Genomic DNA, 72,089 nt, shown 5'->3' on the forward strand with positions numbered 1-72,089 from the left:
ATCTATGATAAAATATCAACTTTTCTAGACATTTTGAGCTTAATTACCTCATGTTTCTCCTGAAACTTTGGCTGATTAGTGAAGAAAAGTAATTAAGTGGAGAATATAATGGAAGTTGTTCATAATAAACATTTAAATAAGTGAGTTTGGATATAAAGTCCCTTGGAAAACAAGTAACATTTGACTTCTGTTTTTTTGATGCTGAACCATAGGCTTCTAAAACCTGCTTTTTCTGCTCTTTTGATGCATTTTGTGGTGGACCAATATCTCAATCATGGTGTTAAATTTTAGGATCCTTCATCTTGGAAATCAGTTGAAATATTACTGCAAAAATGTTTTTCACTTGACTGGCATCTATCTTTAACAACTCGGTCTTCTCCATGTTAAGGAATGCCATTTATAATGGCTGATATGCATGGCTCAATTAATATGCAGCATAAATTTTATCTTAATATCTCAGTGATTCCTTTGGAATAATCACTAAGATACCATAACATCACATATTTATAACAGATGATGTTGAATGGTTTCACTCATAAGAATAGAATTATTTGAAAAGAGAAAATCTATTTAAATTGAGCAGTAAATGCAAGATATATATTTTTTTAACATTTAAAATGCATGATACAGCATTGTAAGATTTTTAAATTCAGAATGGTGAAATGTAGGGGTACTTCTATAGCTATTTTCCATATTTATATACCTAAGAGGTGCTGTTTATCTTTGATCTTGGAGAATCATTTGGAAAATGAAGAATTACAGTTGTGTTATGATGATAATAAGGAAGAGTATGACTTTGACATTCCACAAAAAGATGATGCATTTGGAGAGGAAGCATTTTAGGTACAACCTAGAAATGGCAAAGCACAAAAAATTTAGAAATTTTATCTATCTTGTTTGTGGTCAATCTTGATGTATATTTCATGTGTGTATATAAGATATAATTCTTTGGTCATGTTTTTTGTTAATGATACTGTAAGTCCTCAAGTGATTTTAATATTTGATGGCCAATAATTTGCATCCCCCATTTGAGTGGGATGCACCCAAGAGAAACATTTTTTCAGTCTTTATTTAAGTATGACTTAAACAACTGAAGTGGAATTAATTTCAAAATATATTGTACAAAAAAGCTAAATACATGGCAATATAGTTCACATAATTTTCTTCTCAGTAATTTAGTAAGGTACACTTTGTTTAAATGGAATTCTGTAATTATATACTTGAAAACTGTTGTAACATTTACCATTGTAATTAAAAAGCAATTGACTAGCATATTTGATGTTAGTCAATGTTCATAAGATAAAAAATTAGTTTTATTGAAAATAAATATAAATTTCCAAGCATTTACTAATCTATTTACATCTTAATTTAAAAACAAGTTTTGCAAAATAAAATTAGTCTGAAAGCATGCTTTTCTAATTGCATTATATTTTGTACAGATCTGCTACTTCTACAGTTACTTCATCTCATAAAATACATTAAAAAAGAAAAAAACATAATTTCTGTACCTCAATTATTCTACTAAGTAGCACTTGTTATTTTTACTTCATATATACGTAAAGTATATCATGTTATATACACATCTGTCCTGCCATAAATATATGGCAGGACAGATTGTTTGAATCCAGAATATTTGTCACCTATTCCACAATTAAATGAATAAGTGAATTTATTACCTCTTCAGGCACATTAACAAGTTCACTCTCCGAAGTTAACTCTTCCTCTTTTTCTAACACTGGCATTGAAATATGACAGTTTTTCAAACCTATTTGTTACACAAGTGACACCCTGCCAACCTTCCAGGATCCCCTGGCTTATTTCTTCACAAGACATTCTTTTAATTCTTCTCGATTCTCTGTAGTCTTTCATATAATACATCATTTACTTTTCCCAACTAGATTGTAACTTTCTTTTAATAGATTTTTTATTTATGATCCTGAGAATAACTTAAGCTGCGTGGGATAAAAAACTTATTGTCCTGTTGTCCTCACATGATGTAGCCTTTACCTTTTTTGGTATAGGAACTAAAACTGATCTCACAAAGTTTTTTGGCCAAATGCTTTCCTAATAGATACTATGAATCAGCCCCAATATAGCCTCTTTCTCCAACATTTGCCTTAACATTTTAAAAGTTCCACCAGAATGTTATCTACCCCATGGCCTTATTTAGTTTTATCTCCCTTAATGCCCTGTCTATCTCATTGTCAAGTATGCCTGGACATACCTTTCCTACCTTATCTCTAACTGATAGCATAGATCTCCCTTAGTTACTTCCATGATTTGGGGTTGCATGCCAGCGTGCCCACAGACTCTACTAATCATACTCCGTGTCCACAGAGTCGCTTGATGCGGAAGAGGCATCTGCTGCAGCTAGTGCCCGTCTGGCCAAGCTGAAGGCTTGGAGTGGTACCAGGGTGCCGGTTCCCCCAAGGTACCTGCCCAGGAAGGAGTTCCCCAGCCAAGGAAGGTGGCTGACAGGGGTCAAGTGGGAGAGGTGGAATAAGGTCAGGATGGGGATGGGGGCTGCTCTAGTCTCTCTGGGGAAGATCCACCGTCCCCGTGGTCCAAGCCTTCAAAGAACAGGAGCCATTCTCCCTTCTGTGAGTTTAGTGACAACTTCTTCAAACAATCAAATGAACCTCAACCTGATGGAGGACAGCAGCTCTAGCATGAAGATCTTGTTATAGACACTGAAGAAGACACCAGGGTCACTACCCCTTACCAGCCACGGCCTGTGCACTGGTGGGCCAGGGGATGGAATGGCCGGCACCACTACCAGCAGAGGCACATGCATTCCTTGCTTTGTGCCAAGCCGCACCTCTTAGTCAAGGAGTCAGCTTGAGAGGCAATCATCTCCAAAGAGATCTCTGACAACCTGCACGGCAAGTCGGAGGAGGAGGAGTAGGAAACGGGAAATGGGAAGTTGCTGGAGGACAGCGAGGACATCATGGAGGTGTTGGGAATCATCTTGGTGACTCCATACCAAATTGATTCTGGCAAAATTCCTAGCAGTACCACCGCATCACCAAGGCATCAGTTGTGTCAGAGGTCATTTGTGTTGAGGAGCCGATATGCGTAATATATACGTAAAGTATATCATGTTATATACACATCTGTCCTGCCATAAATATATGGCAGGACAGATTGTTTGAATCCAGAATATTTGTCACCTATTCCACAATTAAATGAATAAGTGAATTTATTACCTCTTCAGGCACATTAACAAGTTCACTCTCCGAAGTTAACTCTTCCTCTTTTTCTAACACTGGCATTGAAATATGACAGTTTTTCAAACCTATTTGTTACACAAGTGACACCCTGCCAACCTTCCAGGATCCCCTGGCTTATTTCTTCACAAGACATTCTTTTAATTCTTCTCGATTCTCTGTAGTCTTTCATATAATACATCATTTACTTTTCCCAACTAGATTGTAACTTTCTTTTAATAGATTTTTTATTTATGATCCTGAGAATAACTTAAGCTGCGTGGGATAAAAAACTTATTGTCCTGTTGTCCTCACATGATGTAGCCTTTACCTTTTTTGGTATAGGAACTAAAACTGATCTCACAAAGTTTTTTGGCCAAATGCTTTCCTAATAGATACTATGAATCAGCCCCAATATAGCCTCTTTCTCCAACATTTGCCTTAACATTTTAAAAGTTCCACCAGAATGTTATCTACCCCATGGCCTTATTTAGTTTTATCTCCCTTAATGCCCTGTCTATCTCATTGTCAAGTATGCCTGGACATACCTTTCCTACCTTATCTCTAACTGATAGCATAGATCTCCCTTAGTTACTTCCATGATTTGGGGTTGCATGCCAGCGTGCCCACAGACTCTACTAATCATACTCCGTGTCCACAGAGTCGCTTGATGCGGAAGAGGCATCTGCTGCAGCTAGTGCCCGTCTGGCCAAGCTGAAGGCTTGGAGTGGTACCAGGGTGCCGGTTCCCCCAAGGTACCTGCCCAGGAAGGAGTTCCCCAGCCAAGGAAGGTGGCTGACAGGGGTCAAGTGGGAGAGGTGGAATAAGGTCAGGATGGGGATGGGGGCTGCTCTAGTCTCTCTGGGGAAGATCCACCGTCCCCGTGGTCCAAGCCTTCAAAGAACAGGAGCCATTCTCCCTTCTGTGAGTTTAGTGACAACTTCTTCAAACAATCAAATGAACCTCAACCTGATGGAGGACAGCAGCTCTAGCATGAAGATCTTGTTATAGACACTGAAGAAGACACCAGGGTCACTACCCCTTACCAGCCACGGCCTGTGCACTGGTGGGCCAGGGGATGGAATGGCCGGCACCACTACCAGCAGAGGCACATGCATTCCTTGCTTTGTGCCAAGCCGCACCTCTTAGTCAAGGAGTCAGCTTGAGAGGCAATCATCTCCAAAGAGATCTCTGACAACCTGCACGGCAAGTCGGAGGAGGAGGAGTAGGAAACGGGAAATGGGAAGTTGCTGGAGGACAGCGAGGACATCATGGAGGTGTTGGGAATCATCTTGGTGACTCCATACCAAATTGATTCTGGCAAAATTCCTAGCAGTACCACCGCATCACCAAGGCATCAGTTGTGTCAGAGGTCATTTGTGTTGAGGAGCCGATATGCAATGGGAATAATGAGATGGCACCATGGGACAAACCAACCCCCGGCACAAACTGGCACAAGTTGGGTCAGAAGCAGCTCCTGTCTTCATCCACAATGGACTCCAGCCACTTGGCCTATACAGACTCCTCCGTGATGAAACTTCGCTGGTCTGAGGAGCTTGAACTCATGCCATCAGCCAGAGATGTGATGGAGACAGGTGTAAGTGTACCATACCCTTCGCGGGTGGAGAGGATTCTTAAAACCATAGGGCTGAAATCAATGAGAAGAAGAAAGCCAATACATTCCATTCGAAGAAGTCGTATTTTAAAAGTGTGTGGGGCGGAAAGGGGGGAGAGAGATTGAGAGGGTGACTTTCTTCCCCAAAGTATATCCCAGCATCTTCCCACACCCCTGCCTCTATACCCTAGGCGGCGGCATATATTGCCTGGATAACCAACATTTTGAAACTCCACCTATTCTTAGTCCAGGAAATGGCAAGGTGCAACATCACGTGGCTGGAGTGCCTATGAGATGACAATTAATGGCAGGGACCCACAGTGTGTTCCAATTATAAGTACATTTTAGATGTGTTTAGTGACATCAACCCATCCAGGTCACATGGATGATCCCAATGCTTTCAACTACCAAAATATGGGCCATAGAGCATCAGAGACCGATTATGGAGACAGAGACATTATTGGCCTTGTTTGTAGCCCATCATAAAATCAGCATTGCAGACCCTGATACAAATATAATAATTTATCCTGATGATCGAGCTGTAATTTCATCCCTGACTAAGGGAAAAGGTGTTATATTTATGTGTCATGATATCTTGTATATATTTATGAGCTTAATTAAAGAATAGTCATGGAATTTGACCTGGAGATACATTCCCTCAGAACAAAATCTGGCTGACCATCCTTCTTGGCTGACTGTCCTGTCTTTCTATGCCCACTTGGCCTTGGATTTGGTAGTCAGGTGGTGAGAATCATCTTGACAATTCCAAACCAGATTGATGCCAGCAGGATCCCCAGCAGTGCCTTGGCACCATTGGCTGAGGTGGCGGTCGGGTCAGAGGTCATTCGTGTTGAGGAGCGGAGGTGCAAGGGAATAATGAGATGGCACCCCTGGACAAACCGACCACCAGCACCAACTCGCTCAAGTTAGGTCAGCAGTGGCTCCTGTCCTATCCAGACTAGCCACACGGACTCCTCCATGAGGGAACTCAGCTGGTCCAAGGAGCTTGAACTCATGCCATCAGAGGTGTGATAGAGAAAGGCTAAAGTGTTCCCTGCCCTTTGCTGGTGGAATGGATTCTTAAAATGATAAGGCTGAAATCAAAGAGAAGAACAAATGAAATATGATCCATTCAAACAAGTTGTATTTCAAAAGTGTGTGTGGAGGAGAAGGGGGGGAGAGAGATGGAGGGGGTGATATTCCTCCCCAAAGTATATCCCAGCATCTTCCCATACCTCTGCCTCTACCTTTTTCAAAGCCAGGCTTTCTAGTAAATAGTCTTATTTTCTAGGTCAATATTTGCTACGTTTTCTTCCTTTGAATCACATGCATAAGGTGAATAAATATTTTATCTAAATAACATGTCATTATATTTCTAATCATTTATTTCAAAACCTGTGTGACTATGTCTTAGATGGACCCTGGCATTACAAAATAATGAGCCCTGAAACCTTGATATTCATGATATATTATTATATTTTAGGATGGACAATATAGTGCATGAAAATGTTAAAAGCATAGTTATCATAGACCTATCAACTGATAATTTATAATTGGTAGAAGTGCACACGAAATTGACACCGTTTGTCATCATTCTGGTCTACATACCAAGCAATCATAAGCAGAAAGAAATTGAGAGGATTTACCACATTTACAGAACATAATAAATAATGAGTATTTGCAGGAAAATAGGGCTGCATTTGTAACATAAGATAGTGATTTAGGATTGGAATAAGATAAAAGGCAAAGAATAGATGGTAATTAGGTCGGAGACTGCAGTTTATGCACAAGAAATCACTGCATGAAGAAGGGAATTGAGTTCTGCAGGTTAAAGATGGATATCAGCCATTACATTATCCTTGTGTTGACACTAAAGCACATAGGTATGCATGAAAAATGCCAGGTGACTCAGATAGGCATTAGTTAGAAAATTAATACTGAGATTAAAGTAGAATTAAGCATTAAGAACTAAATAATCATTTAACAAAAATGAAAATAGCATGATAAGAATTGTATGCATGCTGTCTGAGGCTATGCAAAGTCCACCGAGTAAGAGTGGAATTGGTATACTGTTTGGTAATGCAGATTAATTGTCACTTGTCTAATGTCACTGGCTTGCTGCTCCAATTATAATTTCAGGGGGAGAGTACTTGGAAGGGAGAGGGTGTGAAGAATTGAATGAATTTGTACAACTGCATTATGTAATAAATTTATTTTCCACAAGAGTGTGCATTTTTTTATGCTGGAATATGTATGATCAGTTACCATATTCCCTGCCTCTTCATTGTCTGACCAATGACGGCTACCTTCCTGTATTGATGCAACAATTGATGAATGAATATCCCCTACTGGAGAAGTAGATTATCTATTGGCAATGTCAACCTCTTTGACAATGATCATGTCATCTGGGATGCCACAGCCCTCTTGTCAATAGCATCACTGTCAATCAAGTCTTCAGAATACTCTTTCTCGGTTTCCACAGGAATATATCGCAAAGAATTAAAATACCATAATTCATTAACATCCTATTGTCAAAACTTCAAAATAAGAGTATCAAGGAAACAAATCCTTATGTCTAATGTCTTTCATATATTTCTAATGAGAATCAAGTGGCACTCCCTCATTTTGCAAAAAAAGTAACAATTGCACCTTAAGGCAATTAAATTGCTCACATCTTCTATTCATAAAAGAGATAACATATTACTGCATGGTGGTCTAAAATTTAAATGTAAGTTTTGGTAGGGACACCAAAATAGAAATCTGTTGTATTTTACTAATCTTGCCAAAGAAATACAGCAGCCAAATATTTAATTAATTAATTAATAAACAGGTAAATCATTTTTATAATTAATCATTTCCTGCCATTCTCTTCATGACAAACCCCCTCTTCCCCTGCCTCTTTCATCCCCTGCCTACCCTTCTTGTAGCTTGATATATATATACATATATATTCCTTCCTCTTGTACTTTTCCTCACCTGATGATAGTTTATCAAAACATGACTGAAAAAAGTTTTAAATGTGGAAAATTGCAACAAACTTATTTTTATTGCTATACTTTATAATATTCAAATGAAAGATAGTCAAATGAAAGTTTTCATAACTGGTTATTTTTATTCAAAGAAATTACACAAAACTGGAGAATGATGTAACATTTTTACAAGCTTGAAATTAATGTGTTATAATGATCTTTAGTAATAATAAATATTTGGAGTTTTTCAGAAGCAAATAATCCTCATTAACTAAATTATGCACGTCATTCATACATTGCCTCTACTTAATTAGAGAAGGATTTGTTTCATTAGAGCACTTTAGTTTTTTACTTGTTTCTAAGCCTGCCTTTATTCAATGTTGATGCTTTGTTGTTAACATTCTGAAAAACACGTAACTCATTTTTGTGGGTTTTCAAAAGTATGTGGCTGTGAACAAGACATAAGTTATGAGGATGAGTGAATTTCATTGAATATAATTTACACTGCTCCCTGATCATTATGGGGTGTGTGAATTCATGTGTGACTTGAGATTCTTGTTCGGATAGAATGCTTTAGAACAGATGTTGCTTCTTTGTGGTTTTCTCTAGTGTGTGTCATCATGTGAGTCTTTAGATCACCTTTCCGAGCGAATGCTCTTGAGCATATGTTGCACATGTGGCTCTTTTCTCCAGTGTGTGTCAACAAGTGCATCTTTAGATGACCTTTTTGAGCAAATGCTCTTGAGCATATCTTGCAGGTATACCTCTTTTCACCCGAGTGTGTCAACAAGTGAATTTTTAGATTACTACTCTGTGCAAATCCTTTAGAACAGATCGGGCACTGGTATGGCTTCTCACCAGTATGTGTCATCAAGTGCCTCTTTAGAAAACTATTCCAAGCAAATGCTCTTGAGCATATCTTGCACCTGTGGCTCTTTTCTTCAGTATGTGTCAACAAGTGCATCTTTATATGACTTTTTTGAGCAAATGCTCTTGGGCATATCTCACACTTTTGGCTCTTTTCATCGGTATGTGTCAACAAGTGCCTTTTAAGATAACTATTCTGAGTAAATGCTTTTGAGCTTTCAAACATATTGCACATTTAAATGGTCTTTCTGCAGTATGTGATGATTTGTGGATTTTTAGTTTACTCGACAATAGGAAGTTTTTGGTGCAGAATTCACATTGGTAATTCTTTTTCACAGCATGCACCAAGTTGATGTGCCTTGCAAGGTCATTTTTCCTCTCAAATGCCTTTGAGCAAGAGTCACAATTGAATTGTGGGTCCTTCCTAACATGCACTTGCAAGACATGATATTTGAGAAGATACCTTTGTGCAAATTCCTTGTGGCAAATTTGACAAGCATGCAATAAAATGCCTCCTGCTTCCTTTTCCGCACCATCTTGTTTCTTGTAATTATCTGAAATATTTGAAGAAAATGAATGAAGGAAAAATTATAACTGCAATGAACAAAGTTGTTATCTCCAGATGACATTTAAACATTTATGTACATAAACTGCTCTTATAGTATAATTGAACTAGGGCATGTGTGCTAACTTCAGATGGTATTCTTTGTGCAATCTTAAATTAACCCTCTTAGTGCAGCAGGCCGATATATCGGCTTTCGTGTCCCTGGCAAAAAGTGCGGCGGGCCAATATATTGGCTCTTGTGTAGGCTATTGTTTAAATCGCTGTAACTTATGGTTTTTTCATTGATAATTTATGGTTTTCGTGCTATTGATAGGTTGAATTCCATAAAATTACGTAAGTAATTTTTTAATTTTTATTAGCAATTTTAAATGCTTTTCAAAAAGTATAATTCTTACTTTAATTTTTCATTCAGTTTTGTACATGTTGGGAAGCTCAGCCTAATTGTTTGCTCATTTTTTTCTGAGTGGTCTTTCCACTATGAAAAGCCACTGAAAGAGTACTTATCTATTTTCATCTGTAATCTCTTGAATGTGTTGTGGTGTTGATATATAGCTGCTTATTCAGACTTTGTTGAGACAATGGAAATGAGAACACTGTTTTGTAATCATTTTGGTTTCTCCTGTCGTCCATCCTATCTAATCAATTGCGCCCTGTGTAATGGATTACATTGTCAGCAGTTCTCTGTGAGTTAGAACCTGGTTTTTTCAGCCTTTAGATTGTAAGCACATTGCCGTAGTCTCAAGGAAAGGGGAAAAGTCCCAATTTGACTCAGTGAGATCAGCCTTTTCAACAAAATCGAACTATGCAGAGGCTGACAAAAAATATTGCAATTCACTGGACTTTCTTTATTTATTTATAATATTTTCTGCATGTCTTTTTGATTCTTTGTTATATTTAAATATCGTAGTTTAATTGAAAAATGTTTTTAAAAAAATATTGGTTTTGTGTCTAAAATTCGAAATATAATTGCTAAAATATTATTCTTCAAATTTTTTGATACTGTAGTAATTACATTTATATTTCAGATGACGTAAATGTATTACATCATTATTAACTAAAATATTATATTTTAAAATAAAAAACTGCATCTGGATATCTAAACAAATAACTTCATAATATTTTTTTTTCTAAGGTGATACATTTTCTTAAATTACCCTTAGCACTTCTCACTAGTACCCCTGGAATCCCCACCGCACTAAGAGGGTTAAGCTAAAAGGCCAGGGACAAAGCATCTGTAATTATCTGATGCTGAACCAAAGAATGTATTGAGTTTTTTATCAGAAAGTCTGCTGAAAATATTGGTACTCAATACAAAAATGTAGGCAGAATACTATATAGCTTCTATAACACCTTTTCAGAAGAATTTGGCGAGGAAATTGTTGCCTTGAGTTGTTACAATCAAATCATCCATTGAAGTTTAATTTTAAATAAACAAATCTAAAATACAGATACTTTTTGCTCCATTCCCTAATTTTATAAAATCATGTTTAAAAATTATTTTCATGTTCCATTAAAATAATTTCATCTAATTGATGATTTAAAACTTTAAACACCAAACAATTCAAATTGTAAACCTTGCACAAGAGTTCAACAATTTACTTAACTGATGGTTTGTTTCAACCAGCATGCACATTCCATGAGCACCTAATTGTTGAATTTAAAAAGACAAGTACAGAGAGAGATGCAGTAAAATGAATATAGTTTTCTGGTGGAATATTGACTTATATACATTAAATTAAATTATCAAGAGAAAAGGTTCAATGCCGTCATGCATTACATTTCCACAAATGTTTACTTGGCATGTACAATTGCCTAAAAAATTAAATTTGTAAAAGGATTTTGAGAAAAAAAGAATATTTCTTGTTTTAAAATAATTGAAAAAGAGAAAAGACAAATGTGTAAAGAAAGGAAATTCATTTCCAAGGCAATAGATAACTAAATGAAATAAACTCTATGTGGCTATTTTTTACAGAAAGCACAAAGTCCAAATTTAAAAGTTAAAATAACAAAATTACAAAATGTAAGATGGGGACTAGGAGAATGACAATATTCATTAATTAATAAAATCATCAATTCATTCATGGACAGATTACTAATCAGGTCAAATGGTCAATCTAGTGAGTGATAAAGTCATTCACCTCAAATAATTTATTTTTAATACTTAATTTAACTATAACAAGTACATTACATGTACTAAAATAATTCTAAAGAATAATTTACATTTACTTTTATATTCTTTTTCTTGATATTTTTAAAATTTCACCACTCAGCAATGAAAAATGGTGGATTTCATGTTCATGTTATATTATCATTTGGCTTTCTGATTAAATTATTAAATTAAAAACTATGGAAAGATTTGGACTAAATCAAGGCTGAAATATCTCTTGAATACAGGAAATGAAATATAATATATTAAGGTGCTAACCTTTAAAAAAGTTAATTATATCTCACAAGGACTTTGATAAGGACTAGGGGGTTAATTCCCAAAAAAAACTAGAAACTAAATAAGTAAAGAGGATATATAAAATTAAGAATGTAAGCAATTTCTATTAAAGGACAATATCTGAAACTATTGTTTCATTCACAAGAAAAAATTATATTATTAAGGAATTCTAAACAAAACTATGGGAATACTGAAACTGCAAATTTTGGATCTGTACACTTAATAAATAAATGGCATTGACAACTAGGGCCTGATAATACAGCTCTTCTTAAACAAAAGGATTCAGACTTTTTTTAATGGAAAATGGTGGATTTTTGTGTGAATGCACTTACAGGGTCAGTATAATAGGTATCAGGACTGGCCTGCTGTAGCCTAAATAGAGCAGTGGATAGGTGTCTGACTTGTAGGCTTAGTAGGGAATATCCCCAAAAATAATAAATATTAGTTTAATTGGCTCTGTGCATGTATTGGGAAAGATGGTGGATATTAGTTATGACTGATTTTTTTTTTCTCATGCAAGCAATGAGTGTGTATGAGAGCAATGCTCTAATGTTCACTTTAGCATTTTTACTCAAGAAATTCACATTGGGATACCTAGCAATAATTAAAAAAGCTCATGCAGATGATGTCTTAACCCTGAGAGGTTTTAAGTGGCAAAAAATGCTTAAGAAAGCGTGACAACTTGTTAACGATAAGGGCCATGTAAGACACCTGATGACCACTCAATATGAAAATAAGGTGTCAAAAAAAAACTGTTTTTCACTCTTACATGCATTTAATAACCTCCCTTATTAGTAAAGAATCAAGCCTTTTGGATGAACCAACATTAACAAATTATTGAGGATCTTGTACTAAAGGAGGTATGTGCAAAGTTGATGGCCAAAGTCTTGAGCAAGGAACAAAAATAGAAAGAAACTGCTGACATAATTTGCCATTGTAATGCTCTTATAAGCCCTGACCTGGCTCTACTGTCCCTGTTCTTGTATTTGAAATAAAAAGGCAGATCAAAAGATATCAATTAGACTCCAATCTAACAGTTCAATTACTGATGACCAATGCTGAAACAATATTCTAGAAAATGATCTTCAGTGGACTTTTGAAGACTGGCAGAAAAACCAACTAGGTATATTGATGCAGGATGAACATATTTTCAATTTGTTTAGGTAGCTATGAGGATAACATCATTGGCTTTTGATTTTTAGAGCCAATAATGATACTTATTTTAAGGATCCTGCTTAATTTTATACCCAATATCCCGAAAGAGAATAATATAAGGTTAAAAATTCAAAACAAAGAAGTTCGAATACTTTTTGAACAAACCTTTCTACAAATTAAGACCATAGCAAATAAACCTGGAATAAATAAGATCAGTGCACTAAAACCCTGAAAAGGGAAACTTTTAAACTGAGCAATAATACTCAACAATTTCAGTTACAATCTTAGCCAAAAGGGATAAAGATCCTTAACTGTTAGTATGAAATGTAAAAAAGGCAACCATGGAATGTTTGTGGTTCAGCATAAGTATTTGATTGGTACTTAAATTATTAACGTTTGAAAACAAGAGGGACTTAGAAAATAACAACCTGTGGCAGTGAAATGAAATCTATTATATGCATTTTATTTTGTTTATTTTTAGGATTTTTGCCCTGCCTGAGAGTAAGGCAATCAATTACTTAAAGGATGATCAGTTTAGGTATAGGAAGGGAGGAGGTACATGTGATGCCATTGCAGTAATGAGGTTTTTAACCAAAAGGAATAAAGAACATGACCACAAGATATAATGCCAAAAATAGGAATAGATTGGAGAAAAATGAGGCTAATCTGCAACCTGTTCATTATTGAGACTGCTCAGGTGCAAGTAAGGAATGAGGAGTCCAGATGGGCAGTGTTAGGAAGAGGTGTAAGATAGGGTTGATTATTATCACCGTTGCTGTTCAACCTGTATGCAGAGGAAATGATTAAAGAGACATGGGAAGAACTGGAGGTAGGAATGAAGGTTGGCTGGGAATTCATAAAATCAGTTAAGTTTGCTGATGACCAAGCTTTAGTTCGTCTGTCAGCCAAGGGGCTGCAAGCATTGATGAGTGAATTAGAAATTCAGTGTCACAGGTATAGGACGACAATCAATATTGATAAAATAAAGTATATGCTATTTCCTAGAATGAAAAAGGCTAAGTTTAACATTAAAATAGGAAGGCAAAAACTAGAGCTGGAAAAAGTTTATGTATCTCAGTATTGATTGGACCAACACAGTAAAAGTAATATGGACATAAGGATAGGAATTGCTTCAGGCAAAGGGATGTCAAGCAGGGACATAATGAAAAGAATCTTTAGGAAACTTTGATATGGAGGATAGCTATATACATTGCAGAAACATGGTAATTGAAGCAGGAGGATAGACATTGACTAAAGGATTTTTAAATGTGGATGTGGAGAAGAATGGAGGAGGTAAAATCGACAGAAAAGAAAAAAAATGAGGAAGTACTTGGTATAGTAGGCAAAGAAAAAGGTTTGCTTGGGGATATCTTATGGAGGCAGGGAATGTTTCTGAAGGGGGTATTGACTTGCAGTCGAATGTTGAAGACAAATAGAGGGTAGAATGTTAGGCAAATGAGGAAAGAGAAGAAACAGAATAGGGATGTTAGACTGGATGATGGGAGGATGAAAGAACTCAGAGCTGAAGAGGGACCTGATATAGCGTAGAATGTTGTGTTTTGCAAGGTGTCGAAATAATTAGTTATTGTTTATGTCTATCAATAAACCTACATTGACCGGTAGATTACCTGATAATAATAATTTTGTTACAGGTTTATTCTGATTTATATATTTTCCCATCAATTTTTATAATTAGTCATAATATTGTATCTGACATTTTCAGTATTTCTAAAATATTCAAAATGCAAAGTTAAGACAACAGAGTCTCCAGCTCCCCTTACCTTGTGTCTTCAACTGTTCCGATGTAACTCCGCCCATCTCCTGCAAAGTATTGTCATCACATTCTTCCTTATTGTCTACTTCTTCATCAGAGGATAAATGCAATTCTAAATCTTCTAAATCATCCTGAAAAATATTAACATAATCAATGCAGATTGTATCCATGTAAAACATTAATAAAATGCCCAAAAAACTTTCAAACCTAATCTATAAAATTACACAAGGTTTAAAATTATACATTTCGATTTAAATTAATAATTACAGAGCATTTGTCTTAATTTCTTCCAAAGCATTGACATTATTCATTGAACCTTCTAACATCAAATGATATTGCCAGTGTTTCAATTCAAGTTTAGAGAAGGTAAATTATAGGAGAGCTTACTGTTAAATTATAAGTAAACCTTTGATATCCATGGATTGAAAATATAAAATGAAAATATTTAAATACTGTTAACAAGAAAATGCCTCAACATTATGAATAATAGTTTTGGCCTACCAATTAAATTAAATTACATACTAAATACAGAGAATAGGTCTGGTGGCTTATTTTACTCATAACAATAAGCTTCTTTAACAAACTATAAGAAGTCATCACATTGTCTAATTGGAATCATGATCTTCTTCAAGAATACAACCTGGTCATTTTGAACATTGACAGCCCCAATTTATCACCAAAGAACACTATCTAAAGCTCTCCTCATCTATCACGATACTAATACCAAGGATATCCATTCTTATCTATTATGACAGATGGTCAAAATTTCAAAATAATTTAATCCAGAGCAAACATCTTGGGAGCTAATTTCTTCAAATTACTCCGGTACTTGAATAATTTTGTAGCCCTTCATTTTCTTAAGCACAGAACATTTGATACTGTTAAAAGTTGATTTGCATGAAAGTATTACTCAGTAAAGTTATTAAAGATTTTTTTAAACCAGTCCTCATTTAAAGAAGGATTTAGCCATGCAAAACCACATGGAAGGCAATTTCATCTCATAACAATACCTAAGTTTAAAAAGCAATGAACTCAGAATAAAACATAATGCATATTGTTATCAAAGAGCAATGGTTATAAAAGAAATGCATAATAGCTTTCTTTCCTTACCTGAATCTCAACTTCTTCACAGTTATTATCATCCATCAAATTCACATTAGTGTTGGCTGAATAATTTTCCTCTTCCTCAATTGATGACTTTTCCATTGACTGGTTAATAGCTTTCATTGAACTTCTCAACACCATCAAATTTCTTCTTTTATCTTTCACCAAATCAACACCATGGCTCTCTGAATCCTTCTGAAGGCTTGGGAGCACACACAGCTCCTTAATAAACATAAATAAACATAATCAACACCAAGATGTTTGATAAGTAATATAAAGTTCACCTAAAAATAAGCCCTATATAGGCATTACTTAAAATTATAATATTCATAGGCATATCATAGAGAGAAAAGATAATATACTTTCCCTAGGTTACATATTATTTCTGAATGAGAAATTTTGTGCATCATTTATGTTTGCAGAGAAATAGCAAATTTTGAATGGTACTCAGAAATATTTGCTAGGCCATCAAAACCAGGAAATATGGCAATTTCAACTGTATGGCCATTTGTCAAATTATCTTAATGGTTTTATATTAATCTATGAAATTAATAGGAGGGGAATATAAGAAAGGTAGACATATTATTGAATATTCTTCCTAATTAAAAAGATTTCCATCAGGCAATTTAAGAGTGAAAGAATTGCCGGCCATTTTATTTTATGCCTAGGACATGGTCAATCAGATTTTTATACCTGAGGAATCAACTGCATTTTGATTTTAACCTTAAAGTGCTGAATGGGCTAAGAAAAAAGGTCAACATGGTTATTGCAACCAACAGAAAATACATGAAATTATGTAAAAAAAAACATTTATGACACTTTATGACATCTCCAATTAGCCTGACCATGTCACCTATTACTGTTCCTTCAAAATAAAAACTCTTAAAAATACATTTTAATAGGGTTCTTCAATGCAAAACAGAAATCTATTCTATTTTGGGGTATTCATGAGTTGAAAAATGACGCATTTACAATAACAGCACATGTATCACCAAAAAAATTTGGTTATATTGGTGCCATTATGGTTAGAATGTTTCTTAAATACCTCAGAGGTCCCTTCTTGATTCTCCACATTGTTGTCCATATCCCTATGCCTAGCTGGAATTTCAACAGTCTCCTGCTGTTCAATTGCTATTTTATCCATGTCTACAATCGTCTGCAAAGTTAGTAAAAATAGTGAGAAAATAGTAAAAATATATGATTTTAGGTATAATTTTTAATATTTATGAATTTTCAAACAGAAGAAATAAATGATTTTAGGTATAATTATAAGGATTTATGAATTTTTTAGCATAAATGGAATTCAAAATTAATTAAAAGTGCTCTTTTCTTAAAATATGATGCATTTGAAATGCATATGAAATACAGAGAATAGGTCTGGTGGCTTATTGTTCTCATAGCAATAAACTCCTTTAACAAACTTTAAGAAGTCATTACATTGTCTAATTGGAATCAATATCTTCTTCAAGAATATAACCTGGTCATTTTTAGCATTAACAGCTACAATTCATCACCAAAGAACACTATCTAAGCTCTCCTCATCTATCATGATAGCAATGCCAAGGATACCCATTCTTATCTATTATGACAGATGGTCAAAATTTTAAAATAATTAAATCAGGAACAAACATCTTGGGAGCTAATTTCTTCAAATTACTGTGGTACTTAAATCATGTGGTAGTCCTTCATTTTCTTAAACTCAGAACATTTGATACTGTTAATAGTTGAATTGCATGAAAGTTTAGACATAAAGATATTAAAGACTTTTTTATGCCAGTCCTCATTTAAAGAAGGATTTAGCGATGCAAAACCACATGGAAGGCCATTTCATCTCATAACACTACCTAAGATTGAAAAGCCCTGCACTCAGGATATAACATAATGTTTATTGTTATGAAAGAGCGTTGGTTATGAAAGCAATGCATAAAAGCTTTCTTTCCTTACCTGAATCTCAACTTCTTCACAGTTATCATCATCCATCAAATTCACATTAGTGTTGGCTGTCCTCTGTCCTCTTCCTCAATTGATGACTTTTGTACTAAATGGTTAATAGCTTTCATTGAACTTCTCAATGCCATAAAATGTCTTCTTTTACCATTAAACAAATCAACACCATGACTCTCTGAATCCTTCTGAATGCTTGGGAGCACACACAGCTCCTTAATAAACATAAATAATCATAATCAATACCAAGATGTTTGATAGTTAATTATAAAGTTCACCTAAAAATAAGCCTTATATAGGCATTACTTAAAATTATAATATTCATTGGCATATATCAGAGAGAGAGAAAAGATAATATATTTGAATTTATATTTGAAATATATGAAAATTAAGTAATATAATTAAATATTCTTCCTAATTAAAAAGATCTCAATCAGGCAATTTAAGAGTAAAAGAAGTATCAATCCTTTTATTTTATGCTTAGGACGTGGTCAATCAGGTTTTTATACCTGAGGAAGGAACAGCATTTTATATTTTTTTACGTAAGTGCTGACTGGGCTAAGAAAAAGAGTCAACAATGTTATTATAACAAACAGAAAGTACATGAATCTATATAAAAAACATTTATGACACCTTTAAATAGCCTCACGATGTCACCTATTACTGTTCCTTGAAAATGAAAACTTAAAAAGACATTTCAATAGGGTTCTTCAATGCAAAACAAAAATCTATTCTATTTTGGGGTATTCATGAGTTGAAAAATGAAGCATTTACAATAACAGCATATACATCACCAAAAAAATTTGGTTATATTTGCGCCATTATTGTTAGAATGTTTCTTAAATATCTAAGAGGTCCCTTCTTGATTCTCCACATTGTTGTCCATATCCCTATGCCTAGCTGGAATTTCAACAGTCTCCTGCTGTTCAAGTTCTATTTTATCAATGTCTACAATGGTCTGCAAAGTTAGTAAAAATAGTGAGAAAACAGTAAAAATATATGATTTTAGGTATAATTTTTAATATTTATGAATTTTCTTAGCATAAATGGAATTCAAAAGTAATCAAAGGTGCTCTTTTCTTAAAATATGATGCATTTGGTATTAAATTTTCAATATTTACCTTAAGCAATTATTTTAATGTATAACATCACTAGGTATCTAAGCAAAACCAATAAATGATTGAAACATATTTAAAATAAAAAATAAACTTCTTGCTATCCAATTGCAACTTTAAAAATGAGAATTAGAGATGAGATTAGCTATTCATATCAGGCCTTTAGTTGACATGCATGAAAGATTCAGATAAATATCGGATTCCATACAATCACTGAATTCGGATTATTTTATATTATAGATTTAATCAGAATTATCACCAAAATTCCATCAGATGATTCCTCAAGATCAAGGTATTTATTTTAGAATTTAAATGAGTAATTACATTACTATACTATGAATTCCTTTTTCTTGCTATTAACCTGCATTTCTTATGATGACTTTAAGAATGGCAATGTCCCAATCATTATCATTTAAGCAAATTTTAACTCTCTTTACCTTAAACTTCCACCACTATGGTCTGATAACTTTTATACAAATCCTTCCCAATGCCATGTCAAACCATAGTAATCTTTTCATCTATTATTTCACTACTATAATTATTCCTAGATATACCTTCTTGCCTTGCAAGATACTTGCAAATCACATGCAATACAGAACATCCTCTATATAATAAGCAATAATATGACATTATTGTCTTTTTGATTAGCAAGTAATTACACAGCTTTGTGGTCATGATAATCATTCAAGCCAAAAAAATTAGTAGTACTCAAAAATACCTATCTGTGCATCAAAGATTTAGTATAAAGTATTGTATTTTATAAGATGACATACAGAAATCTTTTCTACTGTAGGTATTCATGAGTTGAAACATGAAACATATTCTATATTCATCCTAGATATACCTTCTCGCATTGCAAGATCACAAATCACATTCAATAAAAACACATTCTCTATATAATAAGCAATAATTTAACATTATTGTCTTTTTGATTAGCAAGTAATTACACAACTATTTGGTCATGATAACCATTCATGCCAAAAAAATTAGTGGTTTTCATAATAACCTATCTGTGCATCAAAGATTCAATAACAGTGTTGTATTTTATAAGATGATATACAGAAATCTTTTCTACTGTGTGTATTCATGAGTTGAAACATGAAACATGAGCAATAACGGCATTAATATCACATATTCAATTTATTAATTACCTCAAGAGTAGTTCCCACCAGATCCTTAACATTGTGGTCCACATCTCCCTGGCTAGCTGGAATTTCATTGGTCTCCTGCTCTTCAGCATCCATTTCCTCTGTCTTCACTATGATCCCCTGAGTTAATTGAATAATGAAAAAACAGTGAAAATATGGAACTTCAGATATTGTTTTAAAATTATATGCAGTTAAACCTTTTAAAATAAGTAAAAATCAGTGACCAAAGTATTTTAAAATAAAGATGAATACGTTTTATCTAAATTACCAAAGCTTTGGATGAGCAAGGTTTTTTCTTGATATCTTAAACTTATAGCTCAAAATATTGAAATGTCAACCTGTTCCAATGTCTTCCTTACCTGATGAGAATCTTCTTCATGTTTATCCATAATATGGTCCACTTTTTTCAGCCTAGCAGTCATTTCAACAGTTTCCTGATCTTCATTATCTGAAGTTTCTCTTTTAACTGTGATCTGAACCTAATTGTTCAAAATATAAGCATTAAAAAAGATTTTAAAAAAAGGATCAACATTGAAATTGAATATTAAATTCTTAATAAACATTTTCCATTTCATTTTTATGCATATATATTTCCTTTGCGATGAATGCAATTCAAAATTACACACGTGTTTTTTCTTAATATCTTATGGATATGATATGAGAGTATCAATGTTTACCTGTATGGGGATAATTTATATCTGAAGCACAGCAAGATATAACAGAAAGAGCAATTATTTAAGGATATAATTTGAAAATGCAAAACCACACCACCTGATAGCTGATTTCAGCATTAAAAATAAGACTTATAAAAGATTAGATATATAATATCAGGCCATTATTGATATGTATGAAGAATTCAGAAAATCTTAGTTTCTCATTATTTGCTGAATATTAATTCTTTGATTGAATGGATTTATTCCAAATTGTTTTCAAAATTCTTTTATTAAGAGTCCAGAAGATGAAGGTACCAATTTTAGAATTTCAATTAGTACTTACATTGTTTACACTGGGAATGCATATTTCTCCTAATATGCTTGATGCTCTAGTGACCACCCGCAAATTGGCAATTCCCCCATCACAATCATTGGAGGCATCACTTGCCTCCCTCTCTACCTTTACATATCTCTACAAACAATCAATGGAGAAATTTATTAAAATTAACAAAACATTAGTATTATTAGGAAATATATATTTTCCAGTGGATATACCAGTAGTAACATCATGGAAAAAATTATAAGCAAAATGGTGTAAAATGAAATGGAGCACTATACAGCCTTTAGTATATATTTATAACTATTTAAATAGGGTCATGGCAACTAAAGTTAATAGAAGCCTTAGTTTTTGAGCTTTAAAAATATTAAATAACTCTTCAGAAAAAATGACAGAAAAAATTTCTTAATTACATGTTTTTTATTAAAATAGAAGATATCAATTGAAAAATGTTTATTTATATGAAGTAGTAAAATATATCAAAAGGACCAATCTATTTCAACCATTCCAATCAACACTAATTGGCCAAGTGCATCATATTAAAGTATTTTAATCTCTTTATAACTATGATGACTAGATGGTGAGGCTTCACAAAATAATTCCTACATATTCTTTTTACATCACTAAATGATTGCTATCAACGAGTATAATGTGCTAATCACTGGATTGAGTTACAAATATTAAAGTCAATTTCCTTAAAATTGAATGACCTAATAAAATTACGATTCAAAAGAATATTCAAGGGAGTACTCCAAGATCATATTTTAATAGGGGATGTCACAGGGACATTCGTATGTTATCATCCTTTTCGGTTTACTCACAATTTATGAAAACTGATTGCATAAATACATTCAATATTTTCACACTTTTAGTAATATTCAATCTTAGTACACTGTTACTTGAGATATCCAATTAAATATAGAATAAAATTGCTCGAAGTGTTACCAGGAGCGTAGTAAATTCCAAATTTTTAAATAAACGAAAGTATTATTCATTTGCAAATAAGACCTCAAGACTTACGCACAATAGCGAGGACACTTATTAAAAATATATATGTTCATTATTCAATTTAAGTTAATTCCGTTGACGCATAACGTTATCCAAAACATTCCTCATAACATTACAAAATACCAACCATAATTGCCCTCGACTCACCGTTGCGCGGCGGTTTTTTCTCTCCGCGTGTTTCTTTGTCCTTTGAATGTTCAATAGATGGTGGTTTTCATAGCACTGCTGTTTAAACATGTAGAAATCCGTCAGCAATTTAAAGCATTTATAGCATTTATAGCGGGTTGCTCCTTTCCCTGACTACCTATAAAAACATAATTATAAAAGTATTAAACCCTAAACTTTCGCTCTCAATGGGGCTCGAATCATTATCCGAATAACTTAAAGGCTATTTTCAGCTAAAATGGGGCACTATCGCCCATTTCGTGGTAAATTTAATATAAAAGCATCTTTATCAATAATACGTAAACATAAAACGGATATCTTACTTTCAATTCCAATAACTCTTCTATTGCTTCCCGCACTAATTTCTCAGCGTCGTTGTTTTCATAAAAAATATTTGTATACCGTCCACCACGGCTAAGACATAATCTACACTTTAAACTTTCGTGTCGGGGCATCTTTGGAGCACTTCACACTGTCAACATTGTCTACACCATAACAGTAACTTTCAAAATGGCCGACTACATTTCGATGGGTCGATCGTTCTGAATCGATTACTAAGTGCGAGTTCAAGAATCGATTTTTTTTGTTTCGGCGCAAGGTGATCACCATATTCAAATAAATTTTAATATTTTAAAATTATTTAAACTCTTACTAAATAGACTGTGGTCATTCCTGTGAATTTATAACACTTTTGCACTACAAAGAAGTTTAAAAAAAATTACTTCTGTTTTGAAATGAGAGACATTAATTTCAACATTACCTTATCTGTGAATATTTTATTATGTACCTATACTAAAAATTTTAATCCTGTTCAATTGATTTTATGTAAACATAAATATGTTCTCGGGATAAATATTTCATAGAAAAATAATGACTGGTAGTGAAAATCTTGTAATGACTTTTTTTGGCGTAAAATTCTGAAAATGTACCAATGTGTTGATATACTAAATGCTTTTCGTATAACGAGTGGAACTTCGAAAAACGGACTTTCCATATTTTGATACAGGCATTAAAAGTTCAGTGCTTCCAAATTACAGATTTTCTTTCCAACTTTGACAAAATAACTGGGACTCAGGGAATGAATTTACATTGGCATGTTTGTTCACAGGCAAAAAATGGTGATGAAATTTACAAATGAATGATAAAGTGATCAATGAAAACTTCAAAACATTCAATGATATATATATATATATATATATATATATATATATATATATATATATATATATATTTTCACATTCCAAAATTATATAACAGCAGTCGTCTCTAAAGGGTGAAAGAATAATTTTGACGTATACATAAATAGGATGACAATAGAAGCTTACTTACATCTTACTAGAATTATAATATATTCTGACAACCCTATACCTATGACATATAATTCATCCAATATTTATGGTTATTTTTTAATATTGACATAATTTTTGCTGCATTAAATAATACAGCAATGAATCTTTTGGCCCGAATTTTAAATAATAAAGGTGCAAGTTTTTTATGTGTCCTTGTGCTATCATTTTTTAATCAATTTATTGGTCTACATAAACTATGGCTTAGTTGACATCTTCAATTAATATTTATGCCAACCTTAGTGTGCAATGATCTAGTATCTAGAAAATTCAGAGTTTTTCTTTCAGTATTATATAGTGCTAGGGCTTATCTAGGACTTAGCCTTCTAGAAAAGGTTTTTCAAATGAATTAATAAACTTTAATGAAACATTATGAAAGTGGATTATATCTACTTTATGTATGTGGTGTAAAGGAATAATAATTAATAAATGAGGAGCAAGGACTCAAGTAGTAGAAATTGGGATTACATACAGAGAAACCTGGGTATTGATTTTTCACACACACATCTCTGGTCCCCCTTGATTGGTGACCTGAGCTGCCTGATCCTTAACAGGATACTAAATGTTGTCTTGGGGAACCAAAGGTGGGCATAGGAAAAGATCCAGAAAAAAGAACCGTGCTTACATCACATAATGCTGTGTGTGGCTGTTCATTTATTTTTGAAAGTGGCCCCTAACCCTTTTAAAAGTACACTGATAAAGAAGATAGAAAACCTCTCTAAACAAGTGGCAGCGCACGCCAAAGAGCATGGTATGCACTGACATCCCCATTCCCTCAGCCATGGCCGAACCACTTACCTGGCTCCAGCCCTCAATTCATTTCAATTAAGGCATCTGCTGGTACCACCGCCAAGGAGTAATGCCACTAGGTCTACCCTTCCTTGTTTCTGTAATGCAGGGAAACAAATTGGGCAGTCCTTGTAGGCAGCAGGTTACTTCTTAGACCTATCCAGCAATGTTTTTGTCATTGACACCTTGTCTGGTGTCAATTCGTTAAATACACTGGTGCTGTCTCTGTCTCTACCCAGTCACATGGCTCTGTGAGCGTAGAGGGAATTCAGACCTTAATCTTTTCTCTAATGACACTGCCATCATCACATACCGATCTGCAACTCTCTCCCTTTCCCTTGGCTTCTTGCAATATATTTTGTTGAAGTTTGTCATTGGCGATGTGCTGCAGCCAATAATAGGGGCAGATTTTCTTTGTCACTTTGGTCTCCTTGTGGATATTGCTTGTTAACATTTTGTTTTCATTTTGGTTTCATTTTGGCCCCACCATCTCACAACAGATGAGCTTGCCTTTGCCAATAAAGAATTTGAGCTGATGCTTCAGATAGGTTCTGCATGGAGGTCATCTAACTCTTGGTTGTCTGCCTTACACCTGGTGCCAAAGAAGAGCACCAAGTGTTGCCCCTGTGGCAACTACCACTTGCTGAATATCAGAACTATGCCTGATCATTACTCAATACTCCATATCACGGATTTTGCACAGGGGTTATGTGGCGTTATCATTTTTCAAAAATTGATTTAGTTTGTGTGTTCAACCAATACCTGTCAACCCTGCAGATATTCCCAAAACTGCAACAATAATGCCTGTTGGCCTTATTGAGTTTTAATTTATGACACTTGGCCTTTAAAACACTGTGCAGACCTTTCATATGTTTATAATGACATGTTAAAGGGATTCCCTTATGCATATGCATTCATGGATGATATCGCTGTTGCATCACGTAATTCTTTGGAGCATGAGCAGCATCTGTGAACAATATTTGGCCGCTTGAGGGATCACGGCATGGTTATTAATCCCTCAAAGTCTGTTTTCAGTGTGAATGAGATATAGTTTCTATGATGTACGGTAATTGAGGAAGGAACTTAACCACTCACCAAGAAGGTTAATTTCTATGCATGATTTTCCCCTACCAGCTCCCATACACCAGCTGTGGCAATTATTAAGGATGGTAAATTATTACCACCATTTTATCCCTTATACCACAAAAAGCCAGGAAACCCTTAGCAACCTCCTGGCAGGTAAGGTAAACAGCAAGGACTCCATCAGCTTGATACCAGCATCAGAGACTTCATTCCTAGACTTCAAAGAGGCTCTGTGCAATACTGCTGTTTTAGCTCATCAAAAAGTGTCTTTCCTCTGATCCTTTTCAGAGACACTTTCGAGTTTTTGGTTGGTGCTGTCCTTCAACAACTCAGTTCTAAAGGATATCAGCCTCTTGGTTTCTGGACCAAAACCTGAGTGATGCTGAAAGGCCTTATAGCGCCTATTACAGGGAACTTTAAGCAGTATATTAGGCAGTGATCCAGGTCCCACATATGGTAGAAGGACAAACCTTCACCAAACCTAAACCCCTTTCTTTTACATTTTCCCAGAGGCATGAAAAGTGTTCCTCCCGGCAGCATAGGCATTCAGACCTAATAACCCAATTTACCACAGACATCAAGTATGTAGCAGGTAAAGATAATATTGTAGCAGACACCATGTCTGGCATTCATAGCATTTCTGCCCCCATAGATTACTCTGCACTAGCTGCGTCTCCAGAGTCTGATCGTGCCCTTGTCAATTCCAATCAGAATTCCTCATTAATTCTGAAAAAAGGTGCTTTTCCTGGTTTATCAAATCCTCTCATATGTGATATGTCCACTTCCTTAGCCAGGCCAGTAGTCACTGAGCCTTTCCTTAAACAAGTATTCCTCAGCATGCATTGATTATCACATCCTGGCATTTGACAGACGGTCTGCCTAGTAGCTGAGCACTTTGTTTGGCCTTCCATGAGGAGATATTGTCATGAATGCTCATGTTTACAAAGGAGTAAAATCATGAGACATCTTTTGTCCCCCATTGGTGCTCTTCTCATTGCCAGTGCCAAATTTATGCATATTCACATAGATTTTGTTGGGTCTCTTCCATGCAGCCATGGTTTGTTCTACATAATTGCATGTATTTGACCGCTACAGCCAGTGGTCTGAAGCTTTTCCAATTCAAACAATCACTGCAGATACTGCCGCAGGAACCTTTTCCAGGAGAGGATTTTATTTTTTGGAACTCCCATTTGCATAACCACTGACCAGGGGCGGCAATTTCCAAGTAACTTGTTCTGGCAGCTGATTCAGTTGATGGGAGCAAAGCACCTGCAGACATCAGCCCATCAACCTGCAGCCAATAAGATGGTGGAATGCCTTCACCACCAGTTAAAGGCAGCTATCCCTTGCCATGGTGGTAACCAATGGACCAATGTCCTGCCTGTGATTCTCATGGGTCTGAGGTCCACTTTAAAAGAATATATTCAGGCAATGTCTGCAGAGGTTATTTATGGCCATACACTGGCTTCCTGGAGAATTCTTTTCCTCTTCCACTAGTGCAACTACTTTTACTGTAGATTTTGTCACCATCCTGTGGTAGGGCCTCAACCAACTCCAGCCACAGCCAGTCTCTTGGCATGGAGTCTGCAACATTTTCATGTTTAAAGACCTGGAAACTGCTTTCATGTATTTTACAGAAATGATAGGCTCCATCCATTGTTGGTTCCTCCTTACGATGGGCTATTTTGAGTAATCCAGCATGATCCCAAGACATTCAAGCTGAAAATCCAGGGCAGAGAGGTATCCGTGGCAATTGACTTTCAATTTAAAACGGTGACAGTAATTTGTCCTGGCAATGGGGAAATTATAAATTTGGGGAGTGTGCATTTTCATGTTTGTATTAATAATCATCTGTGCTTTGAAACCAGTTATACTTAGGGTGTCAGTTTGTTATTTCAATTTGAAATATCTCCCTAGACCTGACTTTTTCTAAAATCTATAATTTATTTTCATGAAATGTGACCCTTAAAGACTGGACTTACTATTGTTCTCTTAACAGTAGTGGTTAGTAGAATGTAAACTTTTCCATCAATCTTTTTCATTATATGGAAATATTTTAAATTGCTGCATGTGAAAAGTTGGTCTTTTTTCTTACAGGACTCTTTAGAAGATTGCAAATTACATGTGTCCAATGAGGAAGTATATATTAAGGAAGAGTTTGACTTTGACATCTCTCAGAAGAAATGATGCCCGAGAGATGACATGTTGCAGCAGCAACAGGTCATCTCTCAGTAAGGTAAGAAGATCTGACAAGTATTAATTAATTACTTTTGCCTCAAGAAAATCCCTTTCACTGCCATCAGTGTTTCTCCTTTAGTGATTTAGAACTTTTTTTGGACATGCATTCAGTATCTGCAAAAACGATATTGTTAGTATCTTGTATTTGTAGGTACTGTGTTAATGTCATTTCAATACATTTGGCTAATATTTAATCCACTTTGGGAACATTAGTTATGCTACAAGGAAAATCAATAGTTTATGGTTTATTCTGCAAGCATGCATTTTGCAGGTGTTTTGCTCTAATAATATTTGATTCTGGAGAACCCTGAATTCTTCATTCCTTCCTACTTTAGGTTTTTCCAAGCAGTTCCCCCTGACTGACTGACTTTTTTTTCCCTTCTGTCATCTTCATTTTCTCCAAAGCCACCATCAAAAAGCAACCAATTCAGGCCTATCACCTTGCTGCAATGACAATGTTTCCTAATCACAAAAAAGCTGATATATCCAGTCCTTAAGGCTAAATGAGGTACCAGGCAAAGATAAATCTAGATAGATCAATCTTAATAAGATTATTTGCTATTGTCAAAACATAATTCGTCTCTTACCTTTTCCCCAAATGCACCTTCATAGCTTTCAAATGCCCCATTAACTTATGCTTCAAATTAACCAATCCATTTCTAAAAGCACCAACCCATCCCTATGCCACTCACCAGTCCCAGGCTCTATTGAGGGAAGTTTAGCATTGGAGCAACATGAGGAGGCAATAAGGAGTTGCAGGAAGAGAGGTTTAGATCTATTAAGCTGACATATATTCATTGGAGTTGGTTGCAAGTAGAGAAAATATGAGGACATTTATTAGGGGAAGAGTAGGGAAACAGATTGGTCAATCTCACAAGGTTTTTTAATTGATAGGTCATCTATCGATGAGAGATGAACATGGCGGCTGTAAAAATGAGGTACCTTAATTGTCATGTGAAATAGGCAACAAGTCTTTAAGAAAGGATTTCAGTCCGTGGGATCCAAGGAAAAAGGTGATACAAAGGTTAAATCCTATTTCAGATGTGTGGATTTTGTCTTTAATATGTGATGTTGGGTAAAATGGTTGATTTTATTATCTTTGAGATTTTTATGGTATACATTTTTGTGGACATTATATTGTCTAGATTATGGGATGTTTGCTGAGGGTGACTGTGATGTTGAAAATCGGTGGTCTGCAGAAAGTGAGAGAGCGAAACTTTTGTCATTGTCATGCACTTGTTGTCATGCTCTTTATTTTATACAATGGAATGCATTACCAACTTGTTCAATCAAATAAACAATCTCTCTCACTCCTTTTATGCCACCTTACTCTCTTTTTTCCTATCCCTTTACACACAAACAACAATTTCTTGGACCAGTGATCTTCTATAAACATCCTAGAATCCCAATTGAGCCACCAAAATAGAGGTAAGACATCATGAAGCTTTGTATATATTAAATTACATATCATTCTAAAAAAAAATTAAAAAATTTCATCAGAAAAGACAACTTAAGTATCATATGTTGACCCTTACTGGGGAAAAGCCTTACAAATAGAACAAATTTCCAAAGATCAATATCTGAAAAGAGCAATATATGGAATTTCATATGTATATCAATGCTCGGATGAAGTCTTGAATTGAATTGTGAGGTCTATAAGTGTTAGCAGTACCTCAAAGGGCACATGTCCAACCACAGAGAAATATCCCATCAATGAAATATTTCTTCATTGAAGAACATATTGTCAAAGGTGGTTCAATAAGTACCTGTGATTGATGACAAAAAGTATTCCTGAGGGAAGTGTATGTTATCATCGTGTTCAGGCATCAATCAAATGATGGTTTAACAGATTTAAAGGCTAATTTTGATTTCACAGCCATTGGAGTAAGACATGTTTCCTGTTTTTTGCTAAGATGGAAAAAAGAGCAGAATTCTTCAGTAATTTGCTTTTTTGGGATGGGAAGAAATGCGAGAAGATATAGGTAAAGTTGGATGCTGTTGATGATGACACTTAGCCATCTATGAATATCCATCATTAAAAAATATGGATTATTTTTAAAATTTTGATGAACATATCCATTTTATCTTCTAACATTAAATTTCTTTGCAAAAAAAGGAAATTTCCTTTTTTCTGTGTTTGGTGCCTTTAAAAGCAGATGTAATCAGTTTATAATTGTGAGACTGCTTCATTGTAGCGGCAGATTTAACTTTACCCTTCATGTCTCTGATTAGTTTTGGTGATTAAAATGTTATCCCTACCAGAGAAGATTTTGAAATTGCTGAATATTATATGTAAAAAATGTTTGTTAACTTTGTGAAATGGATAAATAATGAGACAATTTTGTAACATTAAGCTGCATTGCCTCTTTAAAACTCTCAAGATGAGTGATAATAGTAAAAAAAATTCATTTTCCTTCGGGCCAAATCACAAATTTAAACTTATCATGATATTTTTATTACCGCTATTTTCTGTAATTTTTGTAGGAGAAATTGCATTATTATACATGTTACTCAATGCTATGCAAGCAAAACTTCCCATAACCTAAAAATCAATGAAGTACTTGAAATTAGTTCTTTTAAAGTCATTTTTTGTTAATTATATTGCTCTCTGATGTCATTCCATATTTGTTCAATTTAGTATGTCCTTTGCTCTCCATGAAATCTATATTCTAAAGAATTATTTTACTGACTAGAAAAGGTGATGGCATGTAAAAAAAATTTAGATAAAAACCCTGGCATGATATTGGTATTCCTAATTGTTATATAACCTTTCAGTATAAACCTTTTTCATCATACATATTATTGTTTGGTAATCCAGAAACCACTTCAATGCTTTTAAAGTCAGTGGAATTAGCATCATTTTGCCGGCTTTACTGAACACATCACAAGACAACTTCATTGGGTTTATGTAAATTAAGCCAAGGTTTGATACAAAATCATTTTTAGTATCATAAAACTGTAATTTGGCTGTACAAGTATCCATTTTCACCTTATGCTTAGTTAAACAACTTTAAGTGAATTTTAACTTAAAGCATAAGTCTAATTAAGGTGAGTGGAAATAATTTTCTGCCTTTTAATCTTATTGTAAATGAGTAACATGTAAGTAATATATAGAGTTACAAATTAAATTATTTGAAATTGGCTTTGGGCAAAGTTATTTAAACCTATACTTTATCAATTCTTTAGTAATACTGTATAAATTTTAAAATAAGTATACCTGCAATAAATAGAATTTCTTGGCGTTAATGATCAATTCTGGTCTTACAGTGCATGTACATACAGAAAAATAGCATAAGAGACAAAATTCTCTCATAAACAATGACAATATAAGATTACCAGGTCCTAATTTACCATTACACAGGGGCTAGATTCACACCATACCTAGATCTTTACACTTCATCCATAATCATTCAATTTTTTAAAAATATGAATGAGTATTTTAATGGCAGACTCTTAGCATTGGAATTTCCTCAATTGTTCTGATTTTTCAGGAAAACCTTTCTTAAAGCTGGTTACAACTTGGAAATTGTTTGTTTTTAATCTATAAAGATAGAAATGCTGGTTTAAGTAAGAAAATTCTCAAGGATTTTTAATGATAACATTTAAAAATAATAGGGATTTTTTAGAGCCGAATAGTCATGCAAAATGGTTTTTTGTTTGCATAATATTCTTAAAATTAGGTTGAAATGGGTTAATCTTTCTAATAAGCTGACTCACTCATGACAGTTTACTCTTGGCAGCTGTTGTAGGCAGGCAAGTGTATGCAGATAACTAATGAACACATGCCTGTAGATGACAAACAAAATGACCTTAGGAAGCATTCCCTTTTATATGTGAAAGTAACCTTTCCCCTCAGTATGCATGCACTGCTACGAGATTTTTACCTTCATCCAGTGTATTTTGAGATTTATATTTTATAAAGATGTGTTCTTGTGCTATGGCAACAAAATATAAACAGTTTTCTGTCATCAAATTTGATTTAAATAGTTTATTGATAAGGAGAGAGTTATTTTCAATGATGATAGAGGAATCCAGTCACTTTCATTGAAAATATGGACAATAAAAAAAATCTCTTAAATTTATGAAGTGGCATAATATAAGGAGGTAGGTAAAAAAGTACTCAACCTGACATACAGATGGTATTCAAATCAGAGAAACATTAATGATTCCTGCCTGGGTACACTTGTCATTACTTATAAGCCAAGTTTCAAATTGTTTTCTATAATAATTTGTTTACAAATATTGTTTGAGTACATGTAGTTTGTGTTTCTTGTAAAAGTGGAAAAACTTTAATTTCTTCTAACAGTAAATTTCTTTGATTTGAATGTATCTACTCTTAAGTAAATTCATTCAAAGCTAACAAAAGGGAACAAGGACCCTGCTCCTTTTATTTCAGCTGCTAAATAGGGGGCTGCTGATTTTAAACACGGTCCAATTCACTTGGAAATAACCGATGAGAAAGATGGCTGCAAAATGATACCATAACATAAAACATCAAAGAGGTGCTAAATATTGAGTGTGACATTAAGCAATTGGAGATGTATGAGATAGCTAAGGTGGTGATGCTATTCGAAGAAAAGGTCCAAAATGACTTGCACAGAGAATAAAGGAAGGGAAAACTCAGGGAAAGGTGTGTACTATAATAGTTTTAAAAGCCTTTTTCAAGCAATTTTCCCAGCAATATTTTGACCAATTCGAGAGGAAACCAATGCAATTTGTGCTATGATTTATGACCAAGGATGAGACATGGGTAGCAAACTACAAGGCAGCAACTAAAAGGCAGTCAAAGCAGTGCATAGAAGCTGGGGACTAAGTACCAAAGAAACAAAAGTGGAATATATCTGGTTTTGCAAAGTGCCTTCTTATCCAAACCTATCCATTTCAAAGCCAAAGTACAAACAACAGGATTAATATTCCCAACTAACTAACATTTCTTGCCCCAAATGTTGGTAATGATGAAGAAAGCAAGGATGGGAGAATTGCTATGGTGGCAAACCTATGCATTTCAACCCCTTAGTACAAACAACTTCATTAATATTCCCAATTAAGTCACATTCCTTGCCTCAGATGTTGGTAATGATGAAGAAAGCAAGGCTGGGAGCATTGTAATGGAGCTTGACTGCACCTTGACATTATTTACAAAGTAAAAAAAACACTTTTCTTGGAGGCATATCTTTAGACTCAGGCTGTTATAAATGGAAACACATGCTTCAGGTAGAGGCACGCCTAATCACTAAGACTGCTTAGAGCACACTGGAGGGCATTTGAGTTGGATGGACTGATATCTCCTTCACATTTCCCAAGGATTTCTGCCACATTGTCATGAATAATCATCTCACAATAATGAAATGTGTATAACTTTCATGATAAACGTTATCTTTTGAACATATCAAAGTAAAATTTGCTGTCCATTGTTAACAACTCTAAGGAAATTACATAATATATTGAAATGAAATGAAATATTTGACAGTGTCATTCCACACATTTTATTTATAAAAACATGACACCAGTTTCAGGGTTGAAAGTCGTTATCAGGCATTAAATATTGTCGTGTCCCCTCGAGGACTGCACGACAAGGGACGTCTCAGAAAAGGATCTTGACTAACGCTGAGGAATTTCCAGATGACAAAGGTGGTCCAATTGGCGTGTTGGTAGGGTGAAATAACAGAGACGGGGTCTTTTGCTAGGAGTTTGTATTTAAACAAGAGCGACTCCGGCGCGAGTATCTCGTCCTGTGGCAAACCCCGGGTCAATCGACGAGTCTCCGCTTCCACGGCTCTTGGCTTCCCATCCCGACGTGTACGCGGCCCCTCGACGAACGACACGGAACGAAGGCTCCGTGGGGTTTTTATTTGATGGCGGCATCTGGTCGCGCCCCGGATTCAGCATTCCACTGTGCTTTAATCCCATATTCAGTCATATTTGCGAGCTGTGTTTGCATTCTTGCCCCCTCCTCCCTCAAGGCAATGCAAGCACCTGAGTGACAGGTAAGCAGTGGAAAAATCCCAATATGTGAATTGCGCAGCAAGCGAACAGACCTCCTCGCGAAAGAGAAATGAGCCACGTCAGGAAAATTAAGCTGGGACATAACAATATCATTGTGATCCTGATGATGACGTTCAATGTAAAAACTGGGATCATGTTTTATAAAATAAAGTGTGTGGAATTACATTCAATTATTAAATTTCAGTATCCAGGTATTCCAGGGGACAGACCTTACAAAGGCATTAGCAGAAATTAATTTTACTACTTTGGTAAACCAGTTATTGACCTTTTCACATTTCATGAGATCTTAGTTTAGCATAATATCAGTTTAGAACTCTATAGTATAGAATAGAATATATATTGGTAATATATTTACTAACAATTATTAGTTACCACCCTCTTTGTTAAATCACTTACCTTACTTCTTGAGAATTCCTATTCTGTTACAGTTACAATATCATCCAAACTATCTAACCCTTTTTTAAACAGTGTTGGTCGCATAACATAGTCTATTCAGAAATTATTCATTTTACTTATAATTTGTGCATCTATATCCAGGATGGAAATAATTTTTCAGATGTCAAATAGCTGAGGTCATTAGCAAAATAGGGAGGGATGGCAATGATGGAGGTAAACCCGGTACTAGCTATCTAACTATTAATGATGAAAGAAATCAATGGGTAACGTAGGTTAACTTCCCATCTGATGGATAGTAATATCACTCAGAGTACCTTCTACAAAGAACTTTTTGTGCTTATTAGAATGTAAATAACTTTACTTGCCATCTCATAGATTGAAACCTGGGCCCTCTTAATTATGACGCAATACATAACCAATGATATTTTCCCAAACCACAAAGATATTTCAATTTTTGCTATCAGTAAGGATTTGACAGCAACAGATAAAGTCATTAAGCATCTAATTTTTGAATCTAATCCTTGAATATTTTGATGAACCTGGCACATTCTTAAAAAGAATGAAGATTAGAAGGTAAATTTGGCCAATGAATTAGTAGAATATTTTATTTTGTTTAAGAGAAATATTCAGTTCAAACATTTAGGGATAAATAAATAAATGCCTAGGAAAAATATAGTTTAGAAAATTTTTGTTTTATTTAAGTTTTTAGTCCAACAAAATAATAGATTATATTGAAATAGGTATTTGATATTTTGGTTCTAACATTTTTGTATTATTTATTTGGAAAATATTGACATTGATAAATACATATTCTTGCTCAAAGACAACATTAGGTGATTATTATGCAACAGAAAGCCATATGCAAATACATTTTTATGAATTTCATGTGACACATCAAGATTTCATTTGAATATCAAACATCTTTAGTAATTCCTTTGTAAAGTTCAACATTTGCCAAAGCTGTGTTTTGTCAGGCTTAACAATTGGTTTAGGAAGCCATGGTGAACATGTTCCTGCATTAATTTGATCTTTTGATTTTCTTTTACTGTAATTATACGATATCCTTGTCTTAATTGTGTTTAAAAGTACAAAAAATAAAATTTCCGCCATTATTTAAAACAATTATTGTATGGTTTTATTTATCAAAGTATACAACAACCCTAGTTAAAATATATAAGTTATCTGGGCCCTTTAACTATCAATCAGGCATTTATTAGCATAGAAAATATGAAATTAAAGAATATTTTATCCATATCGATTAAAGTAAACATAATTCAACAATTTCAATTGCAACTGTACATAATATAAAAAGTATAACATATACAAGGTCAACTATAAAAGTAATGCCCTTTCTCTGGGAAATAATACATGTATTGATAAACATACTTGTACAAATGTTAAAAATTCTTCCATAAATACCTCTTTCCGCCCTGTATTAGCAATATTCTTGTAGGCACGTGTGTACCATATTCTTGATGGCTTTCTAAAAACCTTAATGGGAATTCCTCTCTCAGGAATGATGTGACATGCTTTTGAGTGATTAATCCATTAATTTTTTTTAATGCTTCCTTCCTATCTTCATTTGAAGAAACAAGTCAGTTGTGGATTCTAACAAGAATTGAATAAAATAGTAAGATTAAGTAGAGAATGAAGAAGTTAAGATTAGAGATTTTTCAAATGGATAAGGAAATTTTGGAGAGTTAATTGTTGAGGGCTTGGTATTAGAAAGGAATACCTGTTTAAAGCTATGTTAGAGAGAATATTAAGACCCAGTGGCAAGCATAAATCAACACATTGGTAGAATGTTAATAAAAGGAGCCATCTTCATGATACCATGTGATAATTACGGATTATAAAGAAACTAGTATCCTCTTAAGTAGCAGATTTAACTCCAAAGAGGCTTTTCTTCTTTCAAAAGCCACATTAGGAAGTTACAAGTTACATACCAATGGTGATTGAATGATATCTCCTGCTCTGCTCCCATTAATTGAAATTGAATCAAACTACTTCTAACAGGGAGAGGATTTTCCTCAAAAACCAGTCTTAATTCTCTTCAAATAATTAAAGCAGCAAGAAGTTATTGTAAACCCCTACTTGCTGACTGTGTCATGAAGGACCACATAAGCAGATATATAAAGTAAAACTTTGCAACATATTAAATATGACCATGATAATTTAGACTATTTTGTCAATGATTATAAAACCTCTTATCAAAAATACCATCGCTCTCCAAGTGGTACACCTAATTAGTCCCCTAAGCCAAAAAAGGGATGAAAGAGCAAATCAAAAGTGAAACAATTCTACTTGTTTCTTTTTTCAGTTAAAAATGGTCCATAATGAACTTGTTCTACAAAGACAGGCAGTAAATGCTGCTCTCAATGTTAATTTCGCAAAAAGACTTCAAAAAAGTGTTAATAATATGAAAAACAAATTTTTGCTACCTGGAAACTCCATCATGACAATGTGCCTTGCCACAATGTTCTATGAGCCAAATACAAGGTATCTCCTTGTAAATTCTGATTAAAGTAGTCCATTGTGTGGTTTAAAAGGAAAATTTCAGCTCTACAACTACTGTTACCATAAATGTGGACCATATTGAAACATATGAAAAGACAAGATTATTTAAAAGTAAGGAAGAAGGCTACAGAAAAATGTGTAGGCAAACCCAGATAAGGGTATCATCATTTCAAAGCAAGCCACCATTTAAATGGTATAAAGCCAGCATATAGCAACATAATGAAATACAATAAATATAAAAGTGATAATATTTTACAATGGGTTTCAGGACAAGATGTAACAGAAAAGTTGAAATTTTTTTATAACGAAAACTTATAAATTTCCAGTTTATATGCAATTGAAGATTTTGCATCTCCAGATAGATACAATTCATATTTAATAAACAAAAAATTCCCAAACCTGAACGCTTTAATAGGTTTAAAAAATGACCAAAAGAGAGGTAGCTGACCATTTTTGCATGAACAAATATGCATGATCATAGTGTAAAAAATTACATTTTAGCTCTTTTTAAGCGTTCATAAATGCTTCTAGAGATTTGAGAGAATTTACCAATTGGCATTTAAAAAACAGGCTTGTATTACAGGCAAATAACTTAATTACCTTCTTCATTTAGTCTAAATCAGAGACTGATGTTAAAAAAAAAAGGTTAACGGAATAAAAAATTACAACTGCTATTTTTGGATTGGGGTTTTTAATTTAACATTTTAATTTTTATTTATCTAGTTCAAAACTGTGTTTATTGTGTCTCATAGGCCCCTTTCTCCTGGGCACCCTGTTGAAAAACCGATTTCAAAAATAGGAATGAGCATACTCATTTCCAACCCGTAGCATTTGAATTTCCTTCATTGTTATGACTAAGAAGGAAAAGCTTATTATAGCTGTTTACACTGGTGAATGTGTAAAATTTATTATTCTAAAGAGGTAAGAATGTTGTTTTCATTATGAAATGCTCAAGGGTTTGTTACAGTAACATTGTTAAAAAAATGAGATTTTTGGAGAAACAACTAGTCAAACAAATAGAAACAAATAGTCCTGGAGCAACGTTTTTTAAATCATAGATGTCTAAAAATCAAACTTTTTTAATTGGTAAAGCTTTCTAACAAAGTGTTCTAATTATGAGTAGACTCTGTGTGGCTTTTTAAATCTCTTTGGGTGCATTTTTAATTAGATACATAAGTTTAGGTTATAAACTAATGCATGCATGTTTGTAGACCACATTCAAAATGCCCTTTATAACCATTCCTTGTGTTTTTTGGAAGTCACCTTTTTTCTTGATATGCATTCAAAATTTTTAAGTCATTGCATTCATCCAGTATATTTTGAGGAGTATCTTTGACAAAAACATTTTCTTTGGCTAGAGCAAGGAAAGTTAAAACCTTATGCTGCCATCAAATTTCAGTGATTTAGAGAGTTGATGAATAGAAGATGAAGTTGTTTCAATGACGGTGACAGAATTCAGTTACTTTAATAAGGAAAATCCTCACTAAGCTGAGAATTCTCCTGAGAGAATGAAAAGGCATGATAATAAGGGATAAGTATAAAAGTTCTAAACTAAACACGAATGGTAATCCAATCAGAGAAATATTTATGATTCTAGCCTGGGTGCAAGTGTGTTTAGTTTGTAAGCAGAGTTCCAAATGGTTCTGTCAAATAGAGTCTGTAATCAAATTGTGGCAGAACATGATTTCTGATTAAAATGAAGAACTTGAATTTATTTCTGTAATAAAATACCTCATTATAGAGGGATTAATAGGAAATCCATATGAAGTTTACAAAAGTAGAGAGGGACTCATTTAATTTCAGCCAACCAAAACTGAGTTGCTGAATTTTCAACAGGGTCCAAAATCCCTTGGAGATGACCTCCCAGAAGGATAGCCATCAAGTGCTACAATACAGAAAAATATCAAATAAGATACAAAACATCATGTATGACATTAAGACACCGAAGAATCATGAGATACCTTAGACCATGAGGATAGCAAAAGAAGAGTTGAAATATAACTTGCAGTAAGGAATATGGATGGGTTAACTCTGGGCAAGGTGAGTGCTGCATTTCTTAAAAGCTCTTTAAAAGCAATTTTCCCAGCAAAGTTTCGCAGATTCCAGAAGTTACTAACACATTTAACCTTGCCACTCAGTACCAAAGATACCAAAGTGAAAAGCATATGTTTCAGCAAATTTCAAACATACCCAAATCCATGCATTTCAAAACCAGAATACCAACAATTTCATTTATGTTCCCAACTAAGTGGCATTTCTCCAAAAGAAGCCAGAGTATTTGAGATGATTAAGTTTGAAATGTTTGGATGAGTAAAACTTTCTTCAAAGACCCCTTATTTTGCACCTTAAACAGTGTGCTTTTGACTGAAATACCTTAAAGACTCCTTAGCTGTCACCGCAGGATGCTCTCCCACTCCTTTCCACTCAAAATACCTTGACCCCCACAGGTAACATCGCTAATCCTTGTCCCTCATACACGACTGAATTCCCCGATAATGACCCTGTGTCATTACATTTTACCCAGCTACCCACAAAATACCAGTTCGGATTTCCCCAAACCTTTTCGCCCTTAGACCCTTTTGCACCAGAATTCTTCCCTAAAAGCCACCACAGATCCCTAAATCCTCTGGCACCGGAATTCGTCTCTTTCCAACTTGAAGGTAAAAATACGTCTCGAAGACTTTCCTCTGCAACCATTGATCTACGTGGCTACGATACGTGGCTCCAAGTAAATTCTTTAACAATAAATTAACCTTATGCAGCATTTTTAGATCTCACCCTCGTTCTTTTCAAATAATTTACCTCAACGCCCAAAGTCTCTCTGCGCACCTTGACGAATTGTGTCAACTTCTACCTGACAACGACGTTCATGCAATTTCCATCGCTGAGACTTGGCTTAAGCCTCATATGCCTACCTCATCCATCGACATTCCTGGCTACAACTTCTATCGACATGATCGTATCGGCAAGGGTGGTGGAGGCGTAGGTGTCTACGTGAGAAAAGATCTCTCATTCAAAATTATATCAAAAAGTTCTTCCGTTTACTGCAAAAGACCCGAGTTTGCATTCTTAGAGATAACCTTCAACCTACAAAAAATTCTTTTAGGCATAGTTTACCGCCCACCCAAGATAGGTTATTTTTCCGACTTGGAAGAAGCATTATCTTCCCTCATTCCGAACTATGACCATGTTATTATTACTGGTGACTTCAATGCCAACTTTCTTTCCTCAACTCATGACTCTAAAACAATTACTAACTCTATGTCATCCCTCGGTCTTAGTATACTTCCCCTAGAACCTACCCATCATACATCTTCATCAGCCACTTGGCTTGATGCAATAATTACAGCCAACCCTGACAAAATCACAACATATGGGCAACTTTCTGCCCCAGGAATATCCATGCATGATGTGTTATTTTTAACATACTCAGTTAGATGTCCTAAATTTAAGCAGAAATTCATTCTTACTCGCGATTTCAAGTCCATAGATGACAAATACCTGGTATCCGATGCGGCTACCATTCCATGGCAGTCTATAGAATTCATCAACGACATAGATAAAAAAGTAGAACTATTTAATACGTTCTTAAATGATCTAGGAGACAAACATGCACCGTTTAGAAAAATCCGACTGTCCAAACCACACTCCCCTTGGATAACAGATGAAATAAAATACTTGATGCGTAGGCGTGACGCAGTCTATAGCCTGTTTAAAAAACATAAAAACAAAAATGTATTCAATATCTACAAAAAACTGCGTAACAAAACTAAACAAGTCATTAGAAATTCCAAAATCAGATTAGCCTTCTAAATATCTAAAGAGCCCCCGTCACATATTTGGAAAAGCTTGAAGTACCTTGGTGTCGGAAAAACTAAAAATCAACACTCCCTACCTGCTGACATTTCTCCAGACGACCTAAACCGTTTATTCACAACCCCACCGACGGAAATCGACTTTAATGCGAAAAATGAATACATATACAGTTTGAAAAATTCTGAACCAACTCCAGTCTCTGCTGGAAGCTCATTCAAAATTTCTCCCGTCACACAAATGAAAGTCCTCCAGGCCCTCGAAAAAATCATGTGTTCCTCAGATGGAGCTGACGGAATTTCAGCTATTCTCATACAAAAGTTACTTCCCATTGTACTTCCTGTTTTAACTCATATCTTTAATTGGTCTATTTTAACTGAAACATATCCCTCCCTCTGGAAACGTGCCCTCGTCCGTCCCATCCCCAAAAAATCCACACCCACTAACATTGCTGAATACAGACCAATCAGCATCTTGCCTCCTTTATCAAAAGCATTCGAGAGACTCATTCATGAACAAATTTCAAAGTTTCTAAATGAAAATAACTACTTGATCCTCTACAATCTGGCTTTCGGTCCTCTCACAGCACTGCTACCGCTCTCCTTAAAATAACAGATGACATCCGACTATCCATGGATCGCAAAGAGGTGACAATAATGACTCTCCTAGACTTTACCAAAGCCTTCGACTCTATTGACAAAGATATTCTCTTAGCAAAACTTCAAAACCTGAATTTTTCTTCCTCGTCTTTACTGTGGATTCGCTCATACCTAAGTAACCGATTCCAAAGTGTCACTACACCTAATTCATCCTCTAACTGGCTTCAAATACACAGGGGTGTTCCACAAGGATCCATTCTTGGACCTTTGCTTTTTTCCCTGTATATAAACGATATTAGTAAATGCATTTTAAATTGCAATCATCACCTTTATGCCGATGATTTACAAATATATCACCATTCCCGCCTTCAAGACCTACTTACAATTATAAACGAAATTAATGCAGATCTGGCTGCTTTGTCACTATGGGGAATAAAAAATTTATTGAAAATAAACCCAATCAAAAGTCAGTCCATCATAATTGGATACCATAAAATACATTCTAAAATAAGTATTGATAAACTACCACCACTAAAATTGCAAGGATCTATCATACCATACCTAAGGACAGTAAATAATTTAGGCTTAACCATAAATGAAACATTATCTTGGACTGATCATGCAATTGCTATCTGCAGAAAAATTAACTCATCCCTGCATTCACTGAAAAGGTTAAAGCACATTGATCCCCCCTCCTTAAAGATGCTTCTTGTGTCCACTCTTCTCATACCCCACTTTGACTACTGTGATGTAGTATACCAAGACCTTTCAGGCGAACTAAAAACCAAACTCCAGAAGACCCATAATTCCTGTGTGCGGTTCATATGTGATCTTAGGAAGTACAATCATATTTCCGACTCATTTAATAGAATATCTTGGTTAAAGCTAGAAGGCCGCAGGCATTTACATATTCTTTCACTTCTCTACAGAATACTTTCAAAGCACACACCTAAATATCTATACAAAAACTTCCTCTTCATCAACTCAATCCACAACAGAAATACCAGGGGTAATAATAAACTTCTTGTCCCACACCATCGCACGGAAATCTATCACAAATCTTTTCATATTACAGCATGCCGTCTGTGGAACTCTCTCCCAGATGACATAAAAAACTCTTCATCAACAACAACATTTAGAAGAGCACTTCACAAGTTCATTTTCCTCAGTTACTTAACTTAACCAGTATCCCTCCGTCATTTCACTCAGCTGTTTTACAGATCACTGTGTCTACTTTGTTTTTTACCCTGCTTTTGTTTTGTCATCTCAAGCGGTAGGAGTTTGCATAATTATTTTTAAAAACATCACGCTTCTCATTACTCCGCATGTGTTGTCAATGTATTTAATTTCTCCAATTCAATTTCAGTAACTTAATAATATGTATACTCTGTATAAATGATTGTTACAATGTACATGTATCTTTCCTCTAATTGATAGGGTTTTCGCAGGTTTTTCACACCCCCCTTCTCTTCGTGGGTGTTTTTCCTGCGTGGGTTTTAACTAGTTGAGCAATGCCACGCTCTCCCTAGCTTTTCCCACAAACCTCATTCTTTGCTTAGACTTTCCTCATTTTATTGTACTATATCTTCACTGTCATTTAATTTGAGTATTTTAAGGAGTATTCTTAATTTATATATGTATATGTATGTATGTATGGGTGTGTATGTGTCTACTTATGTATGTATTTCTGCATGTGTATGAATGCATGTATGTATGTTTTTATGTGTGTATATGTATGTGTGTGTGGATATGTATGTATATGTGTATGAATATAGGTATATATGTATGTGTATGTGTGTGTCTATATATATGTATATACTTTTCTCTTTTCGATGTGCAAATTTGGATTAATGAATTTGTCTATCTCTTTGTGTTTTATGTTTAGATTTGAATGTAACTGTAAGTTTAAATGGCTAATATAATATGTATATGACGATGGGTTAAATGGAAGAAGGGACCATTTGGTCTCAATTTCGCCCAAATAAAGACCACTATCTATCTATCTATCTATCTATCTATCTATCTATCTGGAAGGAAAATACCACAAATGGTAATTGCATTCCAATCTTTATTTTTATTTAAAAACAGTTACTTAAAACTCTTAACTTCACAATTAAATGTCTCAAAGACAACATCAGCAATAGAATCACAATAATGATCACTTAGAACAAAGGAAATCCCTTGCAGCTTTTCAGCAATGAACTCTATGTAGATATACCTCAAATTCATTTGAACTAAATATTGTGCAATTGAAAATGGATTCCTGATAGATTTAATACTATTCAAATGATAGATAGCAAAATAAAAATTTTCATAGCTGTTAATTTTTATTCAAATAAGTTACACAAAACAGGATAATGTTGACACTTTTTTTTAAAACTTGAAATAAATTTATTACAATGGTCCTTGGTAGTGATATAATTATTTAAAAGAGTGTATGATCATTAAATAATCGTTATTATCTAAATTATGCATGTCATTCATACATTGCCTCTGTAATTCTTGGGAGAAGGATTTGTATAATTCAAGCACTTTAGTTTCTTACTTTTGTCTAAGCCTTCCTGTATTCAATGATGATGCTTCGTTGTTAAAATTCTGACAAATATGTAACTCATTTATGTGGGCTTTTAAAAGTATGTGGCTGTGAATAAGGCTCCAGCTATAAGCATAAGTAAATAACTTTGAATAAAATTCACACTGCTTCCTGATCATTTTGCAGTGTGTGACTTCATGTGTGACTTGAGATTATTGTTCCGAATGAATGCTTTAGAAAAGATCCTGCACTGGTATGGCTTCTCACCAGTTTGTGTCAACAAGTGTCTCTTTAGATTAACATTCTGAGTAAATGCTCTTGAGCATATCTCACACTCGTGGCTCTTTTCACCTGTGTGTGTCAGCAAGTGCCTTTTTAGATAATAATAATGAGTAAATGCTCTTCAGCATATCTCACACTTGTGGCTCTTTTCACCTGTGTGTGTCAACAAGTGCCTTTTTAGATAATAATAATGAGTAAATGCTCTTGAACATACCTCACACTTGTGGCTCTTTTCACCTGTGTGTGTCAACAAGTGCCGTTTTAGATTATTTTTCTGAGTAAATGCTCTTGAGCATATTTCACATTTGTGTCGCCTTTCTTCAGTATGGGCCAAAATGTGCCTCATTAGATACTGCTTTTGAACAAAACCTTTCAAACATTGCACATTTAAATGGTCCTTCTGCAGTATGTGATGACTTGTGGATTTTGAGTCTACTCAAAAATAGAAAGTTTTAGGTGCAGAATTCACATTGATACTTATTTTTCGCAGCATGCACCAAGTTGATATGATTTGCAAGGTCATTTGAGCTGCCTGATTCTTAGCAGGATACCAGATGTTGTCCTGGGAAACTAAAGGTGGGCATAGGAAAAGATCCAGAAAAAAGAACCGTGCTTACATCACATAATGCTGTGTGTAGCTGCTCATTTATACTTGGCAGTTGCCGCTAACCCAGTTAATAGTACACTGATAGAGAAGATTGAAAACCTCCCTAAAAAAGTCGCAGTGCATGCCAAAGGGCATGGTATGCACTCACGTCCCCATTCCCTCAGCCATGGCAAAATCTCTTACCCGGCTCCAGCCCTAAATTCATTCCAATCAAGGCATCTGCTGGTACCACCGCCAGGGAGTAATGCCATTAAGTCTACCCTTCCCTGTTTGTATGATGCAGGGAAATAAATTGGGCAGTCCTTGTAGGCAGCAGGTTAACTCTTAGACCTATCCAGCATGGTTTTTGTCATTGGCACCTTGTCTGGTGTCAATTCCTTAAAGACACTGGTGCCGTCTCTGTCTCTACCCCGTCATTTGGCTCTGTGAGCGTAGAGGGAATTCAGACCTTAATCTTTTCTCTAATGACACTGCCATCACTACATATGGATCTGCCACTTTCTTCCTTTCCCTTGGCTTCTTGCAATATATTTTGTTGAAGTTTGTCATTGGCGATGTGCTGCAGCTAATAATAGGGGCAGATTTTCTTTGTCACTTTGGTCACCTTGTGGATATTACTTGTAAACATTTTGTTTTCATTTTGGTTTCATCTTGGCCCCACCATCTCACAACAGATGAGCTTGCCTTTGCCAATAAAGAATTTGAGCTGATGCTTCAGATAGGTTCTGCATGGAGGTCATCTAACTCTTGGTTGTCTGCCTTACACCTGGTGCCAAAGAAGAGTACCAAGTGGTGCCCCTGTGGCAACTACCACTTGCTGAATTTCAGAACTATGCCTGATCATTACTCAACACTGCATATCACGGATTTTGCACAGGGGTTATGTGGCGTTATCATTTTTCAAAAATTGATTTAGTTTGTGTGTTCAACCAATACCTGTCAACCCTGCAGATATTCCCAAAACTGCAACAATAATGCCTTTTGGCCTTATTGAGTTTCAATTTATGACACTCGGCCTTCGAAACACTGTGCAGACCTTTCATATGTTAATAATGACATGTTAAAGGGATTCACTTATGCTAATGCATACATAGATGATATCCGTGTTGCATCACGTAATTTTTTGGAGCATGAGCAGCATCTGCGGACAATATTTGGCCGCTTGAGGGATCACGGCATGGTTATTAATCCCTCAAAGTCTGTTTTCAGTGTGAATGAGATATAGTTTCTAGGATGTATGGTGTTGGAGGAGGGAACTTAACCACTCACTGAGAAGGTTAATTTCTATGCATGATTTTCCCCTACCAGCTCCCATACACCGGCTGTGGCAATTATTAAGGATGGTAAATTATTACCACCATTTTATCCCTTATACCGCAAATAGCCAGGAAACCCCTAGCAACCTCCTGGCAGGTAAGGTAAACAGCAAGGACTCCATCAGCTTGCTACCAGCATCAGAGACGTCATTCCTAGACTGCAAAGAGGCTCTGTGCAATACTGCCATTTTAGCTCATCAAAAAGTGTCTTTCCTCTGACCCTTGTCAGAGACACTTTGGAGTTTTTGGTTGGTGCTGTCCTTCAACAACTCACTTTCAAAGGATATCAGCCTCTTGGTTTCTGGGCCAAAACCTGAGTGATGCTGAAAGACCTTAAAGCGCCTATTACAAGGAACTTTAAGCAGTATATAAGGCAGTGATCCAGTTCCCACATATGGTAGAAGGACAAACCTTCACCAAACCTAAACCCCTTTCTTTTACATTTTCCCAGAGGCATGAAAAGTGTTCCTCCCGGCAGTGTAGGCATTCAGACCTAGTAACCCAATTTACCACAGATATCAAGCAGGTAAAGATAATATTGTAGCAGACACCATGTCTGGCATTCAAAGCATTTCTGCCTCCATATATTACTCTGCTCTAGCTGCCACTCCAGAGTCTGATCATGACCTTGTCAATTCTCTTAAGAATTCCTCATTAATTCTGAAAAAAGTTGCTTTTCCTGGTTTATCAAATCCTCTCATATGTGATATGTCCAATTCCTCAGCCATGCCAGTGTTCACTGAGCCTTTCCATAAACAGGTATTCCTCAGCATGCATTGATTATCACATCCTGGCATTTGACAGACAACCTGCCTAGTAGCTGAGCACTTTGTTTGGCCTTCCATGAGGCGATATTGTCATGAATGCTCATGTTTACAAAGGAGGAGTAAAATTGCCAGACATGTTTTGTCCCCCATTGGTGCTTTTCTCATTGCCAGTGCATAATTTATGCATATTCACCTAGATTTTGTTGGGCCTCTTCCAAGAAGCCAGTGTTTTTGCTACATAATGACATGTATTGACCACTTCAGCCAGTGGCCTGAAGCTTTTCCAATTCAAGACATCACTGCAGAAACTGCCATAAGGACCCTTTTCTAGGAGAGGTTTTTATGTTTTGGAACTCCCATTTGCATCACCACGGACCAGGGGTAGCAATTTCAGAGTAACTTGTTCTAGCAGCTGATTCAGTTGACTTGGACAAAGCACCTGCAGACATCAGCCCATCAAACTGCAGCCAATAAGATGGTTGAATGCCTTCACCACCAGTTGAAGGCAGCTATCCATTTCTATGGTGGTAACTAATTGACCAATGCCTGTGGTTCTCATGGGTCTGAGGTCCACATTTAAAGAAGAAATCCAGGCAATGCCTGCAGAGGTCATTTATGGCCAAACACTGGCTTCCTGGAGAATTCTTTTCCTCTTCCACTAGTGCAATTACTTTTACTGTAGATTTTGTCACCATCCTGTGGTAGGACCTCTGCCAACTCTAGCCACTGCCAGTCTCTTGACATGGAGTCTGCAACATTTTCATGTTTAACCCTCTTAGTGCGGCGGGCCGATATATCGGCTTTCATATCCCTGGCGAAAAGTGCGGCGGGCCGATATATCGGCCCTTGCGTAGGCTTTTGTTTAAATCGTTGTAACTTATGGCTTTTTCTTTAATAATTTATGGTTTTTGTGCTATCGATAGGTTGAATTCCATAGAATTAGGCAACTATTTTTTAAATTTTTTTTAGCAATTGTAAATGCTTTTAAAAAAGTATAATTCTTACCATAATTTTTCGGTCAGTTTTGTACATGTCGGGAAGCTCTGCCTAATTGTTTGCTCGTTTTTTTTTTCTGAGTAGTCTTTCCACTATGAAAAGCCACTGAAAGGCTACTTATCTGTTTTCATCTGTAATCTCTTGAATGTATTGTGGTGTCGTGGTGCTGATATATACCTGTTTATTCAGACTTGGTTGAGACGATGGAAATGAGAACACTACTTTGTAATCATTTTGGTTTCTCTTGCCGTCCGTCGTATCTAATCAATTGCGCCCAGTGTAATGGATTACATTGTAAGCAGTTCTCTGTGAGTTAGAACTTAGTTTTTTTCTGCCTTTAGATTGTAAGCACATTGCCGCAGTCTCAAGGAAAGGGGAAAAGTCCCAATTTGACTCAGTGAGATCAGCCTTTTCAACAAAATCGAACTATGCAGAGGCGTACAAAAAAATTTGTAACTCACTGGTTTTTCTTTATTTATTTATAATTTTTTCTACATGTCTTTTTGATTCTTTATTTTATTTAAATATTGTAGTTTAATTGAAAAATGTTTTTAAAAAAATATTATTTTTGTGTCTAAAAATCGAAATCTTACTGCTAAAAAAATATTCTTCAAATTTATGATACTGTAATAATTACATTTATTATTCAGATGATGTAAATGTATTACATCATTATTAACTACATTATTATATTTTAAAATAAAAAAACTGCATATGGATATCTAAACAAATAACTTCATAATGTTTTTTTTCCTAAGGTGATACATTTTCTTAAATTACACTTCCCACTTCTCACTAGTACCCCTGAAATCCCCGCCGCACTAAGAGGGTTAAAGACCTGGAAACTGTTTCCCATGTATTTTCGAGAAATTATAGGCTCCATCCATTGTTGGTTCCTCCTTACGATGGGCTATTTTGAGTAATCCAGCATGATCCCAAGACATTCAAGCTGAAAATCCAGGGCAGAGAGGTATCCGTGGCAATTGACTTTCAATTTAAAAAGGTGACAGTAATTTGTCCTGGCAATGGGGAAATTATAATTTTGGGGAGTGTGCATTTTCATGTTTGTAATAATAACCATCTGTGCTTTGAAACCAGTTATACTTAGGGTGTCAGTTTGTTATTTCAATTTGAAATATCTCCCTAGACCTGACTTTTTCTAAAATCTATAATTTATTTTCATGAAATGTGACCCTTAAAGACTGGACTTACTATTGTTCTCTTAACAATAGTGGTTAGTAGAATGTAAACTTTTCCAGCAATCTTTTTCATTATATGGAAATATTTTAAATTGCTGCATGTGAAAAGTTGGTCTTTTTTCTTACAGGACTCTTTAGAAGATTGCAAATTACATGTGTCCAATGAGGAAGTATATATTAAGGAAGAGTTTGACTTTGACATCTCTCAGAAGAAATGATGCCCGAGAGATGACATGTTGCTGTAGCAACAGGTCATCTCTCAGTAAGGTAAGAAAGTCTGACAAGTATTAATTTTTTACTTTTGCCTCAAGAAAATCCCATTCACTGCTATCAGTGTTTCTCCTTTAGTGATTTAGAACTGTTTATGGACATGCAATCAGTATATGCAAAACCAAAATTATCAGTATCTTGTTTTTGTTGGTACTGTATTAATATCATATCAATACATTTGGCTAATATTTAATCCACTTTTGTGTACATTAGTTATGGTATAAGAACAATCAATAGTTTATGGTGTATTCTGCAAGCATGCTATTTTGCAGGTGTGTTTCACTAATAGCATTTGATTCTGGAGAACCCTGAATTCTTCATTCCTTCCTACTTTAGGTTTTTCCAAGCAGTTCCCCCTGACTGACTGACTTTTTTTTCCCTTCTGTCATCTTCATTTTCTCCAAAGCCACCATCAAAAAGCAACCAATTCAGGTCTAACATCTTGCTTCAATGACAATTTTTCTTAATCACAAAAAAAACTGATATATCCAGTCCTTAAGGTTACATGAGATACCAGGCAGAGATAAATCTTAATAGATCAATCTTAATGAGATCATTTGCTATTGTCAAAACATAATTCATCTCTGACCTTTTCCCCAAATGCACCTTCATAGCTTTTAAATGCCCTATTAACTTATGCTTCAAATTAACCAATCCATTTCTAAAAGCACAAACCCATCCCTATGCCCCTCAACAAGCCAATTTACCACAAACAAAGCAACAAAGCAACTAGACTTAACAAGCCTATTTACCACAGACATCATGTAAATTGCAGGTAAAGATAATATTGTAGCAGACACAATGTCTGGCATTCAAAGCATTTCTGCCTCCATAGATTACTCTGCACTAGCTGCCTCTCCAGAGTCTGATCGTGCCCTTGTCAATTCCATTCAGACTTCCTCATTAATTCTGAAATAAGTTGCTTTTCCTGGTTCATCAAATCCTCTTATATGTGATATGTCTACTTCCTCAGCCATGCACGTAGTCACCAAGCCTTTCCAAAAACAGGTATTCCTCAGCATGCATTGATTATCACACCCTGGCATTTGACATACTACCTTGATCAAATATTTCCCGGAATTTATTCAGAAAATTAAAAATACAAGTTTATTCATCTAAATCTATATTGTCCCCTTCAAAGTAATCCCCATCGACTGCAACACACTTATGCCAGCGCTTGATCCAATCCTCGAAACATTTTTTATATTCGGTTTTCGGTATGTCCATCAGTGCTTCCTGCGATTTTTCCATTACTTCCTCTCGGCTGCTAATACGCGTTCCCCGTAATGGTTTTTTAACTCGATTGAACAGAAAGAAGTCACAGGGAGCCAAATCAGGTGAATTCGGTGGCTGTTGGATGGTATTTGTTGCATTTTTCGTCAAAAAATTACGAATAATGATAGCACTGTGCGACGGTGCGTTATCATGGTGCAAAATCCACGAGTTTTCTGCCCACATTTCTGGTCTCTTTCGGCGAATTGCTTCACGCAAACGTCTCATAACGCCCAAATAATACTCATTGTTTACTGTCTGGCCTTCTGGCAAAAATTCATGATGCACTACACCGTTGTAATCCATGAAAACCGTCAGCATTGCTTTCTTTTTTGACTGAAGACGACGTGGTTTTTTTGGTCTCGGCTCATTTGGTGAACGCCATTCACTTGCCTGATGTCTGGATTGCGTGTCGTACTCATAAACCCACGTCTCGTCTCCAGTAATGATCCTTTTGATGAATGTGGGATCGGATTCAGCCTCGCAAATCATGTCTTTTGCGACGTCAATACGGTCTCTTTTTTGCATGAAATTGAGGTCTTTTGGCACCAACTTTGCTGCTACACGACGGAAACCCAAATCATTAACCACAATGTCTTGGGCGGACCCATAGGCAATGTTCAAGTCCTCCGCTATTTCTCTGATGGTTAATTTGCGGTTATTGACCAACATTTCTTTTACTTTATCAATTTTTTCACCGACTTTCGATGTCGATGGTCTGCCACTGCGTTCATCATCTTCGATTGACTCACGACCACTTCTGAACCGCTCGTGCCACTGGTAAACGACCGTTTTTTTTTAGAGAATCGTTGCCGAAACACTTTTCCAACATTTCCAACGTCCGTGCGCCACTAAATCCGTTTTTTACGCAAAATTTAATACAAGTTCGTTGTTGCAAATTTAAATCCATTTCTGAAATTGTAAAAAATCGCCAACACACACAGAGATAGATGTACTCTTGGCTACGTAACTTTTGCAAATGTCAAGTTATGACACTAAGATTTAAAGGGAATATCAACAACAGATGTACCAATTTAACGAAAAAAACAGAACTCAAATCGGAACGATGGGAGCGCCACACGGTGGTTATTCCGGGAACTTTTTGATCAAGGTAGTATACTGTGCATATATAGTATGTATATAATCGCATTTGTTACTGTATTTTTGATAATAATTATATGTGTTAGTATTTCCCATCTACCCTGAAATTTTTAAGTATATCATTCTGTTTGAAATGTTGTTAACTTGGAGAGGGCAATTTTGCACAAAACTTTTCAATTACTATTTCTTCAATTTTAAAATAGTATGTACGATATCTCTAAGGATTCTCTTTTACACCTACTTCATTTAGTCAAGACTTCACTCTAGATGAGAATGATTATATTAAATGCTGTCCAGGCTGGCAATACAACTGATCTGAAACAATTGCTTGCCGAAACCAACTCAAGTCCATATTTTAATGACTGGTGGTGTTGACATAACATAAAAGGTAACACAATTCATGTAAAATGAGGATATAAAATCACTATTGCCATTTTTTAAGGGAGAAATTGTACACAAAACTCTAATTGCTATTTATATTACATCAAAATTGTATGTATACTGTCAGTAAGGCTCTTAAATCACAGTTACCTTGTTTGATGAAAACTTCTATCTTAATAAGAATTAAAATGGTAATTGAAGACCCCTATCATATGATTTTTCCCAGTTGTATTATTTTCAAAAGATATTTGTTTAAAGCTGGTTACACCTATCAACTCAAATTAATTTTATTAATCTATGAAGGCAGCAATGCATTTTCAATGAGATGGCCCCCAAGTGTATAATTTGAACATTCCGAAAATATTTATGATATATTTGCATTACCCACAACCCCTGTAAAGATTTATTCTATCATAAGTTTGCGAACTTTAAAATTATTTCATTGGTCACATTTTTAAAAGTTTTTTTGCTCCTCAGTTTTTTCTAGGAAGCTATTTGAATCTGTTGAGATGTATGTTTAATTCAATAAAAAAGAGTAGGCTGATAACTAATGCAGATATGCTAGTAGAACACAAAAAATATTAATCATCCGAAACATTTCTGGTGATATATCTCCTCATCACCCATTTGCAGGTAAAAGACAATTCATTCATTCGGCATATTTTAAGAAATGGAAGTATTTGGACCAGTTTTAATGCATTAGAAACACAAGTTCAACAAGGCGCTGTTATGGAATTTAAGTGATGTATATAATTTCTTCATTAGGGATGATCTGTTATTTCAATGGGATTGCAGGAATACGGCTGCTTTAATAAGGAAAAACCTCATTAAGATAAAGAATTTCCTAAGAATATGTAATGGAATGATACAATTGGGTAAGGTGAAATGTTCTGTACCTGGCCCATAGTTGGTATTCCAAACCAAGAAAAATTTAGGGTTTCTGTCTGGACACATATGTCCTTAGATCGGTTTCAACTAAATCTCACAAGTAGTTTCTTTAAACATATTGTTGCAGTACATGGATAATATATTTCCTGTTGAAATGAATAAACTTAAATTTCTTGCAGCCCTAGAATTCTTTAATATGGATGCATTGCTACCTGAGGAAATTAATCTAAAGGTAACTGAATGTAAAGGGCTCTACTCCTTCAATATGAAGCATTAAAAAGTAGGAAGCATGATTTGAAGAATTAAAACATGATCTTATACCCCTTGGAAATAATCCACTCGAAGGATGGCCATAAGGTGAAGCAATACATAAAACATCAAATGGCCATGTTTTTATTATAAGAAAAGGTGCAAAATGACTTTTACAAGGAATTAGGGATTGGTTATCTCTGGGCAAGGAGAGTGCTGCATTTGCCGAAAGCCATTTACAAGAAAATGTCCAAACAAATTTAGCAGCAATGTTTCAACAATTCAAGAGGAAATTGACCCATTTTTTGCTACGAATTTTCGCAAAATAAGGGATATGGCTCCCAAGTCTACTACTAGTAAGAAACAAAACATTCATCAAAGCATTGAATGAAAACCAGTTTTAGTGCCAAAGATACCCAAGTAGTAAAATCTGGTTTGGCAAGGCACATTTATATCCAATCCCAATTTGGAACCCAAAATTTTGAATGTCTAGATATGTGAACCTTCTACATAGTCCCCCTATTTCCCCTTTTTCCATCAAGAGATGGTACTCACGACAGAAATACTACAATGTCACTTTATCCTGAAGGCAACTTCCACAGAAGGTAACAGTGTTCCAATGCCTATTTTTGTGCAGAGCCAGATCCTTCAAAGTCCTAACATCCCAACCCACTTTCATTATGATTAAGTCAGTTATACAATCCCCAGAGTTGCACAGAAAACTGGGGAATGCAATTGCAGTGTTCTATTCTGGACATACAATAGAACTTACGTAGCCTTAATACACCTTAATTTCTTCCAAACTAAATGCTGTGTGATTAAAGATGGATATCAGCTAAGTGCAAAACATTTTTGTTGCAATATTTCAACTGAATCAAGAGGAAGCAAATCTATTTTGTGCTACAATTTAACGCCATTCATGAGGTATTCATCCAGCACCAAATGCATCGAAACAGCAGATAAAGCATGTTTTGGAAGCCTGTGGTTTAGCAGTAAAGAAACCAAAGTCAAATGCTCCTAGTTTGGCAAAGGGAATTTATATCAAAACCCAGTTATTCAAACCCTTATTATGAATAACTTCTATAATATTCTCCACAAGCCACTTTTCTCCACTAAGCAGCAGAAGTTTCAGGAGAAATATAGGGTAATCTAGCTCAAAATTTCTGGATAGGTGAAATTTCCCATAGAGCCCCGCTATTTCCAGCTCTTCCATAAATACTGGGTGTTCCAGACTGAAATACCTCAACTTCTCATTACTCTGAATGAAACTTCAGCAGAATGTAACTGGGTTTTAATCACTATTTTTGTGCATTACCAGGTACTCCAAACTCTCAAACTCAAAACATGATGTCTGCAATGCAATCCCCAAGATCATCCACCAGGGAATACCTTCACAGCATTCCAGTATTAACATAGGGGCATTTATGTAAATATACCTTTACTTCTTCCTAACCAAATGCTGTGTGATATAGACTGATGCCTTGTTTTATCTTACTTTCATAGGCATCATGGAACAATTCATTCTTCACCAATAAACATTTGTCAACAAACCATGCCCAACTTTGCATATTTTTTCTTCAGCAACAGTCTAAACATCTAAACCCTGCCCACCTTAGGCTTTCCACACTTACTGATAAAGCCAAAGAGAAACATATACACTCCAATGTCCTGTGAACAATACAATTTCTTTTTTCTCTTGCACAACCAACTTTGCATTATATTCATCTTATCATCTTATTCTTCATGAAAATTGAAACCAGGTATATATCCAAGGAAAAAGGCATGATGCAAGTGTTTTGCCTTTTAATACAAACTGAACAGATTAGATTGCACAGAAATTAACTTATTAACAATAATCGTAGCATGATTGATGGACAAATGGGTGAAATAGTTTACACATGTCCATGGAAGCCTTATAATTGATTCATGTTTAGCAGATCAAAAAATTTAAAAATTGATAGGAATCAGTTTGAGTTAATGATGAATTAGAAGATTAACATGTAAAAAATTATGAAATTTTAATTCTTACAGGTTGAAAATTTTTCTGTTTAAATTTGTTATCAAGATGTACATAATCATCCAGAGATTTTCAGCTTAATCTGAAATTATTTTTTATTTAAAAAATTACATAAAACATGACAATGTCACTGTTAAAGAGTTTATGTTTTACAATTGGTTTCTTCAGAGTGTAAGGGAATATTTGGGAAGAGTTAAGGAATAACAAATAATCCTCACCAGTCTAATGCACTTCAATTTTATGTAGCCTAAGCACTCTTTTGTTCACAATGCTCCAGGTAGTAAATGATTATTGACATAACTTACATTTTTATGATCATTTTGCAGAGTGTGTCATCATGTGCGATATAAGATGACCACGCTGAACGAATGCCTTTGAACACATGTTGCACTTGTGTGTCTTTTCCCCAGTGTGTGTCAACATGTGCCTCTTTAGTTGACTACTCTGAATGAATGCTTTTAAACACAGGCTGCACGTGTGTGACTTTTCACCAGTATGTGTCTTTATGTGTGACTTAAGGTCACTACTCCGGATGAATGCTTTTGAACAGATGTTGCACTTGTGTGGCCTTTCACCAGTGTGTGTCAGTATGTGCCTCTGTTGATTACTTCTACAAGCAAAGGCTTTTGAACAAAAGTCACAATTGTATGGCTTTTCACCAGTGTGTGTAACTTTAGATTACCTCTGTAAGTGAATGCTTTTGCACAGACTTTGCATTGTTGTGGTTTTTCACCAGTGTGTATCATCATGTGTGACTTAGATGACTATGCCTTTTGAATGATTTTGAACACACCCGGCACTTGTGTGGCTCTTCGCCAGTATGTATCATCATGTGTGACTTTAGATGACTCTTCTGAGTGAATGATTTTGAACAGATGTTGCATGTGTGTGGCTTTTCACCAGTATGTGTCAACATATGATGCTTTAGACAACTACTCGTAGCAAATGGTTTAGAACACATATTACACTTGTGTTGTTTTTCAGCAGTGTGTGTCAACATGTGCCTCTGTAAAAGTATATTTTTAGCAAAACCTTTTAAACACAATGCACATTGGAATGGTTTTTCCCCAGTGTGCGTTGACATGTGAATTTTGAGTTTACTGAAATTCAGAAAGTTTTTAGAGCAGAAATCACATTGGTGCTTCTTCTTAAGAGCATGCACTAAATGGATATGACTTGCAAGGTCATCTTTTCTTTTAAATACTTCTACACAAACATCACATCTGAATAGCATCACCTTGCTAAGGTGCACATGCATTACATGATCTTTGAGAAGGTCCCTTTGTTCAAATACCTTGGAGCAAATTTCACACACATGGAGTTGAGTGGATGAAGCATCTTCTCCTGCATCATCCTGTTTTTGGAGTTTATCTGAAAGATTTGAAGTATAAGTAGATATTCATTAAAAAGGTGAATACATTTATACAATCATACATCTACTCTTGCCTGTACATACTCATCAGTCTAAATACGTATGTTAGCAATGTCAGTTGCAATAAAATCTCAGGAACAAAGGATCTGTCATCACCCACTGCTGACCTGAATTAGGCCTTCTAGCACTTTTTGTTTTACCTTCATCAGAGTCAAAGTGCTTCTCTTTTGAGCCTGGGAAACGTAAAGAAGTTGCAGGAAGCTAAATCCTGTGAGTGAAGATGGCGTGAACATATGATGTCATGCTCTTATTTTTCAAAAACTGCATCACAAAGAGGGCAGTATGACAATTTGGCAGTGATCAGGTATGCAAATCTTTTTTTTCATATGCAAATCTTCTGAAGAAATCCATAACTTTGCATATCATGTCTTGAGCAATACAAATGTTTCGGCTGCTAATTTATCCAACAGGAAATAAAAATTTATTGTAGTGTTTTGGTCTGGAAATTTTACCATCATGTTTCATTGCCAAAATGAAAAATTAATTGTTCCATTGACACGGCTGGTTTTGACTATTGCAGCCATTTTTTTTTCTGTTACTTTCGTGTCCTCCTTTGGGTATCTGCAAAATTTTACTCTTTTTGTTAATATGTCAATTGCTTATTTCACCAAGTATGCTTAACCAATGAGCACCTAATCCTTTATAAGTACATAAAGTATGTATTAAAGGTCACTCACAGCATCTTCAAATTCTGACCAATAAATGAGAGATAAAAATTATGTCATTTTTCTTAATTATGTTTTTTTGCTTATTTTGTAAGATAAAGTCTACATTTTCCTTGGCTAAATTATATGAATCACTGAATTATTTTGTAGCAAATTATTTTTGCAACTAATTTTAACATAATATAATTAACTCTTCATGCATTTTTCAGAAGAAATTTAATGAAAATTTATTTTAATTTCTTTAATTGATCACAAGGACTGATCCTTGAGGAACTCCATAGACTAATTTCAGGGGTGAGGAAAGATTGTTATTAGTGCAAACACATTGGGATCGATCAGTGAGATAGGACTCAAAAAATTGTAATTCAAGATCATTGAAACCATAATAATGAAGTTTTTCCAGAAGAATTGGATGAGCAACACAGTCAAATGCTTTAGAAAGGTCACATGCAGTTATAACAATGGAGGATTTACTTAGAAAAGCATTTAGAATTTGATTAATTGCGGACTCGACAGCTGAAGTAGTGGAGTAGCCTTTACGAAAGCCAAATTGCGAAGGAGAGAATAAATTGTTAACTTGAAAGTGCTCATAAACCTGAACCTTAATAGCCTTTTCAAAAATTTTTCCAAATACCGGTATTAAAGAAATAGGCGTATAGTTGGACGATAACGTTTTGTCTCCTTTTTTATGAATAGGTATCGTTTTTGATATTTTCAAAGCATCAGGAAAGATGCCCGATTGAAAGCAAGAATTTAGAATTAGCGCCAGGGGTACCTCTATGAAACCCACAAGATCTTTAATTAAGTTGACCGATAGCCCATAGACATCAGTACATCTAGAGTATTTTAAGGTTTTGATAATTTGACGGATTTCGTCTTCCGTAATCCAATTCCATTTGAAGGGAGATAATGTTGCTGGTGAATTATTAAGAAGAGGCAAGGCAGTGCTTGGAGTTGAATCAAAATTTGACACAAGGTCAGCAATTGATTCTATGAAAAACTTATTCAGGTCATCAGGCTTAAATGGAAGGTCCAGGTCGCCCCTCGAATGACCAATCTCCTTATTTATGACCTGCCAGGCTGCTTTTAAATGGTTAGTAGCATTACCTATATGACCGGAGTTAAAGCTACGTTTAGAATGTATTATTTGATTGTTATAAAAGGATTTAAGTTGTCTCCATGTCCTTTTATCCTCATCATTGCCAGTGCGAGTGTACTTTTGACGCAGCTGGATTACATGCAATCGTAATTCAGAAAGCTCGGGAGTGAACCATTTCAGGGACTTTTTGGAACTATATGAATGATTCACAAGGAAGTGCAAGAAGAAGTAGCCAGTTGGCTTTAATGCAGCATGAAAAAGGTATGACTCCAGTATTATAAAGGTGCTTACAAGGATAAAAAAACATGATTCATTGTCAAGGCAACTTGAAATCCTCAGGCTTTCCTAAGGTTTTTACAAAGTTGAGAATAAATTTGCTTTTCCATTAAAAATAATGCAAGACCTTACTTTTTGAAGGGACTATGTAAAATGCAGTTAATGTGCATGACTATAGCTTCTGCATATGCCAATCTATTAATGGATAAACTTGAAAATAAGTTCTCTCATCAAAGAAACACTCAAACGGTACTGACATGTCTTTTTCTTCATCCTTTCCACAGTATCTTTCAATTAATCTACATCTGACTTGAATATAACTTTCCAAGCTATCCACATATACACCTAATAAAATAATTTTAACAGTCTGAATGAAACTTACTATAAACAATAAATTTACTTCAACTGCAGCCACGCATGCCACACAAAATCCTTCTTCCCCTTCTCACTCTGTGGCTTCTGTTTCTACAAGAACACTCACCCGTAGTAAAAATACACCGACCAGTTACGTGATTGTCTCAGAAAAAGTGGGCAACCTGAAAAACTGCTGAGTAGTAAAATTCTCAAACCTTCAACCTTACACATTCCTTTTCCTAAACCAAACTGCCTGAAAAGCCCTAACCTTATCATAATTTCTTTATCCAAAAACCATAAAATGAAACAATCTGCGAACTTTTCTCCATTATAAATAATATTCAGTGCACATATGTTTTATTACCACATTTTCCTTCTATTTTAAATGCCCACGATATTTGCTGGACATTAGCATCTTCAAGTCCACATACAAGCAGTTTCTCCCAAGCCCCTGTTGGCAAATCTAACAACAGATGCTGCAAATGCTGCCACTTTTTCAAACCCATTGACTTCATTACTACCAAATTGCAACCTGACATCACCTGCAGCACAAAAACATTAAATTTGACTCTTCTGTAACTTCTGTCTACCCTAGTTTATCACTCAATGAAACACCACCCTTTCCCTTTCATTATAACCAATACTCTTCTACCAAAACCATTACAATCCTTAAATATCTCATCCTTAATCAACCTGCATCACACAACCAATCTTTTGATGACCACTTCTCCATAAAAGTGATTGAAAACCTTTTAAAACCAGCAGGTACAAGACAGGTAAGAACTAAGAGATGATGCATATCTTAGTGCTCCAGTCATTAAAGGCATCCAAGCCTCACAAAGCCCACTGAATGTATGTAGCAAATAAAATATGCAAATAGGTGACTACATATAATAAATTCGTGTGTCAGGGAAAGAACAAATAAAATGATTTGGTCGTAGGGGTGCTAAAAAGAATACAGAGAAGGATAAACTAAGTAATCCCAGTAAACACCAGGAATTTGAAATTGTATCAGAACATTGCATCCAAGTCTATCAGCTGCAGATTAACAGAACACCTAAACAGCATCTTCACAATTCTGATTCACCTTTACAGTCTTCACCGGGCACAAACTGTCTATTTACTGTCCTTAAAATTAAATACCGCCACAATTTTCACACAAACCTAATACATGTCATGCTTCATAATGGCCATTATCTATCCTAACACTTTAATTTGATATTAGAATCCTGGGCATAACTTATATCCTCTTTAAAACTGACAAATCACTACATTCACCTGTTTGAATGCATCACCTATATCATGAGCAGTAATTCAATGCTATTGTCTTTTTCATTGGTGAGGAATTACAATAAAGCTATATAACCAAAAACATAAGTTTGTTCAGAGACACTAATATAGTTAATTTAAATATATAGCATTACATTTACAGCATTAAAAATAAACATTTGTTCCTCTCATGGTTATCATGATTTGAAAAATTAAGCATAAGTCATTATAGCAGAAAAGCTCTAATTTTTCTCTTACCTCAAGAGAAGTCCCTTCATGAATTTCAATATTGTGGTCCACTTCCTCCTTGCTAGCTAGAATTTCAATGACCTCCGACTCTTCAACATCAATCTCCTCCTTTTTCACTGTGATCTACAAATATTTGTTAAAAAAGTTGAACAGTAATAAAAAATTATGACTAGACTGTTGCTAGTTTCAACATTTAGGTACAAGAATTTTGGAAAGATATTGTGTAACAATGATAATTTATATTAGGTTATCATTGGTCATACATGAAGTGAAAATGTAAATCTCAGACATTCCACAATGACTAAATGCACATTGTTCTGCTATCAGGAATCATTCAAAATATTATGTTTTGAACAAATGACCCTATAACTTTAACTATATAAGCATTAGATGCTAGTAATTTTCTTGGCAATTTGTATGTTTACCGAAGATTAAATAAAAAAACTACCATTGGGACAATGTTTACGTAAATGAAATATTTCCGTATAAAAGTACACCTTTTAAAAACTAATACATTAATGAAACTGAGAGAGGGATAAACATACCCAAATACAGAGGAATTACTTTGGCAATGCATTGGAAATGATTGAATTTATATCTAATTATGTATACAAAGCATAAAAAATGAATGCTTAGATATAGCCAGTACTCTTACGCATGCTCTTTGATAAAAAAAACAGTATTCAATTTTTTCCTACGTACATATCTTATGTATACAATGTTCGCAATTTATAAGTCATTTCCCGTATTGGCCATTTGGTCATTAAACCTTTAGGCATTTCTACATTAGGGAAGAAATACATTTAATATGAACACTTTTCAATCAATCAATTTACCTTACTTTCCCTATCGCATACTACAAAAGCTCATAAATATCATAAGGAAGGCGGATTCCGATTTTCCATGACTCAATCTTGAATTAAATCTCTAAATCCGCGAGAAAGGTTTTCATATGTTGGATCTGGAATAAGATCATCTCCTCTAACACCAACCCATTCCCTTTCCATTCAAAACAACTTCGTAACAAATGAAGTACGAAATGCAAGTGGCCAGCAGACGAGTTTTGTGTGTTATTGCTATGTTGAAGACTTGAAATGCTGTGTGAAGTAATCTTTGGTTTGTTTATAGGTCAATTTTTCTGCATACATTAAAACGATCAGCATTTCCGATAAAGCCGAATTTTAACTATGCAGAGAGTGTTTGAACAGTCGTGAAGTGTTCATTAATGATTCGGCGAGAAGACTAATTTACAACTCATGCTGGAAATGAAAATAGAGGATTTAATAGATGTTAAAGTAAGTTCATAAGTCTATTTCGCTAGCTCTTTAAATTATGTGTTTAAGAAATTTCCCAGATATGTCGATTGAATGAACGGAACATTTACGACGTAATTATTTTTTTTGTTTTCCACTTTATATCAAAGAATACCTGTCATGCTTCATCGCCTAATAAACATGTATAAAAGGGTTGATTTTTCGTTTACCCAATTACTAGATTGCATTGAAATAGCCCAAAATATTTGGGATCGGATTAAGATAATTTATTTCCATATCAATGAATAACCTCACTTCTCAAATTAGTGTAACAGTTGACAAACGAAATGCGAATTCCCTGCTATAACGTTGTTTACTTCGTTTCATCCGTTGTTTTAATAAATTTTAATACTAGTTCAACAAATGTTGACATATTGCATTATTTTTCTAACGTTAGATTGTCTGGTAAATCATTCGGCGTACTCTAAAACCTTCATAACGTGCGATAAACACGCATATAAAATATTCAGATTGTGCTTAAACAGTCGCGGTCTGTTGGTCAATGTTTTCGGCAAGAATAGTAAATTACAAATCATGCTGGAACATACGATAGAGGATCTAATAGATGCCAAAGTAAGTTCAGTTGTCTGCTTTTGGTGTTTCAAAAATTTTGTTTGTGAGATATCTTCAATGAATTGGCGTTAGGTTTATATACTCCGAACACTGTTAAATGAACACTGTCTAAATATAAATTGAAGTTTAGGCAAGAGTAGTTACGTGCATTCTATTGTTAATACATGGTTATAGCATATTCTATTAGTTTGTGGAGGATGCGAATTATCCCTCTCCCTGCATGGAGAAGCTTACGGAATTCCGGCTGCTTTATCGTCAATGTGCCGAGTGATTTGTTTGTCTTTCATAATCGCATCAAGGAGGGGAAGCTTTCCTTCAAGGAATTACGTAATAACCAATCGAGAAGAGTTTAGTTGTATCTAATAATATGAACGATATTAATAAAGAAGACAAATTTGGCTAAAAATTAATAATTCCCGAGATGTTCGTTGAATAATATGTGGAAAACCATTTTACCGTTTCAAACGGAGTCATTTAAATATTATCAAAAACACCACTTTTTCAAGTTGGAATGATATTAATGTGGGAGTGCTGGAAATCATTTTAGCGCAGGCGGTGCTAGGAAATACTAATAAAGTACATATAAAGCGTTTGAATAAACAGCAGATTTATTCGGAGTGCTGTAGATAACAGACCAAGGTCAACACGGTGAGATATATGCCATAGGCGCAACGTGCACAAGAGGGATGAACGCTCGGCTGAGGTTGAGAAGTGACTGGTCCCGCGTGGGTCAAAATGCTTCCTCCCGGGAGCAGTCCTAGGGTGACACCTCAAGGCACACCCCTGAATCGCACAAACAAATGAACTGCTAAATCAACAAATGAACCGCCACATTAACATTGAAATTGGAATTTAATTTTATGGAAAATTTATCAAGATAGATGATTTAGATTTTTTGCAAAGTGTTGAAAATTCAGTGTTGCATTGAGTTTTCAACCTGAATGACAAAAAACACTTGCACAGTTAGCAAAAAATTGGCCTTTTGAGTGAGAAATATAGTCAGCTCTTCTTACTCTTTGAATGAGTTTTCATCGTAAATCTATCTAGTCCAATAATAGGATAAACGAGAAGCGAGACTTTGGCAAATAAAAATCAATCTGCCTTCCTGTTATCTCTTTTATGAATAGTTGATATCAGCCATTTAATTGCCTTAAGGTACAAGAGTTATTGTTTTGCAAAATGTGTGAGTCCCACATAATTCTCTTTAGAAATATTTTAAAATAAATTCATGAATAAATCCCCAGTAGTAGATATTCATTCATCAATTGTTGCATCAACACAGGAAGCTAACAGTCATTGGTCAGACAATGAAGAGGCAGGTAATATGGTGACTCATCATACATATTCCAGCATAAAATAATGCACTTTCTTGTGGAAAATAAATTTATAATTTAAATCACTTGTACAAATTCATTCAATTCTTCACCCCCTCTTCCTTCCGAGTCCTCTCTCCCTGAAATATAATAGAAGCAGCAAACCAAAGACATTAGACAAATGACAATCAGTCGTCATAACTGTATAGTATACCATTTCCACCCTTACTCTGTAGACTTTCCACAGCCTCAGTCAGCATTTATACAATTCTTTTTATACTAGTTTCATTTTTGTTAATTTATTATTTAATTTTTAATGCTTAATTCTACTTAAATCTCAGTATTTATTATCTAACTAATACCTATCTGAGTCATTTGGCAATTTTCATGCATACCTATTTCTTTTAGTGTCATACCAAGGAGAAACTAATCGCTAATCTTCATCTTTAACCCGCAGAACATTCTTCGTGTGATGATTTCTTGTGCACAAACTGTGGTCTCTGACCAAATCACTGTGTCTACTTTGCCTTATTTCTTATTCCAATCTTATATCACTATCCTATGCTACAAATGCTGTCCTATTTACCTGCATGAACTCATTATTTATTATGTCCTGTAAAGGTGATAAATCCTATCAATTAATTTCTGCTAATGATTCTTGGCATGTAGACCAGAATGATGGTCAAGGGTGTTGTTCATATGTGCACTTATACCAATAATAATTTATCAGTTGATAGGATAACTCGACTTTTATCAACATTTTCATTCACCATATTGTCCATCCTTAAATATAATATCACGAATATCTGGGTTTCAGGGGTCATTACTTTGTAATGCCAGGGTCCATCTAAGACAAAGCCACACAGGTTTTGAAATAAATGATTAGAAGTTTAATGACATGTTATTGAGATGGAATATTTATTCACCTTATGCATGTGATTCAAAGGAAGAGAAAGTAGAAAAATTGAACTAGAAAAAAATATTATTTACTGGGAAGCCTGGATTTGAGGAAGGTAAAAGAAGGGGTGTAAGAAGAAGAGAAAATCACCCCCTCCATCTCTCTCTCCCCATTGTCCCCCAAACACAATTTTAAAATACAACGTCTTCAAATGGATTGTGTTTCATTTCTCCTCTTTGATTTCAGCCCTATTGTTTTAAGAATCCACTTCACCTTCAAAGGATAAGACATACTTCTGCCTGTCTCCATTACACCTCTGACTCTGAAGGCTTGAGATCAAGCTCCTCAGAACAGCCGAGTTCCATCACAGAGGAGTAGCTCTGGCCAAGTGGTTTAAGTCACTAAGTAAGCAGCGTGGATAGACAAGAGTGGCTGCTGACCCAACTTGAGCAAGTTGGTGCCAGGGGTCGGTTAATCCTGGGGTGCCATCTTATTATTCCCTTTATACCTTGGCTCCTAACATGAATGACCTCTGACCTTACTGCCGCCTCAGCAGATGATGCCCTGGATCTGCTAGGGATCCTGCTGGCACTACTGGTATGGAGTTGATGAGAAGATTCCCAACACCTCCGCACTGTCCTCTAGCAAATTCCCATTTCACCTCTTTTCCTCCTCCTCTCCCTCCTCCTCTCCCTCAGAGATCATCATCTCTCTGGCTTGCTCCTTGATGGAGAGGTTGCAGGTGGGATCACAGGAAGGACAGCTCATGCCTCAGCTGATAGTGTTGAATCTTAGCAGTGCTGATGGTTCCATTCCATCACCTGGCACACCCTTGGATGGGCCCTGGCCGGTCAGGAGCGGTGTCCTTGGGGTCTTTCTGAGTATCTCTAACAAGATCTCCATGCTAAAGCAGTTGGGGCTCATTTCATTCTTCTTGAACTGGCTGTGAAAGGCAATTGGTCAGAAAATTTGTCATTGTACTCACAGAAAGGTGAATGGCTCCTGTTCTTGGAGGGCATGGGTGGCTTCGACAACAGTGCCAGTGGGTCCTCCTCAGAGAGGTGAGAGCAGCCCTATCCTGACCTTCCTCAACCTCTCCCCTTAAACCCCCATCAGCCACCTTCCTTGGCAGGGGTGCTTCCTCCTGGGCAGACACCTTGGGGAAAACCGGCACCCTGGTACCCTTCCAGGCCTTAAGCTTGCCAGACAGGCACCAGCTCCAGCAGATGTCTCTTCTGCATCAAGCAACTGAGTCTGTGGACATAGTGTACCTGGGGAAGCAGATAAGTAAGTTGGATGGGCAAGTCACGGACCTCAGCTAGTATTTATGAAAGTAGTGATGTAACCTCCCTGACAAGGTCACCAGGTGGCATGTGTCTGGTGAAAGGGGTTGAGGTATAGACCATCCCATGGCTGGCAAGCTTACCCCTCTTGAGGCAAGTCTTCTTGGCAAAGAGGACCGCAGTAGAGGCCCATCTGGGGGTGGCTTCTGATGGGGATAAAGGCAGGATCCCTTTGTGGAACATACTGCTGCTGGGATTGAAGGATGTGGGCAAGGTAGGAAAGGGAGAGTTGGCCAGGGAAGTCAGCTCCCAGGAGGTTGAGGGGGGAGGTATGGTGCTGGAGATGGCAGATGGCCTTACCTCTTCCCACCTTTGTCTCCTCCTCTTCATCTTCCTCCATATCTTCCCCTTCCTCCTCTGGGCTTAATTGTCTTCCTTATATCAGAAAATGAGGATTTTGGTGATAGTCGAGTTGAAAACCTTATAAAAATCAATTTGGGTGCCATTGGGGAAATACCACGAGGATCGATGCTAGGACTAGAGGATGCCATCATAGAGCAAGTCATAGGTGATGACATGTCCAATTGCCCAGAGTAGGATGCCATTAGCTTACTGTTCTCATTAATTTTCCACTTCAACACTTTGTTCTCCAGGGCAAGCTACTCATTCTGATGGCATTCCCTTTCCTAATTCTCAGACAAATACTTCACTCTCACTTGTAGTTTTCTTTTTGTTGCCACCTTCCACTGGAGTTGAGCCTCCAGGCACTCTCACTTGTAGTTTTCTTTTTGTTGCCACCTTCCACTGGAGTTGAGCCTCCAGGTCCTTTACTCGGGGTTGCAAAGCTGCAATGTGTGCAAAGGCACTGTTCAAAACCTCCGATTTCTGTCAATATTCTACCGTTGTCTTCCAGTGGTCATGCAATTTCATCCTCCATCTCTAATAAATGAATGAGGATGACATCTAAAAACAGGAAAAAGGAAAATGAAGGACATTTCCCACTTTCAAACGAAAAACATTTATCGAAAAAAAAAAAGGGAAATGAGATGAGAATATTTAAAATAATCCGTAATGAAATCAAACTCAAATGACACATTTCTTTTACTTATCATTTAGGTTCCAACAGTTTCTCTCTAAAAACAAACTTAATGATGCATCAACTACGACTTTGGAAGCAAGTTGAAAACACTTGCTATGGAAGCATACAGTACAGTTTAATATTCTTATCCTCACAAATTAATGTAACAGGACATCTCCTAGAATATGTTAATAAAAATTGACTTATTTTCTATTAAATATTTATTCAATGGATATCCATAATTAGAGTTTGTGCTTGTGTAAAATAATGAAGTCAATAATGTAATGTAATGTTTCGTGTAATAATGTCTTCACACAGTGAAGACATTATTACACGAAATTTAAGAGAAGTCTTCATTGAAAATGACAGGTAAATAATAACAAATGAATAAATTTTTAACATTAATTTAATGATTTCACCTGTAGATATGGTAGAGTTATTCAAACAGATATGAGCCCAGGCATCAATCAATCACCTGCATTCTAATATCTTCCATAAATATTCTGCCAATGCACTATTTGTCCCAGAAGGAAGTGAATGTTCAATGGTAGCCATATACGCATTAATTGGTATTTAGTTAATATCTATTTACAATTACATGAGCCTTCCAAAGTAGCATTATTTCATTCTGCAGATGGAAGATGAACATAACTTAAGATTGAGATTAGAGAGAAACTAACATTAACACCTTGGTATTTGAAGAATCAATGAGACAGCTGTTATTTTATGTTTTAGTTGAGGGTCTAAGGATAAGAGGGATATTAAAATGGTGATATTATAGTATTTATCTAAGGAATTATAGTGTTCTGGGGCTTTTTTGGGCAATTGGAGGTATCCCAATTGGAAGAATTCTAGAGTGAGCCTTGAGGTTGTTATTGATTATAATATGAAGGGTTGTGGTATAATGTCCAATATAGAAGGTATGGCTAGGTTGGCACTTCAGACAGTGAACCTCATCATATAACAAGCTTTTAATAATTTTAGTGTCTGGATCTTTCAGCTTTAATTTCACATAACTCAGAAACATGATTATTGAAACACTTTTGAAATGTGGCTTTTGAGAAGGTAGGGTAGACAGAAAGGAAAACAAATGAGTAATTGCTATTGGTAGATTGAGAGGGAACTACTGGGAAACACCTTAAGGAAAAGAAATGATGAAGTCAGAGTTTTGGGCTATCTGATGGTTTCAGCCCAAAGCACCTATAAAATGGCATGGTTTGCAGACTAAACTCTAACAAATAAACTGCCTTAATATCAAAATGAACCCTCAAAAAAGGGAGTAAATGTTAGCCAAAGATATTGAAATGGCATTTACAAATTGCCAACTGAAAAAAGTTATTTGCATTTTGATTTTACATATACTAGATACATATCAACTGATGGTACATAATAACTAAAAACAAAACACTGAGGGCAGTGAAAAGGCTTTTCCTGATGAAAAAGTATACCCACAACAGTGGTGAGACCTTCTTATCTTGTTCCAGCAACTGATCCTTTCCCAGGCATCCTTTCTCCCAAGGAATCCTAATTACGCACTCATCCTTAATTTCCAATTCTTAATTTAAACATGAGCAGATTCATTCATTATTTGAAGGATCTTGCAAGATCAAAGAAAAGCATTAGAGATGCAAAGATGTTTTCATACTTCCATAGTTTTAATGACTCATAGAATTGTTTACATACTCCTAACCACTACTGCAAAAAGAGGTACATAAACTACAGTCATTGATGGTCACAATAACTTAAGTGAGGTGATATGATAACAAAATGGAAAGTGCAAATTCATGTAAAGAGGGAAGATAATTAAAATTCACATAGCAAAGAACAAAACTGATTTCAAAGCAAAGATTGCTTACTATGCAAGCAACATGAATATGAACACTCACCAAATTTTCTGCTTCATCATTGCTGGACCAGTCACCTTGCATTGATTTGAGCATTGGCAATTCTACATCTTTTACAGGAGCAACAGAGCAACCACTAGAAGTGTCAACCTCCTCTTTGACAGGGATCACATCATTCCGGACATTCACAGCCTTACTCTCTTCAACATAAAATTTGCAGACAACATGCAATTTATGCAAAATGTCAATAAAGATATGACTTCATTGCAAATAATTTCTGGTGTTTTAGCATTTAGTAGCACTTCCTTTGCTAGGAGCACTGCTTCTTCTCTTGGGATACTTGTGAATAAGTTTACAACATCAAATGACACTAATATGGAATTCGCTGGTGGAGTTATATGTGTTAAGGAGTTTGTCAGTTCTTTGGAGCTCTTTATGCTATATTTTCCATGAAACTGGGAATGTTCTACAAATTTGCACTTCACAACCCTAGAATTATTTCTTGTTTAATGGAAACCTATATCAACCATTGGAAGGTCTAGGTATTGGCTCCCTCCTATCGCCTCTACTGGCTGAAATATTTCTGAATAACCTAGAAATGGAATTTTTCAAAAGTGAAAATCCTCTTCTCAAAAATGTGCACTACTGGTTCCGTTACGTAGATGATGTATTATGTTTGTGGACAGATACAAAGAGACAATTGGTAAATTTTTTAAAGCTCATAAATTCTTTAACCTCAAGAATTTAATTCACCAAGGAGGCCCAAGAGGGTTTTAATTTGAATTTCCTGGATCTAGCTATTTCCATTAAAGAGGAAAAACACAAATTTTCTATTTTCCACAAGCTCACTTGTACAGACCAGGTCATCCATGCATCATCAAAACATGCATTTCACCAAAAACTTGCAGCCTTTCAAAGCATGATACACAGGGCATTAGTTATCCCTTAAGACCCCTCAGCCTTCAAGTAGGAAATAACCAATATTAAAGGAATGGCTTTGGCCAATGGGCACACAGAAAAATTGATTGATGACTTGTTAGATAAAAAAAGGAAAAAAAAATTATTCAGAGAAATTTACTGACCCCCACCCAGAGACCTAGCTTTGTGGCGACACATTAAATATGTAGGAAAACCCTCCTTTAAAAAAGACCGTGTACTCAGTGATGATGAACATAAAAACTACCTTCTAAAATAATAAAAACCTAAGGAGTTTGCTACTGGCAGTCAAAGACCCCATGAAACCAACTCTCCAGAGCAGGGTTTACCAATTGCAATGTGGCGACTGTGATGCGAAATACATTGGTCAGACAGGGAGGAGCATAATGGTTTGAGCGGAAGAACACCGGAGGGTTTTTATAAAGAACACTTGGATGTCCCAATTCGCAACTCATCTCTCGAAGGAAGGCCAACAAGCAGATTTCACCCATGAATTACTGCATGGAGTGAAGAAAGGGATATAGCTGGATATCCAAGAGCAGTTAGAAATTCTAAAAAATGGTTAAGAAGGAAAAGATAACTAATGACCACCTCTTCTCTTTCCACTCACCCCTCCTGGACATTTCTATTCTACACCCCAAAAAATCCCCATAATGCAAACCCACGCTCCCTTCTCAACCCTTCCCCCCCTCCCTCTTACACCTCTCCTTTCCTTAATTACACTCCCCCATCTCCCATCTGTTACCTCTACCTAACCGAGTATGTAACTCAGATAAATCTATATTGTACCACTAGTCCTGAGGATGTTACAGTGTAACGAAACTAGTCGACCAATAATTTATTTTGTAGAAAGCAAAGATTTTTCAAGCAAGTAATTTTCCTAAGTTAAAAGGCATATTTCATATCCCATTTAATCAATTGGGTACTGATGGGAATTACCTCCAGCACATGTGTGACTGAGTGGAGGGTGAACTTTGGAGTTCAGATATACTTCAGATAGATGGTCATATGTCTTGAATGATCCTCTTGCCACCTCCCGCTTTCAAGATTGCTACAAAGGGAAAGGTGCACGTCGTCTTTTCCATTGTCTGGATCCCACTGTTTACCAGCATCGTCACATATGCATTGATCATCAGTGTCAACCACGTGGGCAGGAAGATATAGGTTGCTCCTTTCTGGTCTTAGTTTGTTGGCGCTCCAACCAATGGTCCAACTGGGGGATGCAAATCTATATGGGTATATGCCTGTGGTAAGGAAGAAGAGCCTCCCTCTTCTTTTGGTCCTGGTGACAGTGGCTTCTCCGTTGGCTCCTGTTCCGCATCTGGCTCCGAGTTTCAAATCTGGCCTTCGTCATTGTCATGCATTTCATGCATAGGGAGTTGCAGTGGCAATGGCTACACATTCATCTCTTGGTATGGGTCCATATCAAGTCCACTATCTCTCACTATGTTTGATGTACTTGTCACCATTTCCTGTTTATCACTTTCATTTACCATTGATTCTCTTGAAGACAAGGAGTCTGTCCTCCACTCCTTGGCGTCTTGGGGCTCTGGAATTTGAGAAACTCGACAAGGACCCCAGGTTCATTAGCCATCTTGTTCAGATCGCTTGGTGCCACAGGGTGTGATGGCATGGGCATAGGCATTTGGCACAGGAATGCATGTCCCTAAACCGTCCTCTGCCCTGGAAGGGCTGCCGGGATCGCTGAGTATAGGCATTCTAGGCTCCTGCTTCTCTGCTGGGCTATCTTGCTGGCTGGTATAGTTGTTGTGGTAGAGCTTGTACTATAACAGTGAGCTGCAGCTGGATAGTATTCCAAGGCAGCCCCTGCAGGGTGTTACCCATTGTTTCTTGCAATCGCGTGGCTGTTTCCCAGCCATGTGCCTGGAGGATAGCAAGTACCCGGATTCTTTTTTATACTACATGTTTTACCAGGCCCAGGAGCATCATTCAATTGGCCACAATTTGGCTACCATTACAATGAATTGGCCAATTGGCTACCATTACATGAAACTCGTGGAGGTCATGCCAGGCCAGCTTAGATGAATTACTGCCATCCTTAACTTGATGGCACATGGTGAAGACCTCATTGTTGTCCTCTGGTGGGGTGATCCATGTGGCTGGGCTTGCGGAGCATAGTGCCACAAACATCTTCTCCAGTGCCATCCTTGGTGCTGGTGGTAGCAGTATTATAGGTCTTGCTGACTGACCAGGTTAGATTTGCGATTGCTTAATGGTCTGCATCTCTTGGGACAAGGACTCAAATTGTGTCTGCAGGGCTAGAGCCCATGCAGGTTGCTCCTTATATTGCTTCTGTTGAAATAAATTCACTTGAATATCTTGCTGCCTCAGAATTATTCATTATGGATGCATAATTCTCAGAGTAAATTAATCCAAAGTTAACTGACAGTACAGGGACTCTAGTTCTTCAATATCAACCATTAAAAATTAAGGCAATTAATGAAAACATGATCTTACATCCCTTAGAAATGATCCACCTGAAGAATGGCCATAAATTAAAGCAACATATTAAACATCGAATGGCCACAAGTTTATTACAAGAATAAGGAGCAAAATTACTTTTATAAGGAATTAGGGATAGGAAATATCTGGGCAAGGTGAATCCTGCATATGCTGAAAGCCTTTTACCAACAAATCTTCCAACAAATTTTTAGCAATGTTTCAAACAATTCAAGAGGAAACTGATCCATTTTTTGCTATGAGTTATCAGAATTAATGAGACATGGCTCCTAACACTACCAGCAAGAAACAAA

General features: G+C 35.6%; 1 protein-coding gene across 1 annotated transcript; it reads right to left on the reverse strand.

The window, feature by feature from the left end:
• Positions 1-8,325: 8,325 nt before the first annotated feature.
• Positions 8,326-55,479, reverse strand: LOC139686466 (zinc finger protein 892-like). The gene is made up of 4 exons (XM_071583650.1): positions 55,416-55,479; positions 55,100-55,356; positions 39,489-39,511; positions 8,326-8,668 (listed from the first exon to the last, which is right to left on the reverse strand). The coding sequence occupies exons 1-4, from the start codon at positions 55,477-55,479 to the stop codon at positions 8,326-8,328; spliced, it is 687 nt and encodes a 228-aa protein (XP_071439751.1).
• Between the last annotated feature and the right edge of the window lie 16,610 nt (positions 55,480-72,089).

Source organism: Hetaerina americana, unplaced genomic scaffold, assembly GCF_022747635.1.
Source record: "Hetaerina americana unplaced genomic scaffold, ioHetAmer1.1.p SCAF_141, whole genome shotgun sequence".
NCBI classification, from domain to species: domain Eukaryota; kingdom Metazoa; phylum Arthropoda; class Insecta; order Odonata; family Calopterygidae; genus Hetaerina; species Hetaerina americana.

What these genes read in the sequence shown, in the direction of transcription:
- LOC139686466 (XM_071583650.1), bottom strand. Translation starts at nt 55,479, where the DNA reads ATGATACACACTGGTGAAAAACCACAACAATGCAAAGTCTGTGCAAAA. An exon ending in AAAAGCATTCACTTACAGAG is followed by an intron (nt 55,357 to 55,415) that starts GTAATCTAAAGT and finishes TTTGTTCAAAAG; the next exon opens with CCTTTGCTTGTAGAAGTAAT. An exon ending in GCAAACTCGGGTCTTTTGCA is followed by an intron (nt 8,669 to 39,488) that starts GTAAACGGAAGA and finishes TTTTCTAAAGAG; the next exon opens with GCACTTGATGACACATACTG.